The 72089-nt window shown below is 45.7% G+C and overlaps 2 protein-coding genes across 3 annotated transcripts; one reads left to right on the top strand and one right to left on the bottom strand.

The window, feature by feature from the left end:
- Nucleotides 1-34122: 34122 nt before the first annotated feature.
- Nucleotides 34123-43801, bottom strand: LOC307027525 (uncharacterized protein). 2 transcript variants are annotated; one of them, XM_079695795.1, is made up of 8 exons: nucleotides 43529-43801; nucleotides 43037-43097; nucleotides 41414-41480; nucleotides 41099-41172; nucleotides 36728-37757; nucleotides 35720-35872; nucleotides 35435-35524; nucleotides 34123-34769 (listed from the first exon to the last, which is right to left on the bottom strand). In XM_079695795.1, exons 5-8 carry the CDS (start codon nucleotides 37739-37741, stop codon nucleotides 34461-34463), a joined length of 1566 nt encoding a protein of 521 aa, XP_079551921.1. In that variant the 5' UTR covers nucleotides 37742-37757; nucleotides 41099-41172; nucleotides 41414-41480; nucleotides 43037-43097; nucleotides 43529-43801; the 3' UTR covers nucleotides 34123-34460. The 2 variants fall into 2 exon arrangements, with proteins under 2 accessions (XP_079551921.1, XP_079551920.1); XM_079695794.1 differs by lacking the exons at nucleotides 41099-41172; nucleotides 41414-41480; nucleotides 43037-43097; nucleotides 43529-43801 and adding an exon at nucleotides 38453-40925.
- A 2532-nt stretch (nucleotides 43802-46333) lies between these two features.
- Nucleotides 46334-68819, top strand: LOC307027526 (uncharacterized protein; the record flags this gene model as incomplete). The annotated part of the gene is made up of 8 exons (XM_079695796.1): nucleotides 46334-46594; nucleotides 46802-46896; nucleotides 49853-49893; nucleotides 62646-62699; nucleotides 62907-63001; nucleotides 63425-63536; nucleotides 66294-66334; nucleotides 68714-68819. Exons 1-8 carry the CDS (start codon nucleotides 46422-46424, stop codon nucleotides 68817-68819), a joined length of 717 nt encoding a protein of 238 aa, XP_079551922.1. The 5' UTR covers nucleotides 46334-46421.
- Between the last annotated feature and the right edge of the window lie 3270 nt (nucleotides 68820-72089).

Raw genomic sequence — 72089 nt, 5'->3', positions numbered from 1 at the left:
ATATAATTTAACATGGAACCTCTCCCAGGGGCAAATACAGTGCCAGGTGTCAGACTATTTAAACAATGTTTACCCAGGATTCCGACACCTTCCCTGGCTTGTAAAATGCGGTGATGCGCCCTGGAGGTAGTATTTTAAACAACTTTTCCCCGCCTTTCAAACACTTTTCCCCGCCTTTCAAACACTTTTTCCTGGCTTATAGCCTGTCATTTTGCAGGATATAATTTAACATGGAACCTCTCCCAGGGGCAAATACAGTGCCAGGTGTCAGACTATTTAAACAATGTTTACCCAGGATTCCGACACCTTCCCTGGCTTGTAAAATGCGGTGATGCGCCCTGGAGGTAGTATTTTAAACAACTTTTCCCCGCCTTTCAAACACTTTTCCCCGCCTTTCAAACACTTTTTCCTGGCTTATAGCCTGTCATTTTGCAGGATATAATTTAACATGGAACCTCTCCCAGGGGCAAATACAGTGCCAGGTGTCAGACTATTTAAACAATGTTTACCCAGGATTCCGACACCTTCCCTGGCTTGTAAAATGCGGTGATGCGCCCTGGAGGTAGTATTTTAAACAACTTTTCCCCGCCTTTCAAACACTTTTCCCCGCCTTTCAAACACTTTTTCCTGGCTTATAGCCTGTCATTTTGCAGGATATAATTTAACATGGAACCTCTCCCAGGGGCAAATACAGTGCCAGGTGTCAGACTATTTAAACAATGTTTACCCAGGATTCCGACACCTTCCCTGGCTTGTAAAATGCGGTGATGCGCCCTGGAGGTAGTATTTTAAACAACTTTTCCCCGCCTTTCAAACACTTTTCCCCGCCTTTCAAACACTTTTTCCTGGCTTATAGCCTGTCATTTTGCAGGATATAATTTAACATGGAACCTCTCCCAGGGGCAAATACAGTGCCAGGTGTCAGACTATTTAAACAATGTTTACCCAGGATTCCGACACCTTCCCTGGCTTGTAAAATGCGGTGATGCGCCCTGGAGGTAGTATTTTAAACAACTTTTCCCCGCCTTTCAAACACTTTTCCCCGCCTTTCAAACACTTTTTCCTGGCTTATAGCCTGTCATTTTGCAGGATATAATTTAACATGGAACCTCTCCCAGGGGCAAATACAGTGCCAGGTGTCAGACTATTTAAACAATGTTTACCCAGGATTCCGACACCTTCCCTGGCTTGTAAAATGCGGTGATGCGCCCTGGAGGTAGTATTTTAAACAACTTTTCCCCGCCTTTCAAACACTTTTCCCCGCCTTTCAAACACTTTTTCCTGGCTTATAGCCTGTCATTTTGCAGGATATAATTTAACATGGAACCTCTCCCAGGGGCAAATACAGTGCCAGGTGTCAGACTATTTAAACAATGTTTACCCAGGATTCCGACACCTTCCCTGGCTTGTAAAATGCGGTGATGCGCCCTGGAGGTAGTATTTTAAACAACTTTTCCCCGCCTTTCAAACACTTTTCCCCGCCTTTCAAACACTTTTTCCTGGCTTATAGCCTGTCATTTTGCAGGATATAATTTAACATGGAACCTCTCCCAGGGGCAAATACAGTGCCAGGTGTCAGACTATTTAAACAATGTTTACCCAGGATTCCGACACCTTCCCTGGCTTGTAAAATGCGGTGATGCGCCCTGGAGGTAGTATTTTAAACAACTTTTCCCCGCCTTTCAAACACTTTTCCCCGCCTTTCAAACACTTTTTCCTGGCTTATAGCCTGTCATTTTGCAGGATATAATTTAACATGGAACCTCTCCCAGGGGCAAATACAGTGCCAGGTGTCAGACTATTTAAACAATGTTTACCCAGGATTCCGACACCTTCCCTGGCTTGTAAAATGCGGTGATGCGCCCTGGAGGTAGTATTTTAAACAACTTTTCCCCGCCTTTCAAACACTTTTCCCCGCCTTTCAAACACTTTTTCCTGGCTTATAGCCTGTCATTTTGCAGGATATAATTTAACATGGAACCTCTCCTGGAAATGGACATACTCTGCGCATTTCCAGGAGAGGTTCCATGTTAAATTATATCCTGCAAAATGACAGGCAACAACTCTCTTCCAGACGTTTAAAAACACTTTTCCGACTATTTTAAACAACTTTTCCCCGCCTTTCAAACACTTTTTCCTGGCTTATAGCCTGTCATTTTGCAGGATATAACCTCTCCTGGAAATGGACATATTCTGTGCATTTCCAGGAGAGGTTACATGTTAAATGATATCCTGCAAAATGACAGGCTACAACTCTCTTCCAGACGTTTAAAAACACTTTCCCCGACCATTTAAACATTATTTATGGCTTGTAAAGTGCGGTGATGAGCCCTGACAGTATCAGACTATTTAAAGGGTTACCAGGAGCATGAGAATATCCTCCACAGAAGGGGTGGTGGTGCCGTGAATAAGGCCGAATATGGATACCGATGTGCCGACGGTAAAGCACCGCAAAATCCACCCCCTTTAGGTTAACCAGGGGCATGGAGTTCTGTAGGGTGTGAACATCTGGGTTTAGTCCGTGGGGGAGTGCTTAAGTCCGGGAGTCCGGGGACTCACGGTGTGCAAGGTTATGGAGGTGCCCATGTCAGGGACACATGCTGGAGGTCTGTGGTCCGTCCTTTGGGGGTCTTGGAGGGGCCACAGAGAGGAGATTTCCCCGGTCTCTGTCCTGGATGAGTGAAATAAACAGAGTCTCCATGTCAGGGACACATGCTGGAGGTCTCTCTCCCGAGAGTGGACGTCCATTGCCTGTAAATTGGTCTAACATTAGGTCTGTCACTTTGGCTAACCGCACCACTGTCTGTCGTCTCCCGCAAGTGGACATCCATTGTCACTTTGGCTAACCGCACCACTGTCTGTCGTCTCCCGCAAGTGGACATCCATTGCCCCTAAATAGGGTTCTCCAAAAAGTTGACTTAGACTTTTTCTGAGTCTGGAGGAATGCAAGGGGAGTTGGCAGGGGACTCTACCCGCATTATGAGGCACTATTTTGGGATACTTTTCTTCATTTTCACCCATTTCTATGGTTCTCCAAAAAGTTGACTTAGACTTTTTCTGAGTCTGGAGGAATGCAAGGGGAGTTTGATGGGACTCTACCTGCCTTATGAGGCACTATTTTGGGATACATTTGAACACTTTTAGCCCTTTTTTATGGTTCCCCAAAAAGTTGACTTAGATTTTTTCTGAGTCTGGAGGAATGCAAGGGGAGTTGGCAGGGGACTCTACCCGCATTATGAGGCACTATTTTGGGATACATTTTTTAAATTTTCACCCATTTTCTATGGTTCTCCAAAAAGTTGACTTAGACTTTTTCTGTGTCTGGAGGAATGCAAGGGGAGTTGGCAGGGGACTCTACCCGCATTATGAGGCACTATTTTGGGATACATTTTAACACTTTTAGCCCTTTCTTATGGTTCTCCAAAAAGTTGACTTAGACTTTTTCTGAGTCTGGAGGAATGCAAGGGGAGTTGGCAAGGGACTCTACCCGCATTATGAGGCACTATTTTGAGATACATTTTTTCATTTTCACCCATTTTCTATGGTTCTCCAAAAAGTTGACTTAGACTTTTTCTGAGTCTGGAGGAATGCAAGGGGAGTTGGCAGGGGACTCTACCCGCATTATGAGGCACTATTTTGTGATACATTTTTTCATTTTCACCCATTTCTATGTTTCTCCAAAAAGTTGACTTAGACTTTTTCTGAGTCTGGAGGAATGCAAGGGGAGTTGGCAGGGGACTCTAACCGCATTATGAGGCACTATTTTGGGATACATTTCCTAATTTTCACCCATTTTCTATGGTTCTCCAAAAAGTTGACTTAGACTTTTTCTGAGTCTGGAGGAATGCAAGGGGAGTTTGATGGGACTCTACCTGCCTTATGAGGCACTATTTTGGGATACATTTGAACACTTTTAGCCATTTTCTATGGTTCTCCAAAAAGTTGACTTAGACTTTTTCTGAGTCTGGAGGAATGCAATGGGAGTTTGATGGGACTCTACCCGCATTATGAGGCACTATTTTGTGATACATTTTTTCATTTTCACCCATTTTCTATGGTTCTCCAAAAAGTTGACTTAGACTTTTTCTGAGTCTGGAGGAAAGCAAGGGGAGTTGGCAGGGGACTCTACCCGCATTATGAGGCACTATTTTGGGATACATTTTTTAATTTTCACCCATTTCTATGGTTCTCCAAAAAGTTGACTTAAACTTATTCTGAGTCGGGAGGAATGCAAGGGGAGTTGGCAGGGGACTCTACCTGCATTATAAGGCACTATTTTCAGATACATGTTTTCATTTTCACCCATTTTCTATGGTTCTCCAAAAAGTTGAATTAGACTTTTTCTGAATCTCGAGGAATGCAAGGGGAGTTGGCAGGGGACTCTACGCGCATGATGAGGTACTATTTTGGGATACATTTCTTCATTTTCACCCATTTTCTATGGTTCTCCAAAAAGTTGACGTAGACTTTTTCTGAGTCTGGAGGAATGCAATGGGAGTTTGATGGGACTCTACCTGCATTATGAGGCACTATTTTGGGATACATTTTTTCATTTTCACCCATTTCTATGGTTCTCCAAAAACTTGACTTAGACTTTTTCTGAGTCTGGAGGAATGCAAGGGGAGTTGGAAGGGGACTCTACCCGCATTATGAGGCACTATTTTGGGATACATTTTTCATTTTCACCCATTTTCTATGGTTCTCCAAAAAGTTGACTTAGACTTTTTCTGAGTCTGGCGGAATGCAAGGGGAGTTGGCAGGGGACTCTACCCGCATTATGAGGCACTATTTTGGGATACATTTTTCATTTTCACCCGTTTTCTATGGTTCTCCAAAAAGTTGACTTAGACTTTTTCTGAGTCTGGAGGAATGCAAGGGGAGTTGGCAGGGGACTCTACGCGCATGATGAGGTACTATTTTGGGATACATTTCTTCATTTTCACCCATTTTCTATGGTTCTCCAAAAAGTTGACGTAGACTTTTTCTGAGTCTGGAGGAATGCAATGGGAGTTTGATGGGACTCTACCTGCCTTATGAGGCACTATTTTGGGATACATTTTTTCATTTTCACCCATTTCTATGGTTCTCCAAAAACTTGACTTAGACTTTTTCTGAGTCTGGAGGAATGCAAGGGGAGTTGGAAGGGGACTCTACCCGCATTATGAGGCACTATTTTGGGATACATTTTTCATTTTCACCCATTTTCTATAGTTCTCCAAAAAGTTGACTTAGACTTTTTCTGAGTCTGGAGGAATGCAAGGGGAGTTGGCAGGGGACTCTACCCGCATTATGAGGCACTATTTTGGGATACATTTTTCATTTTCACCCGTTTTCTATGGTTCTCCAAAAAGTTGACTTAGACTTTTTCTGAGTCTGGAGGAATGCAAGGGGAGTTGGCAGGGGACTCTACCCGCATTATGAGGCACTATTTTGGGATACATTTTTCATTTTCACCCATTTTCTATGGTTCTCCAAAAAGTTGACTTAGACTTTTTCTGAGTCTGGAGGAATGCAAGGGGAGTTGGCAGGGGACTTTACCCGCATTATGAGCCACTATTTTGGGATACTTTTCTTCATTTTCACCCATTTCTATGGTTCTCCAAAAAGTTGACTTAGACTTTTTCTGAGTCTGGAGGAATGCAAGGGGAGTTTGATGGGACTCTACCTGCCTTATGAGGCACTATTTTGGGATACATTTGAACACTTTTAGCCCTTTTTTATGGTTCCCAAAAAGTTGACTTAGACTTTTTCTGAGTCTGGAGGAATGCAAGGGGAGTTGGCAGGGGACTCTACCCGCATTATGAGGCACTATTTTGGGATACATTTTTCATTTTCACCCATTTTCTATAGTTCTCCAAAAAGTTGACTTAGACTTTTTCTGAGTCTGGAGGAATGCAAGGGGAGTTGGCAGGGGACTCTACCCGCATTATGAGGCACTATTTTGGGATACATTTTTCATTTTCACCCGTTTTCTATGGTTCTCCAAAAAGTTGACTTAGACTTTTTCTGAGTCTGGAGGAATGCAAGGGGAGTTGGCAGGGGACTCTACCCGCATTATGAGGCACTATTTTGGGATACATTTTTCATTTTCACCCATTTTCTATGGTTCTCCAAAAAGTTGACTTAGACTTTTTCTGAGTCTGGAGGAATGCAAGGGGAGTTGGCAGGGGACTCTACCCGCATTATGAGCCACTATTTTGGGATACATTTTAACACTTTTAGCCCTTTCTTATGGTTCTCCAAAAAGTTGACTTAGACTTTTTCTGAGTCTGGAGGAATGCAAGGGGAGTTGGCAAGGGACTCTACCCGCATTATGAGGCACTATTTTGAGATACATTTTTTCATTTTCACCCATTTTCTATGGTTCTCCAAAAAGTTGACTTAGACTTTTTCTGAGTCTGGAGGAATGCAAGGGGAGTTGGCAGGGGACTCTACCCGCATTATGAGGCACTATTTTGTGATACATTTTTTCATTTTCACCCATTTCTATGTTTCTCCAAAAAGTTGACTTAGACTTTTTCTGAGTCTGGAGGAATGCAAGGGGAGTTGGCAGGGGACTCTAACCGCATTATGAGGCACTATTTTGGGATACATTTCCTAATTTTCACCCATTTTCTATGGTTCTCCAAAAAGTTGACTTAGACTTTTTCTGAGTCTGGAGGAATGCAAGGGGAGTTTGATGGGACTCTACCTGCCTTATGAGGCACTATTTTGGGATACATTTGAACACTTTTAGCCATTTTCTATGGTTCTCCAAAAAGTTGACTTAGACTTTTTCTGAGTCTGGAGGAATGCAATGGGAGTTTGATGGGACTCTACCCGCATTATGAGGCACTATTTTGTGATACATTTTTTCATTTTCACCCATTTTCTATGGTTCTCCAAAAAGTTGACTTAGACTTTTTCTGAGTCTGGAGGAAAGCAAGGGGAGTTGGCAGGGGACTCTACCCGCATTATGAGGCACTATTTTGGGATACATTTTTTAATTTTCACCCATTTCTATGGTTCTCCAAAAAGTTGACTTAAACTTATTCTGAGTCGGGAGGAATGCAAGGGGAGTTGGCAGGGGACTCTACCTGCATTATAAGGCACTATTTTCAGATACATGTTTTCATTTTCACCCATTTTCTATGGTTCTCCAAAAAGTTGAATTAGACTTTTTCTGAATCTCGAGGAATGCAAGGGGAGTTGGCAGGGGACTCTACGCGCATGATGAGGTACTATTTTGGGATACATTTCTTCATTTTCACCCATTTTCTATGGTTCTCCAAAAAGTTGACGTAGACTTTTTCTGAGTCTGGAGGAATGCAATGGGAGTTTGATGGGACTCTACCTGCATTATGAGGCACTATTTTGGGATACATTTTTTCATTTTCACCCATTTCTATGGTTCTCCAAAAACTTGACTTAGACTTTTTCTGAGTCTGGAGGAATGCAAGGGGAGTTGGAAGGGGACTCTACCCGCATTATGAGGCACTATTTTGGGATACATTTTTCATTTTCACCCATTTTCTATGGTTCTCCAAAAAGTTGACTTAGACTTTTTCTGAGTCTGGCGGAATGCAAGGGGAGTTGGCAGGGGACTCTACCCGCATTATGAGGCACTATTTTGGGATACATTTTTCATTTTCACCCGTTTTCTATGGTTCTCCAAAAAGTTGACTTAGACTTTTTCTGAGTCTGGAGGAATGCAAGGGGAGTTGGCAGGGGACTCTACGCGCATGATGAGGTACTATTTTGGGATACATTTCTTCATTTTCACCCATTTTCTATGGTTCTCCAAAAAGTTGACGTAGACTTTTTCTGAGTCTGGAGGAATGCAATGGGAGTTTGATGGGACTCTACCTGCCTTATGAGGCACTATTTTGGGATACATTTTTTCATTTTCACCCATTTCTATGGTTCTCCAAAAACTTGACTTAGACTTTTTCTGAGTCTGGAGGAATGCAAGGGGAGTTGGAAGGGGACTCTACCCGCATTATGAGGCACTATTTTGGGATACATTTTTCATTTTCACCCATTTTCTATAGTTCTCCAAAAAGTTGACTTAGACTTTTTCTGAGTCTGGAGGAATGCAAGGGGAGTTGGCAGGGGACTCTACCCGCATTATGAGGCACTATTTTGGGATACATTTTTCATTTTCACCCGTTTTCTATGGTTCTCCAAAAAGTTGACTTAGACTTTTTCTGAGTCTGGAGGAATGCAAGGGGAGTTGGCAGGGGACTCTACCCGCATTATGAGGCACTATTTTGGGATACATTTTTCATTTTCACCCATTTTCTATGGTTCTCCAAAAAGTTGACTTAGACTTTTTCTGAGTCTGGAGGAATGCAAGGGGAGTTGGCAGGGGACTTTACCCGCATTATGAGCCACTATTTTGGGATACTTTTCTTCATTTTCACCCATTTCTATGGTTCTCCAAAAAGTTGACTTAGACTTTTTCTGAGTCTGGAGGAATGCAAGGGGAGTTTGATGGGACTCTACCTGCCTTATGAGGCACTATTTTGGGATACATTTGAACACTTTTAGCCCTTTTTTATGGTTCCCAAAAAGTTGACTTAGACTTTTTCTGAGTCTGGAGGAATGCAAGGGGAGTTGGCAGGGGACTCTACCCGCATTATGAGGCACTATTTTGGGATACATTTTTCATTTTCACCCATTTTCTATAGTTCTCCAAAAAGTTGACTTAGACTTTTTCTGAGTCTGGAGGAATGCAAGGGGAGTTGGCAGGGGACTCTACCCGCATTATGAGGCACTATTTTGGGATACATTTTTCATTTTCACCCGTTTTCTATGGTTCTCCAAAAAGTTGACTTAGACTTTTTCTGAGTCTGGAGGAATGCAAGGGGAGTTGGCAGGGGACTCTACCCGCATTATGAGGCACTATTTTGGGATACATTTTTCATTTTCACCCATTTTCTATGGTTCTCCAAAAAGTTGACTTAGACTTTTTCTGAGTCTGGAGGAATGCAAGGGGAGTTGGCAGGGGACTCTACCCGCATTATGAGCCACTATTTTGGGATACTTTTCTTCATTTTCACCCATTTCTATGGTTCTCCAAAAAGTTGACTTAGACTTTTTCTGAGTCTGGAGGAATGCAAGGGGAGTTTGATGGGACTCTACCTGCCTTATGAGGCACTATTTTGGGATACATTTGAACACTTTTAGCCCTTTTTTATGGTTCCCAAAAAGTTGACTTAGACTTTTTCTGAGTCTGGAGGAATGCAAGGGGAGTTGGCAGGGGACTCTACCCGCATTATGAGGCACTATTTTGGGATACATTTTTTAAATTTTCACCCATTTTCTATGGTTCTCCAAAAAGTTGACTTAGACTTTTTCTGTGTCTGGAGGAATGCAACGGGAGTTGGCAGGGGACTCTACCCGCATTATGAGGCACTATTTTGGGATACATTTTAACACTTTTATTCCTTTCTTATGGTTCTCCAAAAAGTTGACTTAGACTTTTTCTGAGTCTGGAGGAATGCAAGGGGAGTTGGCAGGGGACTCTACCCGCATTATGAGGCACTATTTTCGGATACATTTTTTTAATTTTCACCCATTTTCTATGGTTATCCAAAAAGTTGACTTAGACTTTTTCTGAGTCTGGAGGAATGCAAGGGGAGTTGGCAGGGGACTCTACCCGCATTATGAGGCACTATTTTGGGATACATTTTTCATTTTCACCCGTTTTCTATGGTTCTCCAAAAAGTTGACTTCGACTTTTTCTTAATCTGGAGGAATGCAAGGGGAGTTGGCAGGGGACTCTACCCGCATTATGAGGCACTATTTTGGGATACATTTTTCATTTTCACCCATTTTCTATGGTTCTCCAAAAAGTTGACTTAGACTTTTTCTGAGTCTGGAGGAATGCAATGGGAGTTTGATCGGACTCTACCCGCATTATGAGGCACTATTTTGTGATACATTTTTTCATTTTCACCCATTTTCTATGGTTCTCCAAAAAGTTGACTTAGACTTTTTCTGAGTCTGGAGGAAAGCAAGGGGAGTTGGCAGGGGACTCTACCCGCATTATGAGGCACTATTTTGGGATACATTTGAACACTTTTAGCCCTTTTTTATGGTTCTCCAAAAAGTTGACTTAGACTTTTTCTGAGTCTGGAGGAATGCAAGGGGAGTTGGCAGGGGACTCTACCCGCATTATGAGGCATTATTTTCGGATAAATTTTTTTCATTTTCACCCATTTTCTATGGTTATCCAAAAAGTTGACTTAGACTTTTTCTGAGTCTGGAGGAATGCAAGGGGAGTTGGCAGGGGACTCTACCCGCATTATGAGGCAATATTTTGGGATACATTTTTTAAAATTTCACCCATTTTCTATGGTTCTCCAAAAAGTTGACTTAGACTTTTTCTGTGTCTGGAGGAATGCAAGGGGAGTTTGATGGGACTATACCTGCCTTATGAGGCACTATTTTGGGATACATTTGAACACTTTTAGCCATTTTCTATGGTTCTCCAAAAAGTTGACTTAGACTTTTTCTGAGTCTGGAGGAATGCAATGGGAGTTTGATGGGACTCTACCCGCATTATGAGGCACTATTTTGTGATACATTTTTTCATTTTCACCCATTTTCTATGGTTCTCCAAAAAGTTGACTTAGACTTTTTCTGAGTCTGGAGGAAAGCAAGGGGAGTTGGCAGGGGACTCTACCCGCATTATGAGGCACTATTTTGGGATACATTTTTTAATTTTCACCCATTTCTATGGTTCTCCAAAAAGTTGACTTAGACTTATTCTGAGTCGGGAGGAATGCAAGGGGAGTTGGCAGGGGACTCTACCCGCATTATAAGGCACTATTTTTGGATAAATGTTTTCATTTTCACCCATTTTCTATGGTTCTCCAAAAAGTTGAATTAGACTTTTTCTGAATCTCGAGGAATGCAAGGGGAGTTGGCAGGGGACTCTACCCGCATTATGAGGCACTATTTTGGGATACATTTGAACACTTTTAGCCCTTTTTTATGGTTCTCCAAAAAGTTGACTTAGACTTTTTCTGAGTCTGGAGGAATGCAAGGGGAGTTGGCAGGGGACTCTACCCGCATTATGAGGCACTATTTTGGGATACAATTGAACACTTTTAGCCCTTTTTTATGGTTCTCCAAAAAGTTGACTTAGACTTTTTCTGAGTCTGGAGGAATGCAAGGGGAGTTGGCAGGGGACTCTACCCGCATTATGAGGCACTATTTTGGGATACATTTTAACACTTTTAGCCCTTTCTTATGGTTCTCCAAAAAGTTGACTTAGACTTTTTCTGAGTCTGGAGGAATGCAATGGGAGTTTGATGGGACTCTACCCGCATTATGAGGCATTATTTTGTGATACATTTTTTCATTTTCACCCATTTCTATGGTTCTCCAAAAAGTTGACTTAGACTTTTTCTTAATCTGGAGGAATGCAAGTGGAGTTGGCAGGGGACTCTACCCGCATTATGAGGGACTATTTTGGGATACATTTTTTCATTTTCACCCATTTCTATGGTTCTCCGAAAACTTGACTTAGACTTTTTCTGAGTCTGGAGGAATGCAAGGGGAATTGGCAGGGGACTCTATCTGCATTATGAGGCACTATTTTGGGATACATTTCCTAATTTTCACCCATTTTCTATGGTTCTCCAAAAAGTTGACTTAGACTTATTCTGAGTCTGGAGGAATGCAAGGGGAGTTTGATGGGACTCTACCTGCCTTATGAGGCACTATTTTGGGATACATTTGAACACTTTTAGCCCTTTTTTATGGTTATCCAAAAAGTTGACTTAGACTTTTTCTGAGTCTGGAGGAATGCAAGGGGAGTTGGCAGGGGACTCTACCCGCAATATGAGGCACTATTTTGGGATACATTTTTCATTTTCACCCGTTTTCTATGGTTCTCCAAAAAGTTGACTTAGACTTTTTCTGAGTCTGGAGGAATGCAAGGGGAGTTGGCAGGGGACTCTACCCGCATTATGAGGCACTATTTTGAGATAAATTTTTTCATTTTCACCCATTTTCTATGGTTCTCCTAAAAGTTGACTTAGACTTTTTCTGAGTCTGGAGGAATGCAAGGGGAGTTGGCAGGGGACTCTACCCGCATTATGAGGCAATATTTTGGGATACATTTTTTAAAATTTCACCCATTTTCTATGGTTCTCCAAAAAGTTGACTTAGACTTTTTCTGTGTCTGGAGGAATGCAAGGGGAGTTTGATGGGACTATACCTGCCTTATGAGGCACTATTTTGGGATACATTTGAACACTTTTAGCCATTTTCTATGGTTCTCCAAAAAGTTGACTTAGACTTTTTCTGAGTCTGGAGGAATGCAATGGGAGTTTGATGGGACTCTACCCGCATTATGAGGCACTATTTTGTGATACATTTTTTCATTTTCACCCATTTTCTATGGTTCTCCAAAAAGTTGACTTAGACTTTTTCTGAGTCTGGAGGAAAGCAAGGGGAGTTGGCAGGGGACTCTACCCGCATTATGAGGCACTATTTTGGGATACATTTTTTAATTTTCACCCATTTTCTATGGTTCTCCAAAAAGTTGAATTAGACTTTTTCTGAATCTCGAGGAATGCAAGGGGAGTTGGCAGGGGACTCTACCCGCATTATGAGGCACTATTTTGGGATACATTTGAACACTTTTAGCCCTTTTTTATGGTTCTCCAAAAAGTTGACTTAGACTTTTTCTGAGTCTGGAGGAATGCAAGGGGAGTTGGCAGGGGACTCTACCCGCATTATGAGGCACTATTTTGGGATACATTTGAACACTTTTAGCCCTTTTTTATGGTTCTCCAAAAAGTTGACTTAGACTTTTTCTGAGTCTGGAGGAATGCAAGGGGAGTTGGCAGGGGACTCTACCCGCATTATGAGGCACTATTTTGGGATACATTTTAACACTTTTAGCCCTTTCTTATGGTTCTCCAAAAAGTTGACTTAGACTTTTTCTGAGTCTGGAGGAATGCAATGGGAGTTTGATGGGACTCTACCCGCATTATGAGGCATTATTTTGTGATACATTTTTTCATTTTCACCCATTTCTATGGTTCTCCAAAAAGTTGACTTAGACTTTTTCTTAATCTGGAGGAATGCAAGTGGAGTTGGCAGGGGACTCTACCCGCATTATGAGGGACTATTTTGGGATACATTTTTTCATTTTCACCCATTTCTATGGTTCTCCGAAAACTTGACTTAGACTTTTTCTGAGTCTGGAGGAATGCAAGGGGAGTTGGCAGGGGACTCTATCTGCATTATGAGGCACTATTTTGGGATACATTTCCTAATTTTCACCCATTTTCTATGGTTCTCCAAAAAGTTGACTTAGACTTATTCTGAGTCTGGAGGAATGCAAGGGGAGTTTGATGGGACTCTACCTGCCTTATGAGGCACTATTTTGGGATACATTTGAACACTTTTAGCCCTTTTTTATGGTTATCCAAAAAGTTGACTTAGACTTTTTCTGAGTCTGGAGGAATGCAAGGGGAGTTGGCAGGGGACTCTACCCGCAATATGAGGCACTATTTTGGGATACATTTTTCATTTTCACCCGTTTTCTATGGTTCTCCAAAAAGTTGACTTAGACTTTTTCTGAGTCTGGAGGAATGCAAGGGGAGTTGGCAGGGGACTCTACCCGCATTATGAGGCACTATTTTGAGATAAATTTTTTCATTTTCACCCATTTTCTATGGTTCTCCTAAAAGTTGACTTAGACTTTTTCTGAGTCTGGAGGAATGCAAGGGGAGTTTGATGGGACTCTACCTGCCTTATGAGGCACTATTTTGGGATACATTTGAACACTTTTAGCCCTTTTTTATGGTTATCCAAAAAGTTGACTTAGACTTTTTCTGAGTCTGGAGGAATGCAAGGGGAGTTGGCAGGGGACTCTACCCGCAATATGAGGCACTATTTTGGGATACATTTTTCATTTTCACCCATTTTCTATGGTTCTCCAAAAAGTTGACTTAGACTTTTTCTGAGTCTGGAGGAATGCAATGGGAGTTTGATGGGACTCTACCCGCATTATGAGGCACTATTTTGGGATACATTTTTCATTTTCACCCATTTTCTATGGTTCTCCAAAAAGTTGACTTAGACTTTTTCTGAGTCTGGAGGAATGCAAGGGGAGTTGGCAGGGGACTCTACCCGCAATATGAGGGACTATTTTGGGATACATTTTTCATTTTCACCCGTTTTCTATGGTTCTCCAAAAAGTTGACTTAGACTTTTTCTGAGTCTGGAGGAATGCAAGGGGAGTTGGCAGGGGACTCTACCCGCAATATGAGGGACTATTTTGGGATACATTTTTCATTTTCAACCGTTTTCTATGGTTCTCCAAAAAGTTGACTTAGACTTTTTCTGAGTCTGGAGGAATGCAAGGGGAGTTTGATGGGACTCTACCTGCCTTATGAGGCACTATTTTGGGATACATTTTTTAATTTTCACCCATTTCGATGGTTCTCCGAAGACTTGACTTAGACTTTTTCTGAGTCTGGAGGAATGCAAGGGGAGTTGGCAGGGGACTCTACCCGCATTATGAGGCACTATTTTGGGATACATTTTTTAATTTTCACCCATTTCTATGGTTCTCCAAAAAGTTGACTTAGACTTATTCTGAGTCGGGAGGAATGCAAGGGGAGTTGGCAGGGGACTCTACCCGCATTATAAGGCACTATTTTCGGATACATGTTTTCATTTTCACCCATTTTCTATGGTTCTCCAAAAAGTTGAATTAGACTTTTTCTGAATCTCGAGGAATGCAAGGGGAGTTGGCAGGGGACTCTACCCGCATTATGAGGCACTATTTTGGTATACATTTGAACACTTTTAGCCCTTTTTTATGGTTCTCCAAAAAGTTGACTTAGACTTTTTCTGAGTCTGGAGGAATGCAAGAGGAGTTGGCAGGGGACTCTACCCGCATTATGAGGCATTATTTTGGGATACATTTGAACACTTTTAGCCCTTTTTTATGTTTCTCCAAAAAGTTGACTTAGACTTTTCCTGAGTCTGGAGGAATGCAAGGGGAGTTTGATGGGACTCTACCTGCCTTATGAGGCACTATTTCGGGATACATTTGAACACTTTTAGCCATTTTCTATGGTTCTCCAAAAAGTTGACTTAGACTTTTTCTGAGTCTGGAGGAATGCAATGGGAGTTTGATGGGACTCTACCCGCATTATGAGGCACTATTTTGTGATACATTTTTTCATTTTCACCCATTTTCTATGGTTCTCCAAAAAGTTGACTTAGACTTTTTCTGAGTCTGGAGGAAAGCAAGGGGAGTTGGCAGGGGACTCTACCCGCATTATGAGGCACTATTTTGGGATACATTTTTTAATTTTCACCCATTTCTATGGTTCTCCAAAAAGTTGACTTAGACTTATTCTGAGTCGGGAGGAATGCAAGGGGAGTTGGCAGGGGACTCTACCCGCATTATAAGGCACTATTTTCGGATACATGTTTTCATTTTCACCCATTTTCTATGGTTCTCCAAAAAGTTGAATTAGACTTTTTCTGAATCTCGAGGAATGCAAGGGGAGTTGGCAGGGGACTCTACCCGCATTATGAGGCACTATTTTGGGATACATTTGAACACTTTTAGCCCTTTTTTATGGTTCTCCAAAAAGTTGACTTAGACTTTTTCTGAGTCTGGAGGAATGCAAGGGGAGTTGGCAGGGGACTCTACCCGCATTATGAGCCACTATTTTGGGATACTTTTCTTCATTTTCACCCATTTCTATGGTTCTCCAAAAAGTTGACTTAGACTTTTTCTGAGTCTGGAGGAATGCAAGGGGAGTTTGATGGGACTCTACCTGCCTTATGAGGCACTATTTTGGGATACATTTGAACACTTTTAGCCCTTTTTTATGGTTCCCAAAAAGTTGACTTAGACTTTTTCTGAGTCTGGAGGAATGCAAGGGGAGTTGGCAGGGGACTCTACCCGCATTATGAGGCACTATTTTGGGATACATTTTTTAAAATTTCACCCATTTTCTATGGTTCTCCAAAAAGTTGACTTAGACTTTTTCTGTGTCTGGAGGAATGCAAGGGGAGTTGGCAGGGGACTCTACCCGCATTATGAGGCACTATTTTGGGATACATTTTAACACTTTTAGCCCTTTCTTATGGTTCTCCAAAAAGTTGACTTAGACTTTTTCTGAGTCTGGAGGAATGCAAGGGGAGTTGGCAAGGGACTCTACCCGCATTATGAGGCACTATTTTGAGATACATTTTTTACTTTTCACCCATTTTCTATGGTTCTCCAAAAAGTTGACTTAGACTTTTTCTGAGTCTGGAGGAATGCAAGGGGAGTTGGCAGGGGACTCTACCCGCATTATGAGGCACTATTTTGGGATACATTTTTTCATTTTCACCCATTTCTATGTTTCTCCAAAAAGTTGACTTAGACTTTTTCTTAATCTGGAGGAATGCAAGGGGAGTTGGCAGGGGACTCTACCCGCATTATGAGGCACTATTTTGGGATACATTTTTCATTTTCACCCATTTTCTATGGTTCTCCAAAAAGTTGACATAGACTTTTTCTGAGTCTGGAGGAATGCAATGGGAGTTTGATGGGACTCTACCCGCATTATGAGGCATTATTTTGTGATACATTTTTTCATTTTCACCCATTTCTATGGTTCTCCAAAAAGTTGACTTAGACTTTTTCTTAATCTGGAGGAATGCAAGGGGAGTTGGCAGGGGACTCTACCCGCATTATGAGGGACTATTTTGGGATACATTTTTTCATTTTCACCCATTTCTATGGTTCTCCGAAAACTTGACTTAGACTTTTTCTGAGTCTGGAGGAATGCAAGGGGAGTTGGCAGGGGACTCTAACTGCATTATGAGGCACTATTTTGGGATACATTTCCTAATTTTCACCCATTTTCTATGGTTCTCCAAAAAGTTGACTTAGACTTATTCTGAGTCTGGAGGAATGCAAGGGGAGTTTGATGGGACTCTATCTGCCTTATGAGGCACTATTTTGGGATACATTTGAACACTTTTAGCCCTTTTTTATGGTTATCCAAAAAGTTGACTTAGACTTTTTCTGAGTCTGGAGGAATGCAAGGGGAGTTGGCAGGGGACTCTACCCGCATTATGAGGCACTATTTTGAGATACATTTTTTCATTTTCACCCATTTTCTATGGTTCTCCAAAAAGTTGACTTAGACTTTTTCTGAGTCTGGAGGAATGCAAGGGGAGTTGGCAGGGGACTCTACCCGCATTATGAGGCACTATTTTGGGATACATTTTTCATTTTCACCCATTTTCTATGGTTCTCCAAAAAGTTGACTTAGACTTTTTCTGAGTCTGGAGGAATGCAATGGGAGTTTGATGGGACTCTACCCGCATTATGAGGCACTATTTTGGGATACATTTTTCATTTTCACCCATTTTCTATGGTTCTCCAAAAAGTTGACTTCGACTTTTTCTGAGTCTGGAGGAATGCAAGGGGAGTTGGCAGGGGACTCTACCCGCAATATGAGGCACTATTTTGTGATACATTTTTTCATTTTCACCCATTTTCTATGGTTCTCCAAAAAGTTGACTTAGACTTTTTCTGAGTCTGGAGGAAAGCAAGGGGAGTTGGCAGGGGACTCTACCCGCATTATGAGGCACTATTTTGGGATACATTTTTTAATTTTCACCCATTTCTATGGTTCTCCAAAAAGTTGACTTAGACTTATTCTGAGTCGGGAGGAATGCAAGGGGAGTTGGCAGGGGACTCTACCCGCATTATAAGGCACTATTTTCGGATACATGTTTTCATTTTCACCCATTTTCTATGGTTCTCCAAAAAGTTGAATTAGACTTTTTCTGAATCTCGAGGAATGCAAGGGGAGTTGGCAGGGGACTCTACCCGCATTATGAGGCACTATTTTGGGATACATTTGAACACTTTTAGCCCTTTTTTATGGTTCTCCAAAAAGTTGACTTAGACTTTTTCTGAGTCTGGAGGAATGCAAGGGGAGTTGGCAGGGGACTCTACCCGCATTATGAGGCACTATTTTGGGATACATTTGAACACTTTTAGCCCTTTTTTATGGTTCTCCAAAAAGTTGACTTAGACTTTTTCTGAGTCTGGAGGAATGCAAGGGGAGTTGGCAGGGGACTCTACCCGCATTATGAGGCACTATTTTGGGATACATTTTAACACTTTTAGCCCTTTCTTATGGTTCTCCAAAAAGTTGACTTAGACTTTTTCTGAGTCTGGAGGAATGCAATGGGAGTTTGATGGGACTCTACCCGCATTATGAGGCATTATTTTGTGATACATTTTTTCATTTTCACCCATTTCTATGGTTCTCCAAAAAGTTGACTTAGACTTTTTCTTAATCTGGAGGAATGCAAGGGGAGTTGGCAGGGGACTCTACCCGCATTATGAGGGACTATTTTGGGATACATTTTTTCATTTTCACCCATTTCTATGGTTCTCCGAAAACTTGACTTAGACTTTTTCTGAGTCTGGAGGAATGCAAGGGGAGTTGGCAGGGGACTCTAACTGCATTATGAGGCACTATTTTGGGATACATTTCCTAATTTTCACCCATTTTCTATGGTTCTCCAAAAAGTTGACTTAGACTTATTCTGAGTCTGGAGGAATGCAAGGGGAGTTTGATGGGACTCTACCTGCCTTATGAGGCACTATTTTGGGATACATTTGAACACTTTTAGCCCTTTTTTATGGTTATCCAAAAAGTTGACTTAGACTTTTTCTGAGTCTGGAGGAATGCAAGGGGAGTTGGCAGGGGACTGTACCCGCAATATGAGGCACTATTTTGGGATACATTTTTCATTTTCACCCGTTTTCTATGGTTCTCCAAAAAGTTGACTTAGACTTTTTCTGAGTCTGGAGGAATGCAAGGGGAGTTGGCAGGGGACTCTACCCGCATTATGAGGCACTATTTTGAGATACATTTTTTCATTTTCACCCATTTTCTATGGTTCTCCAAAAAGTTGACTTAGACTTTTTCTGAGTCTGGAGGAATGCAAGGGGAGTTGGCAGGGGACTCTACCCGCATTATGAGGCACTATTTTGGGATACATTTTTCATTTTCACCCATTTTCTATGGTTCTCCAAAAAGTTGACTTAGACTTTTTCTGAGTCTGGAGGAATGCAATGGGAGTTTGATGGGACTCTACCCGCATTATGAGGCACTATTTTGGGATACATTTTTCATTTTCACCCATTTTCTATGGTTCTCCAAAAAGTTGACTTAGACTTTTTCTGAGTCTGGAGGAATGCAAGGGGAGTTGGCAGGGGACTCTACCCGCAATATGAGGCACTATTTTGGGATACATTTTTCATTTTCACCCGTTTTCTATGGTTCTCCAAAAAGTTGACTTAGACTTTTTCTGAGTCTGGAGGAATGCAAGGGGAGTTTGATGGGACTCTACCTGCCTTATGAGGCACTATTTTGGGATACATTTGAACACTTTTAGCCATTTTCTATGGTTCTCCAAAAAGTTGACTTAGACTTTTTCTGAGTCTGGAGGAATGCAATGGGAGTTTGATGGGACTCTACCCGCATTATGAGGCACTATTTTGTGATACATTTTTTCATTTTCACCCATTTTCTATGGTTCTCCAAAAAATTGACTTAGACTTTTTCTGAGTCTGGAGGAAAGCAAGGGGAGTTGGCAGGGGACTCTACCCGCATTATGAGGCACTATTTTGGGATACATTTTTTAATTTTCACCCATTTTCTATAGTTCTCCAAAAAGTTGACTTAGACTTTTTCTGAGTCTGGAGGAATGCAAGGGGAGTTGGCAGGGGACTCTACCCGCAATATGAGGCACTATTTTGGGATACATTTTTCATTTTCACCCGTTTTCTATGGTTCTCCAAAAAGTTGACTTAGACTTTTTCTGAGTCTGGAGGAATGCAAGGGGAGTTTGATGGGACTCTACCTGCCTTATGAGGCACTATTTTGGGATACATTTGAACACTTTTAGCCATTTTCTATGGTTCTCCAAAAAGTTGACTTAGACTTTTTCTGAGTCTGGAGGAATGCAATGGGAGTTTGATGGGACTCTACCCGCATTATGAGGCACTATTTTGTGATACATTTTTTCATTTTCACCCATTTTCTATGGTTCTCCAAAAAATTGACTTAGACTTTTTCTGAGTCTGGAGGAAAGCAAGGGGAGTTGGCAGGGGACTCTACCCGCATTATGAGGCACTATTTTGGGATACATTTTTTAATTTTCACCCATTTTCTATAGTTCTCCAAAAAGTTGACTTAGACTTTTTCTGAGTCTGGAGGAATGCAAGGGGAGTTGGCAGGGGACTCTACCCGCATTATGAGGCACTATTTTGGGATACATTTTTCATTTTCACCCGTTTTCTATGGTTCTCCAAAAAGTTGACTTAGACTTTTTCTGAGTCTGGAGGAATGCAAGGGGAGTTGGCAGGGGACTCTACCCGCAATATGAGGCACTATTTTGGGATACATTTTTCATTTTCACCCGTTTTCTATGGTTCTCCAAAAAGTTGACTTAGACTTTTTCTGAGTCTGGAGGAATGCAAGGGGAGTTGGCAGGGGACTCTACCCGCATTATGAGGCACTATTTTGGGATACTTTTCTTCATTTTCACCCTATTTAGGCGCAATGGATGTCCACTTGCGGGAGACGACAGACAGTGGTGCGGTTAGCCAAAGTGACAATGGATGTCCACTTGCGGGAGACGACAGACAGTGGTGCGGTTAGCCAAAGTGACAGACCTAATGTTAGACCAATTTACAGGCAATGGACGTCCACTCTCGGGAGAGAGACCTCCAGCATGTGTCCCTGACATGGAGACTCTGTTTATTTCACTCATCCAGGACAGAGACCGGGGAAATCTCCTCTCTGTGGCCCCTCCAAGACCCCCAAAGGACGGACCACAGACCTCCAGCATGTGTCCCTGACATGGGCACCTCCATAACCTTGCACACCGTGAGTCCCCGGACTCCCGGACTTAAGCACTCCCCCACGGACTAAACCCAGATGTTCACACCCTACAGAACTCCATGCCCCTGGTTAACCTAAAGGGGGTGGATTTTGCGGTGCTTTACCGTCGGCACATCGGTATCCATATTCGGCCTTATTCACGGCACCACCACCCCTTCTGTGGAGGATATTCTCATGCTCCTGGTAACCCTTTAAATAGTCTGATACTGTCAGGGCTCATCACCGCACTTTACAAGCCATAAATAATGTTTAAATGGTCGGGGAAAGTGTTTTTAAACGTCTGGAAGAGAGTTGTAGCCTGTCATTTTGCAGGATATCATTTAACATGTAACCTCTCCTGGAAATGCACAGAATATGTCCATTTCCAGGAGAGGTTCCATGTTAAATTATATCCTGCAAAATGACAGGCTATAAGCCAGGAAAAAGTGTTTGAAAGGCGGGGAAAAGTTGTTTAAAATAGTCGGAAAAGTGTTTTTAAACGTCTGGAAGAGAGTTGTTGCCTGTCATTTTGCAGGATATAATTTAACATGGAACCTCTCCTGGAAATGCGCAGAGTATGTCCATTTCCAGGAGAGGTTCCATGTTAAATTATATCCTGCAAAATGACAGGCTATAAGCCAGGAAAAAGTGTTTGAAAGGCGGGGAAAAGTTGTTTAAAATAGTCGGAAAAGTGTTTTTAAACGTCTGGAAGAGAGTTGTTGCCTGTCATTTTGCAGGATATCATTTAACATGGAACCTCTCCTGGAAATGCGCAGAGTATGTCCATTTCCAGGAGAGGTTCCATGTTAAATTATATCCTGCAAAATGACAGGCTATAAGCCAGGAACAAGTGTTTGAAAGGCGGGGAAAAGTTGTTTAAAATAGTCGGAAAAGTGTTTTTAAACGTCTGGAAGAGAGTTGTTGCCTGTCATTTTGCAGGATATAATTTAACATGGAACCTCTCCTGGAAATGCGCAGAGTATGTCCATTTCCAGGAGAGGTTCCATGTTAAATTATATCCTGCAAAATGACAGGCTATAAGCCAGGAAAAAGTGTTTGAAAGGCGGGGAAAAGTTGTTTAAAATACTCTGATACCTCCAGGGCGCATCACCGCATTTTACAAGCCAGGGAAGGTGTCGGAATCCTGGGTAAACATTGTTTAAATAGTCTGACACCTGGCACTGTATTTGCCCCTGGGAGAGGTTCCATGTTAAATTATATCCTGCAAAATGACAGGCTATAAGCCAGGAAAAAGTGTTTGAAAGGCGGGGAAAAGTTGTTTAAAATACTCTGATACCTCCAGGGCGCATCACCGCATTTTACAAGCCAGGGAAGGTGTCGGAATCCTGGGTAAACATTGTTTAAATAGTCTGACACCTGGCACTGTATTTGCCCCTGGGAGAGGTTCCATGTTAAATTATATCCTGCAAAATGACAGGCTATAAGCCAGGAAAAAGTGTTTGAAAGTCGGGGAAAAGTTGTTTAAAATACTCTGATACCTCCAGGGCGCATCACCGCATTTTACAAGCCAGGGAAGGTGTCGGAATCCTGGGTAAACATTGTTTAAATAGTCTGACACCTGGCACTGTATTTGCCCCTGGGAGAGGTTCCATGTTAAATTATATCCTGCAAAATGACAGGCTATAAGCCAGGAAAAAGTGTTTGAAAGGCGGGGAAAAGTTGTTTAAAATACTCTGATACCTCCAGGGCGCATCACCGCATTTTACAAGCCAGGGAAGGTGTCGGAATCCTGGATAAACATTGTTTAAATAGTCTGACACCTGGCACTGTATTTGCCCCTGGGAGAGGTTCCATGTTAAATTATATCCTGCAAAATGACAGGCTATAAGCCAGGAAAAAGTGTTTGAAAGGCGGGGAAAAGTTGTTTAAAATACTCTGATACCTCCAGGGCGCATCACCGCATTTTACAAGCCAGGGAAGGTGTCGGAATCCTGGGTAAACATTGTTTAAATAGTCTGACACCTGGCACTGTATTTGCCCCTGGGAAACTTCAAGGTTATATTCATGTTTTATTATTTATTTAATAATCACATGATTTTTACAAAAACAGTATACACAGTATACATATATACAATAATAATAATAATAATAATAATATAACAATATACATAATAAAAACATGAAAAGTGGTGAAAATGAGAAAATGTATCCGAAAATAGTGCCTCCTAATGCGGGCATGTGGACAGTAGCCACAGACTCACAGGCACACACACACATGCAGAGATCCAGGGGGCGGAGCACATGGCTTTTTTTACCCAGAAATAAGTCTATGAGAGGCGGGGAGACTCAGAGGACAGGCTGCGTCACCTCACTTTGTAACCCAGGAAAAGAGCAGGAATTCTGGCTGCGTGAGTGTTAAAAGTGCATTCATCTGTGTTAATCCGACAGCCGCAGAGGTGCTGACGCAAAGCAGGCGGAACAAATTGATTATTTGAACCAGGAATAAATGTTTGCAAGGCGGGGAAAGTGTTCCTGCAGCCCCTCCATAACGGTAATAATGATTAGAAATGATTTCCAGGGCAGAAAGCGTTTTTTAAATGTGGAAAAAAATATGTTAAACTGTTTAAAAAGCACAAAGTGATTTGAGTGCAGTTCTCATGTGTCCCCACAGGAGGGCGCGTCGTCCCAGGGAGCACAGTACATGGTGACAAGGTACGATTTATACCCTAAAATAGCATGCTAAGTGTGGGTGGATTAGTTTCAAAGCATGCACACTCTGCTCGTGTCAGACTTCCATCAAATAGACCGGGGAAAACACCTCTCATTAGCCCCTCAAAGACCACCAAAGGACGGACTAAGCAGCTCCAGCACGGCTCCCTCACATGGAGCTCAGGTTATTTCATACCTCCAGGAGAGGGACCGGGAAAACCACCTCTCTGTAGCCCCTGACAGAGCCCCAAAGGACGGACTAAGGACCTCCGGCAACAGTGGCACTTCCATAACCTCGTGCACCGTGAGACCCCGGGCCCCCGGACTTAAGCACTCCCCCACGGACTAAACCCAGATGTTCACACCCTGCAGAATCTCATGCCCCTGGTCACCTTTAAGGGGGGGTGGATTTTGCGGTGCTTTACCGTCCGAACACAAGCATCAATATTCGTCCTCCTTCACAGCAGCAGCAGCAGCAGCAGCAGCAGCAGCAGCAGCAGCAGCAGCAGCAGCAGCAGCAGCAGCACCTGCCCTGCTGCACTTCCATAACCTCGTGCACCGTGAGACCCCGGGCCCCCGGACTTAAGCACTCCCCCACGGACTAAACCCAGATGTTCACACCCTGCAGAATCTCATGCCCCTGGTCACCTTTAAGGGGGGGTGGATTTTGCGGTGCTTTACCGTCCGAACACAAGCATCAATATTCGTCCTCCTTCACAGCAGCAGCAGCAGCAGCAGCAGCAGCAGCACCTGCCCTGCTGGAGGTTCACACTTTAACTTATTTGTATTCGTTTTTTTTTGTTCCCCTCCTCTGCCTTACACATCCTCCCACGCTCGAGCACTCCTCACTCGGACTAAACCCCTCCATGCACACCGCCAGAACCAGAACCTCACGCCCCTGGTGACCTTAAAGGTGTTTGTCTTTGTTTGTTTTTGTACTCCACATAGACAGGCAGGTGTTCAGCACCACGGACAGAGCGGGCCCGCTGCTGCTGCTGCTGGAAGGTGGAACACTTTGAGTCTTTTTATTTTCTCTTTTCTCCCTGCTCCTGCACACACCTTTTGTTACCCTCCTCTGCCTTACACATCCTCCCACGCTCGAGCACTCCTCACTCGGACTAAACCCAGATGTTCACACCCTACAGAACTTCATGCCCCTGGTTACCCTAAAGGGGTGGATTTTGCGGTGCTTTACCGTCCGCACATCGGCATACATATTCGGCCTTATTCATGACACTACCACCCCTTCTTTGGAGGATATTGCAGGATATAATTTAACATGGAACCTCTCCTGGAAATGCACAGAGTATGTCCATTTCCAGGAGAGGTTACATGTTAAATTATATCCTGCAAAATGACAGGCACTGTATTTGCCCCTGGGAACCTTCAAGGTTATACTAATGTTTTTTTTTTATTTTTTATTTAATTATCACACCACTTTTACAAAAACAGTATACAAAATAAACATAATAACAACATGATTAACAGGGGCCTTGGGGCCATATTAGCCGTCTAACTTGTACAGTGCACCGGGGAAAAAAGGTTGAGTCCACGGCCCCTTTCCCCTCATCAGGAGTACCAATCGGTCCTGAAGAAGAGGTATCGCTGCTCTCCGCCCCTGAATCCTCTTCGGAGGTAGCTGACGGTGGTAGACCTCCTTCTGATGATGATGCTGCTGCAGCTGCTGCCGCCGCCCTGAACATGGAGCGGATCTTCAATGCCTCCTTTATTCCAGGCGTATTCGCGTAGAACCGGTCTGCAGTGCTTACGTCGTGGCACATAAACCTAGCCAGAATCGACCTGCTTTCTGGATCTTGGTGATGCTTGATATTGTCAGCCAGGGCAGTGCGCAAGATGGTGAAGGTGACGGCTGTTTCTAGCCCAGCATCAGCCCAAGCCCTCTTCAAGTGAGCGTTCAGGTTCTTGGAAGCCTGCTTCCCCGATGTGAAAAGGAAGAATTCATTCTGAGGACCCGACAAGCCCTCTTTTATCCCCATCCACCGCATGACCCAGCTAAACTCCTTTATTGTAAGCACCAGCTGTGCTTCACCAAAGGTCTTGGCAGTCTTGTGATCCTGCACGTGGATGATGTAGCCCTCAGCAGTGCCCCTTCTGTCCGCCTCAAAGACCTCCGTGTTGGTCATGTTTGCATACACACCCGGACGGTGGCCATACAGGAGGCTCCAATGGAGGGTTAGATAGCCATATAGCAGGTACTGGGTGATTGTGGTCGGATTGCTAGCCATCAGGTCAAGGAGATCAGGGATGCGCTTCTCAGCGGCCGCCATGGCGGCGAGAAGCTCCGCCTGGCTCGGCAGACGATCCAGCTTGTCCCTCTTCACCTTAAACTGGTGGAGAGTGACAGACTTTTTCAAATCGTTAATGTTGGCTTTCACCTCTCTGATGATGTTGGTCATATCAGACTGGGTGAGCCTGCACCCCCGGAGCTTTGATGCAGACAAGTACCTCAGGAAATGGTTCACAGTCTTCAGGAACAACAGCGATGTTGTGACTGTCCGGCCCGACTCTGAAATATACTTGCTCCAGCCACGGACCCTCTTTGTGTCTTTTAGAAACAGCCAGTCTGACAGCCGGTCAAAACCATGGGCCATGAATACTATGAAGTTCTTTATCCGGCTGACATTGGACATACAATTCTCTTTCCGTTTTACTGTCGGTGCAAGACCCTCACAATGACCTCTGTATGTCTGAATGTACGTCTCCATGCTTTTAGGCAACGTGATTTCACGCATGGTATTCCGCAGTCCCTTCCCAGTGCACCATTGATTTTGGGAAGAGGGCCAGTCCTTAGCCAGATTAGCTTTCAGCTTATTGGAGACAGACGCACAGGTCTTCTGGCATACAGGGGTCTCACTACAGGAGGCTTCTACGGACCGCATGACAGTCTGCATCGGGGTCTTGCTTCCGGAGGCTTCTGGGGACCGCATCACAGACTTGAGAGGGATCTCACTCGCAGAGGCTTCTATGGACCGCATGACAGTCTTCACTGGGGTCTCACTACCGGAGGCTTCTGGGGACCACATGACAGTCTTCACTGGGGTCTTGCTTCCGGAGGCTTCTGGGGACCGCATCACAGACTTGAGAGGGGTCTCTCTACCGGAGGCTTTGTTGGACCGCATGACAGTCTTCACCGGGGTCTTGCTTCCGGAGGCTTCTGGGGACCGCATGACAGTGTTCACCGGGGTCTCACTACCGGAGGCTTTGTCGGACCGCATGACAGTCTTCACCGGGGTCTTGCTTCCGGAGGCTTCTGGGGACCGCATCACAGACTTGAGGGGGGTCTCACTCGCAGAGGCTTCTATGGACCGCATGACAGTCTTCACCGGGGTCTTGAGAGGGGTATTGCTGCCGGAGGCTACTGAGTTCATGTCGGGGGTACTTGGGATTGCTACGCCCTTAAATCGTATACATTCTTCGTCTTCCTCAAGCAGAGCAGCAGTGGCATTCTGCTTCCTGGGTTTTAGACCCTGTTTTAGCCTGGAGCGCAGGGTCTTCACCTCATCAATGAGGGCATCCTTCTGAGCCCTCAATGCCACATTGTCCAGCCTCACCTGCATGCAGTCCTCTTCGTCACACTCGGTATGTGGGGAGAAGGGTGGAGGGTGCACCGGGTATTCCTCCTCATTGTCTATATCCAATGATGTAGCCATTCCAATGATGGGATTAGTCTCTCGGAGGTCATGGAGCAACTGCAGGGCCACACTATGCTTCAGCCTTGCCATGACCTGATGTGCCTCATCTCGGGAGAACTCAGGGTGGTCACGAGTTACATGACGGTGTAGTTTCCTCCCAGCATACGAACACCCTGTGATGGGACAGGGTTTGGTCCGAACATTTATTCTACCACTGGCCATTTTAAGAATGATGCCTCTTTCATCCAGGTTCCGCACTGCATGTTTGTGCTTAAGGTGCTTATTCAAAGCCAGATAGCGGAGGCTGCACACCGGGCATTCGGTCAACATCCTTCCAAAAACACACACAATGAATTATATTTAAATGGTTTTCTGTTTCTCCGTTTATATGCGTTAGCCAACTGCTGATTGCAACCATGGGTCCGATGCTTCAATGCAGGGAACACGGACCAAGGGGAGGACTTGGGTTACCACCTGGTTAAAATGGTCCCACCTCCGCACCAACGCGACTGGCGATGGGTCCGATACATTGATTGTTTTTTGTTTCATGGTTCTGCCACGAACTCACAAGACAGTTTTGGGTACAAAACGTGGGGGTAACAGTACCTCCGGGCGCTCCGTCCCGCTCCGGCTTTCGCCGCAGCGGGGGGAGGAGGCATTGAACCCCTCGCACCTGCCCCCGGAGGAGGCAGGGGAGTCAGGTACCCGGAGGCGCACGGTGGACGGCCAGGGCGAGACCGCCACACCGCACTGGAGTCAGAGTTCCGAGTTTTTCGAGCCAGGTCCCGGTGAAACGCAGTACGGAGCACCCGGCAGGAACCTCCAGCAGACCCCCCCGCGCGGTTCCCTCGTCCCTCGGAAGAGGCGGAGAGGTGGGTGTTTTTCATCTGCTGGCGGACTGCCGGGGAGAACGTGCTGCTCGGGAGCCAGGCTCAGAGTTAGTGGAAGTGAGAGCCCGTGCACCTGCCTTTTACAGCAGGCACGCGCTGGTATCGGGGTGGGGAGAGAAGGTAGATGCAGAGGCTGCAGAAACAGCCAGAGCCTTTCCCCTCTAACACACCCCTCATTTGGTTCATGAGCACTGGGCAGAGTCCCCTGTCAACTCTCCTTATATTCCTCCGGAGACCAGTTGGGAAATGGCAGCATCCCACTTCACCTGGTAGACCAATATCGTTAAATGAGCTCAGTAATGTACTGCACAACATCACATGGGTAAAATGAGCTATATCATGCACTGCAAAATCACATTTGGTTTATTTCCAAAAAGCCTGGAAAAAACACATATCCATCATGTCCTGTAAAATATCATTCTTTGTTTATGTCCGCTCCAGGATTACCCGTAGTTTGGATGAACCGACCGCCAAGCACCGGAAGCTGGACCCGGGGAGGAGGCCCTCCGATGGCGGGTCAAAGTTGATGATACCGCAGCTGGCTGGACACTAGCCGTAGAAGAACACCTGGGCGGGACCAGGCATGTCCCTCTTTGCAGACAAGCATATGTGCTCCCAGGAGCAGAGTCAATCACACAGTTTGGAGGAACCGACCGCCTAGCACCGGAAGCTGGACCCGGGGAGGAGGCCCTCCGATGGCGGGTCAAAGTTGATGATACCGCAGCTGGCTGGACACTAGCCGTAGAAGAACACCTGGGCGGGACCAGGCATGTCCCTCTTTGCAGACAAGCATATGTGCTCCCAGGAGCAGAGTCAATCACACAGTTTGGAGGAACCGACCGCCTAGCACCGGAAGCTGGACCCGGGGAGGAGGCCCTCCGATGGCGGGTCAAAGTTGATGATACCGCAGCTGGCTGGACACTAGCCGTAGAAGAACACCTGGGCGGGACCAGGCATGTCCCTCTTTGCAGACAAGCATATGTGCTCCCAGGAGCAGAGTCAATCACACAGTTTGGAGGAACCGACCGCCTAGCACCGGAAGCTGGACCCGGGGAGGAGGCCCTCCGATGGCGGGTCAAAGTTGATGATACCGCAGCTGGCTGGACACTAGCCGTAGAAGAACACCTGGGCGGGACCAGGCATGTCCCTCTTTGCAGACAAGCATATGTGCTCCCAGGAGCAGAGTCAAACCCGCAGTTTGGAAGAACCGACCGCCAGAGCACCGGCACGAAGCCGGGCCGGCGGAGGCCTTCCGATGGCGGGTCACGTTTGCCATTCGATCAATGTCTTTGCAGACAAGCATATATGTGGTTGTTACGCAGGATCAAATAGGTAGTTTGATGAAGTAGGGTCCTGTGCCCGGAGCAAGGCCAATTGCTGAATGCCGCAGCCGACTAAGGCCGCTATGCCACAGTGGAGGATGAGAGAAACAGGTGTTTGTTTTGCATTCCGCGGCAAAGAGGGGAGGTGGAACTTCCACCCCGCTACGGAACCTGTGGTGGGACCCCTGAGTCAGACGGTTCGTCTTGGAAACGCTTCATATCGGTCGGCCTGGGAGGTAAGAGACACGCAGGGTAACGGACACGCAGGGTTACCCCCACGCAGCCCACGCAACACGGAGGAGGCAGGGGAGTCTGGTACCCGGAGGCGCATGGCCGCAACACCGCACTGGAGTCAGGGTTTCGAGTTTTTCGAGCCAGGTCCCAGTGAACGCAAGACTCCAGCAGGAGCCTCCAGCAGACCCCCCCGACGTTTCCCCCGTCCCTCCCGGCCATCAGAGTCGAACCCGCAGTTCGGAGGAACCGACCGCCAGAGCACCGGCACGAGGCCGGGCCGGCGGAGGCCCTCCGATGGCGGGTCGCGTTTGCCATTCGATCAGTGAGAAATCAGAAGAGGAAGGGGGAAGAAAAAAGACTAACTTGTCTTTTTGGAGAACCATCAAAAAGGGCTAAAAGTGTTGAAATGTATCCGGGAATAGTGCCCCATAAGGCGGGTAAAGTCCCCTGTCAACTCCCCTCACCTTCCTCCACACTCTGAAAAAGTCAGAGTTATTTTTTGGAGAACCATCAAAAAGGGCTAAAAGTGTTGAAATGTATCCGGGAATAGTGCCCCATAAGGCGGGTAAAGTCCCCTGTCAACTCCCCTCACCTTCCTCCACACTCTGAAAAAGTCAGAGTTATTTTTTGGAGAACCATCAAAAAGGGCTAAAAGTGTTGAAATGTATCCGGGAATAGTGCCCCATAAGGCGGGTAAAGTCCCCTGTCAACTCCCCTCACCTTCCTCCACACTCTGAAAAAGTCAGAGTTATTTTTTGGAGAACCATCAAAAAGGGCTAAAAGTGTTGAAATGTATCCGGGAATAGTGCCCCATAAGGCGGGTAAAGTCCCCTGTCAACTCCCCTCACCTTCCTCCACACTCTGAAAAAGTCAGAGTTATTTTTTGGAGAACCATCAAAAAGGGCTAAAAGTGTTGAAATGTATCCGGGAATAGTGCCCCATAAGGCGGGTAAAGTCCCCTGTCAACTCCCCTCACCTTCCTCCACACTCTGAAAAAGTCAGAGTTATTTTTTGGAGAACCATCAAAAAGGGCTAAAAGTGTTGAAATGTATCCGGGAATAGTGCCCCATAAGGCGGGTAAAGTCCCCTGTCAACTCCCCTCACCTTCCTCCAAACTCTGAAAAAGTCAGAGTTATTTTTTGGAGAACCATCAAAAAGGGCTAAAAGTGTTGAAATGTATCCGGGAATAGTGCCCCATAAGGCGGGTAAAGTCCCCTGTCAACTCCCCTCACCTTCCTCCACACTCTGAAAAAGTCAGAGTTATTTTTTGGAGAACCATCAAAAAGGGCTAAAAGTGTTGAAATGTATCCGGGAATAGTGCCCCATAAGGCGGGTAAAGTCCCCTGTCAACTCCCCTCACCTTCCTCCACACTCTGAAAAAGTCAGAGTTATTTTTTGGAGAACCATCAAAAAGGGCTAAAAGTGTTGAAATGTATCCGGGAATAGTGCCCCATAAGGCGGGTAAAGTCCCCTGTCAACTCCCCTCACCTTCCTCCACACTCTGAAAAAGTCAGAGTTATTTTTTGGAGAACCATCAAAAAGGGCTAAAAGTGTTGAAATGTATCCGGGAATAGTGCCCCATAAGGCGGGTAAAGTCCCCTGTCAACTCCCCTCACCTTCCTCCACACTCTGAAAAAGTCAGAGTTATTTTTTGGAGAACCATCAAAAAGGGCTAAAAGTGTTGAAATGTATCCGGGAATAGTGCCCCATAAGGCGGGTAAAGTCCCCTGTCAACTCCCCTCACCTTCCTCCACACTCTGAAAAAGTCAGAGTTATTTTTTGGAGAACCATCAAAAAGGGCTAAAAGTGTTGAAATGTATCCGGGAATAGTGCCCCATAAGGCGGATAAAGTCCCCTGTCAACTCCCCTCACCTTCCTCCACACTCTGAAAAAGTCAGAGTTATTTTTTGGAGAACCATCAAAAAGGGCTAAAAGTGTTGAAATGTATCCGAGAATAGTGCCCCATAAGGCGGATAAAGTCCCCTGTCAACTCCCCTCACCTTCCTCCACACTCTGAAAAAGTCAGAGTTATTTTTTGGAGAACCATCAAAAAGGGCTAAAAGTGTTGAAATGTATCCGAGAATAGTGCCCCATAAGGCGGATAAAGTCCCCTGTCAACTCCCCTCACCTTCCTCCACACTCTGAAAAAGTCAGAGTTATTTTTTGGAGAACCATCAAAAAGGGCAAAAAGTGTTGAAATGTATCCGAAAATAGTGCCTCATGAGGCGGATTGAGTCCCCTGTCAACTCCCCTTACCTTCCTCCAGAGCCCAGTTCAAAAACTTTAAGTTTGGTAAGAACCATGCTGGGGGGTCTCCAGGCAACAAAATGTATCCGAGCCAAAGTGCACATACAGCGGATGAATTCCTCCATGAAGTTACACAGCCGTTTTTTTTCTGAGTCCTCTCAAAAACCGGGTTTCCGATTTCGTGCAGAAGGTAGCTTGTAAAACATGAACGGTTTTTTACAACGGAGGAGGGGAAGTCTGGATTCCCCTCTCCGTTGTACCTTGCAACGGGGTAGGGGAAAAGTGTTCGGCGCTTCGTCCCGAAGCGCCGAACACTTTTCCCCTTCTCCAATTTTTCAGATCCCCTCTCCCATGTAATTTTAAAAGTTCATTTTTTGATTATTTTAACATATAATTGACCGTTTTCTTTCATTTTTTTTTCATTCCACGGGTGGGGGCCTATGGCAGGCTGCCTATGAGCTCCCAAATTTGGCCCGGATCATCCGGGATTTGTGGGATAAGCTCCATAAACTGACAAAGTCATCCAAATATGTCGCTTCTATCGCCCAAAGATATATCATGCAAATACATTAAAATAGTAAAAGGTACAATTGTGCTCGGCATTAACCGGAATTTGATTTATATAGCCCCCAAAAAATAATTAAAAATCATTTTCGTGGGGAAAAGTGTTAAAACGCCTGATTAAAGCATTTGCGGGACCCCAGCGAGCTCCAGACTATGTGCATTGCGTCGGGGACCCTGGAGAAAGATAAAACACATCATTTAAATACAAAAAACACCATTAAAAGTCACTTTTAGGGGCAAAAAACAGCCTCTGTCCACTTCGTTAACAAAGTGATGGGGAAAAGGACAAAATCGTGATTAAAGCATTTTGCGGGACCCCAGCGAGCTCCAGACTAGTTTCATTGTGTCGGGGACCCTGGAGAAATATAAAACCCATCATTTAAATGCCAAAAACACCATTAAAAGTCACTTTTAGGGGCAAAAAACAGCCTCTGTCCACTTCGTTAACAAAGTGATGGGGAAAAGGACAAAATCGTGATTAAAGCATTTCCGGGACCCCAGCGAGCTCCAGACTATGTGCATTGTGTCGGGGACCCTGGAGAATGATAAAACACATCATTTAAATGCCAAAAACACCATTAAAAGTCACTTTTAGGGGCAAAAAACAGCCTCTGTCCACTTCGTTAACAAAGTGATGGGGAAAAGGACAAAATCGTGATTAAAGCATTTTGCGGGACCCCAGCGAGCTCCAGACTATGTGCATTGCGTCGGGGACCCTGGAGAAAGATAAAACACATCATTTAAATACAAAAAACACCATTAAAAGTCACTTTTAGGGGCAAAAAACAGCCTCTGTCCACTTCGTTAACAAAGTGATGGGGAAAAGGACAAAATCGTGATTAAAGCATTTTGCGGGACCCCAGCGAGCTCCAGACTATGTACATTGCGTCGGGGACCCTGGAGAAAGATAAAACACATCATTTAAATACAAAAAACACCATTAAAAGTCACTTTTAGGGGCAAAAAACAGCCTCTGTCCACTTCGTTAACAAACTGATGGGGAAATGGACCAAATCGTGATTAAAGCATTTTGCGGGACCCCAGCGAGCTCCAGACTAGTTTCATTGTGTCGGGGACCCTGGATAATGATAAGACCCATCATTTAAATGCCAAAAACACCATTAAAAGTCACTTTTAGGGGCAAAAAACAGCCTCTGTCCACTTCGTTACACTGAAAAAAAGAACACATTGGATTTACTCAATTCAATTGTGGACATTTGTTGCACACAAATAATTTGCTTTGGCAGCAACCTATAGAATTGTTTTAAATCAACACAAACGATTTATGTCCAATCAACGCAATTACTTTGTGTTGATTCAAAGTTATTGAAATGTGTTTCAATAAAGTAAATTAAACACTTTCATCATTTTACTCCAACCCATTTTGATCACTTTATTCAAACACAATTCAATCCCTTTTATTCCAACACTATTTGATCACATAACTCTAGCAATATTTGTTATTTTAATATTCCCATGTCTATTACATGTTTTCAGAATTGTAATCTTTTTTGTTATACATTATATTTATAAATATAATTTAATGTAAATATGAAACAGATTTTAAAAGTAAACATAACCCACTTTTTTTGCATTGAAAACGATTAGAAAGTTTTGTTTCAAGACCTTTATTCAAGAACCTGGAGATTAAATAATCACTCAAGTCTTTCCAAAACTAATCTCCAATTTGAGAAGTACAAATATTAAAAAGGACCTTACATATCGTTAAGCAATTTCATTACAACAACAACAACGTAAACAAAAAAACAATATATATTTATATATAAATAAAGCATCCCCTGCTTTTTATAAGGCATCAATAACTGCGATGTTTGGAGAACCAGCCACACCACTCAGTCCAGGAATGTATACTCTGCATCTCAACTACAAGAACAGTGTAGGAACAGCAAGCCGTGAACATGGACAGTGAACATGGACAGTGAGCTCTCTTCACTCGTGCATTTTCCTCTTCAAGTTTTGGGCCTTTCTTGAAAGGTCAGATGCATCCACCTCCATTATAAGCTTCTGAATAACTTCTAAGGTGTTGCGGAGCTTCAACGGGTAATTCATGTTTAGGGCATACATGAGTCCAAACAACATTACAGCTGCAAGAGCCACATTCTCCAGATCCTGAAGCACCACCACACCCTCGAGGATAACTCCGACATCAGAGTAGTCACTGCTGGGAGTCTCTCTGGCAACATAGATCCCCACTGTTGTTTTTTCTACCTCACGTAGTGTGTTGGCCTCAGTCATGTCCTGGTGGAAGACAAATGATTTCTTTAAGGATAAGATTTTTTTTACTCGGACCTCATTAAGACACAATTTGCTTATTTGACTCTACTGTGGCACTACACTAATTAGCACAATGCTTGCGAAGAAGAATACCTGGTTTGTTTTCACCTGTGGGTTTCACCAGCCTGGCTAACAGATTGTAGGTTGTACATTAAATTGAGTGAATGGTAATTATTATTGGTAATATATATATCAGCGACTTTAAAAAGAGGAGAAGGTTGGAGAGAATAAACAGGTGAAATGAAATGACACCAAATTGCTGGAGACTAATGAGCAAAGCATTAGGTACTACTCCTGATTCATAATTCACCCTATGTAATGTAATATAAGCCCCACAGGTGGAAGATACTGCAGCCTGAGGAGGATAGAGCTGTCCTTAAGACTATTGCATTAGTATTTGAATGTGTCTCTGGAATCAGAAGAACACAAATCATGATAGAGCATGTTAATTCTAACAAAACCTATTATAATATCAATTTCAGGAAGACAGCTAAGTAACATGTCTGGTAATATGGTCTGGTATATCTGGTCAAATGAGGTTCTTTTAACTGAGGCTATTTTTCTTCTTAAAAACATGTTCAAACTAACTTCTTTTTTGTATGTGGATTACTACTTTAGCACACACTCACCATGTACTCCTTCACCAGATCCTCAGGATCCTCATTGAGGTAGATGCAGAGTCCTTTAATGAGGCACTCCCTGTCAACATCGATGTCTTCCTTAAGGATTAAAACAAAGAATATAGGGACATTTTAATCAAATTGAACCTATGGAGTGGTCACATTTTGGGATAATTTACCATTGTAATTGATTTTAGACTGACCTAATGCCAAAAAGGAAATATTATATATATACACACACACACACACACACACACATATCTACACATATACACACAGTTAAAAAGTTCTTACCGTCATCATGGCAGCCATGTCTTTTAACTTCTTGCCCTGCTGCCCCGATTTTTTCGAGAACACCCTCAGCAGACTTGCGGATTGTAGGTCAAGCTGTGACAGGAACCTTGACTGTAGAGCCATAGTTGTAATCCGCTTGAACTCTGCGTTAACCTGAAAAAAAAATGAAACCATTTTTTAACAACACGGCCCACTCACATACACACATTTGTTTCATTAAACTTACAGCTGCCAATCACATAACTGTATGCACTATGCATGTTTGCTCAGCATTTGATTTCGGCTATGGAATATTGGGTGTGAATGCTGAAAGCATTTTGCTCTACCGAGATGTAATCCAGCTCGACGCGATCTGATATATTTTAGACAAACTTATTTTTTTAGGCGGCTTTGATGTAGTGCTAACTTATACAATCATATTCGCCACAGTAGATACGAGATTTGGACCTGAAAATCGCCAATAATATGTTTGTGAATGTGTGACGAATCTGATGACAGAGGCAGACCACAACTGTTGTGTTCGGTAAACACAACATGTGGAAACCAGTTAGTCTGAAAACCAGTAGGGACATGACACCAGCAGTATGTGCTGTGTGTTTCTGTTCTCAAGGAGGTTTAATAAGAACTTGTGCTAAACAAAACTTGCAGTCATTTTAATTTATGACGTTATCACGGTATTTTTCCTTTTAACTCTAGGCCCAAATTCCTCGCTAAATAAATGTTCCTCCTCCTCAATCCTATTTTTTTCGGCCCCAGGGATGACGGACATCCTTAAACTCAAGCCCTACTCATCTGCTTCAATCATGTTCCCACTTTTTCAAATATTCCTACTACTTCACCTTCTTCTTACACATTTAAGCCAGCAATGCAGTGAAGCATCAGCTTTTCAACATCCAGCATTCATTTGCACCTACTTCTGAACAACATCGTAATGGGGCCAAGCTTTACTCTAACAGTTGCATATACCATCTACAGCACAAAAAGTTACACCATTATCTGTGTACTCACCTCCATTACACCAAAGAGAGCTGGCCATCTCTCTTGTACATCACTGGTCATGGGAACATCACTAATGACTTCTTGTCTTCTCAATGCAAATGTTTTCTCCATTTTAGCCTTAACTGTCTCTCTGTTATTACGCTTCTTGTAATCTGAAAGGAGTTCAACCCTCATCTTCTCTAAGGACTGGGCGCATTCTCCAAGTGGAAAGTCAGGGCAGTAGGCCACTTCACCCCTCTTTGGTTTCTTAACTTTAAAAGCAGGAGAACGTTTCCCTTCTGGTTTATGTTTCAAAGTATTTACACATACTTCAGGACATCCCACTTTCCGGAGATGTGTGCGGTAGTTGGACAACTTGTATTTGAGACTAGTCTTCCATCCCCCATAGCCAGAGGCTGAGCCTTTTTCTTGTAAACATGGATGCTTCATGACGAGCGCCTCTGCAACTTGGTCAAACTCCCTGTCCGTGGCGTAGACTTTGTGCTTAACTACCTCCTGAATCAACCCCTCTAGTATATCAGACTTGAGCTTTGAATCAGGGATCAACAGTGTCCCTTCTTCTCTGAGAACTCTGTGGGCCTTTTCAAGCTTAATCTCTGCATCATACGAAAAACGGGGAACATGGAACACACCTGGCCATGAAGACCGTGAAGAAGTGGACTCTGGAGATGTGAGAATCCCGGTGCTGTCGCCTAGAGAAGATGTGGTGTCATCAGGATGACTGGTTGGTGGAAAGGAGCAACTGTCCACACATTGATCTGCATCAGCATTGAGAGGTCTGCATGATGTGTATATGACCTTGACTGTAGCTTTGTCTTGTATTTCTCCCATGGAAGTTAAGTTCATAAATTCATCGCCAAAAAGCGTGTCCATGAACTGCAGCCGAAAGGGTTCCTTTACATTACACTGAGTCTTTATCTCATTCTCCAGTTCATTCACAGTTGAAGGCAGGCCAGCAGAAATCACCACCCTCTGACAGCTGTCAGCCCCTAGGATTACTCTGAGAACAGCTGATGTCATCATGGTCTTTCTTCACCGTCTGTTAGGAAAGAGAGTATATAAACAATAAAAGGTTTAGAATTAGTTTTATTTCAAGTACATGGGCCTTGGTAGAAGAGTGAATGCTTGTCATTTTTTAAAAGGGTTCATTGTGAAGAACAATAACAATGTTATTGGACCAATGTATAGGGTTGGGTACTGTTCACATTTGAACCCATACATATAAACAATAGATGGCTCACCCATGCTGCTGGCCAATGGAGACCGACGTTGCAACATGGCCGCCATCTTGCTGCAGTCAGCTCGCTCATTCATAACATTATGGTTTACTATTTAAATAACCATAGTTTGCTCAATTTTCAAACGGGTTGGTTTGTTATAAACATCAAAGATGTAGTTATGATACTGCATACTTATAATTATGCATTTTTTTTCAACATGTCTTGTTGTCTCCTGTATCATAGCCATGCTAATAACGTTTATAATAAACCAAACCGTTTGTAAATCAGTCAATATTTCAGCGAGTTAAGAGTATTTTTGTGCAGATCACTCACCTTACAACAGTAGCTGGTGACTGCAGCAAGATGGCGGCCGGTGAGCTACGCTGGAAAATCTCCCATGAGCCATCTAATGTTTATATATATATGTGTTTGAACCGATACCAGTACCCAACGGTACCTATTCTCGGTACTTTAGTCTGTACCTGCCCAAGCAGTGTTTAATTTGTTGCTTTACCTCAGACACAGATTGATCTCTTCAAGGTCACCATCCGCACACATCCAACCAGATAGGCGGCCAAGGGATACTCATCGACCAGTTCACAGACTTCCACAAGAGCAAGTTCTCGTGACGGAGATGGAGTCACCTCAAAGACTCTGTAGTGCTCACTATACCATCCACACAGCAGTTTCAAGACAAAAAACACTCTCTGATGCAAAATGCATATTTGATGGATTTCCCCAAATTCGGGCAAGCCAACTCCAGACCCATGGACAACTACCATACCTGTCCTGTAGTTTATTCCCTTGCTCCAAGCATTTTTTGCAAGGTGTATTTCAGATATGTCAGGATCTTTCTGTTTAAAAGCTTGAACTAGCTCCTCCTTCAAAACATCTAAGGGGACAGAAGATACATCTGAGACATCCAGCATTTGTTTATCAATACTTGGAGACGACAAGTGGTAGCCAATCATAAACTGATGTTTCACAGCCAGAGATAGGGGCACGTTTTTAAAGCAACTGGTGTGTTTGATTATGTTTTTAAAGAAACTGTGCTTTGCCTCAAACCTCATAGTCCAAAGTCCCACAAGAGGCCCAAAAAACCTTATTAGTTGTGGGTAATGTTCTATGTAGTGGTGTTTGGGACGCAGTCTATTGTTAGGAAAAACCTCTTGATACCTTTGTCTATGGTCTGAAATTTTGCTCTCAAGGTATGCAATAGACTCGTCGTTGTGAACTGGGGCAACCACAAGCTCAACAATCTGTTTTAGGTCCAACAAGACCTGCCATGCTGGATCATGCTCAGGAATCTTAGGCCCAATTATAAATGGGAGCAATCTTAACAAGCACCAGTTTTCATGGGCATTACCACCTATGGTTTTCCTGTGTGAGAGATTTTGTGGCAAAATATGAGGCTTATTTGTTTTGTCTGTCCACTTGTATGGGAAATGTAGAATGGAATTGTTAATATCTTCCAAGGTTATGTACTTCTTTGAGATTAGAAATGTTAGACAATGTGCTATTTCAACAGGCACAATGCCTTCAAAGAGATCGTGGGCAATGTCAGGAGGATAGCCACTGATGACATTAAAATGAGAAAGCGCTTTAGTCAAAGGACAAGCTCTTTTAACTCCAAAACAGCTGCTGCCACTATCTAGGGCTGTTCTGACATGAGTGTCATGTATTTCTTTTGTTCTGAGGCTGAAAGTTCCTGCTCTAACCTCATTTGATGCAATGTCTGAAGCTGTTGCAGTACAAAAACGACAAAAATAGGTGCCTGAAAAATTCTCAACAAAACCCGCTAATCCATGAGCTCCTAAATTGTCTGCAGCAATAGTTTGAACTGTACCTTTGAGCGATGTTCCCAGTTGTGGGACAAAAATTCCATCAACTTCCAAAGACCTGAGATCACGTAGAAGTGGCTCTAAAACCTTGTCATAGCCATAGGTCTTAACATTGTCTGTTTTGCACAAAATAGCTAAGTAAATGGAGGACAAAGAGGAATGAGACCCTGGGGGTAGGTTACTCAGCACCCAGTACACAGCACAAAGTTTGTGGGTTTTACGGGAGGTGCCAAGAGGGTTACAGACCTCGAAGTCATCAACATACAAACCAATAGATACCCTTAACTCTTGACCTGACAATAAACTGTTTTGCTTACAATGCAGACCATCCCTGAAACACTTGTACACAATTTATTTTGCTGTCTCTGTTTCCCTTTGCGTTTCGTGACTACAAACTAACTTGTCCACAATATCTTTCCTATTCAACAGCACCTGTAGAGATTCAAGAATGGGGACATACTGGAAGGTTTTCTTCTCTTTAGCATCCAAGATACATTCAACTGGTTCAACAATATTAAAGTTTGCCTTGTAATACTGCTTACGTTGATATGTAGAACTCAAAGGACCACCCTTCTCTATGGCTTTATTTATAGGATTCCCAGTGCACAGAGAAGTGGTTATTTCCTCTATGATAGCTCTGTCAACCTGGAGTTTGTGCTTCTGAAAAATATCAACTAGAACGCCATCAGTGTGGGAACTCGAGAGAGAGCTAGTTAAGTTGTGAAGCTCTAGCAAAAAATCATTGATTGCTGTGCTTGGTACATGCGTTAAATGTTCCAACTTTAACAAAGCTGCTGCAAAAGTTTGTTCAATTACATTTGGAAGGTCATTCGGGGCATAAACACTGCAATCTGGTTGTGCATCAGAGTATGCCTCACCTATTTCATCATCTGAAGTATTTTGCGCAGATTCCAGAGAAACAAAGGTGGTTGATGTCACAATTTCTGGTTTAAAATCTGTAATTGAATAATAAGTATGTTTTCTGCTCCAGTGGGATTTAAATGTTCCGTAGATATTTGTTTGAAAGTTGCAATCTAAAAACATGCAAGTTACAACCTCATTTGTGTTAAGGTGTGCATTAATGTGAGCCCAGTAATACCTTTCCGAGACAAGATCCTTACAAGGACATAACTGGCACCTAAATATACAGCTCTTGGATTGATGACTGTTTTTAGTCACATGAAATCTATTCAAATGAATTAAAAAAGCATTCCACGTTTTAAAAGTGCAGGGGCAGCTTACATATACACAAGGAAAACGATTATTATTCCCATAATATCTATGTTTCACTCGATAATGTTTTAATATTTGGGACCTACTTGGTAAAACTGAGGGGCAGGCCTTACAACGCCACATTCACAGCAACATTCTGGCAAACTTGCAGCACCATTCACTGCAAAAGACAAATGGAAACAAAGAAGGATTAATGTCTAATGAGAAAATTCTGACAAAAATGTAAGACAAGCTTTCAAAATGAAATAACAAACATCAATCAATAATAAAATGGGGAAGGTCTAAGTAACAGTAGTGACACAACTGTTTATAAAAAGCATTTCAAAAAGTGTGACACATCACACAATGGCCAATCACACCGAGTGGGACAGGGTTAAACCAAAATACAATTGTATTCTCACCACATCAATTTGAGCCCACAGTAAAAGCGCCGACTCCAGACACGCACAGAGTTCGCGTTTCAATCTGCTGCAACAAAGAGCAACACAAAAAACACTTATACAATGCAAAACAGTATTTCTATAGACAAAAATTGTAAATACTCTACACATACGGGAAGTAGGGGTTCTGGAGGTGCTGCAGCACCCCCTGTTGGTGAATGGTGTACATTTTTTGCTGGTTACTATTATGTTCATGTTACTGTTGAAATCTCTCCCCACTTTTGGCCTCACCCCCTAAGTAAAATGACTTCCCGCGGCTATGACTCTACAGGTCAACAGATTATGTTATTTTGAGGGATGATGCCAATCTTTTTTAAAGCAGATCAACAAATAGCCAATATACATGTCTGCATCTGAAAATGTAAATGACACCATTGCTCCCTTCAATGTACATGTATATATACGGCTGGGTACCTACCGAAATAATCTGGTAGCAAGTAGTATCGACTTCTCAAGTCAAAGGATACCTATCCTTATCATAATAATCATCTACATGGGGCACTGGGAAAGTCAGATGATGTCAGTCTGCATAATAATTAACCATGTGCTGCATAATAATTAGCCATGTGCTTCTGGTAACTAGAGCATATAGCCTGTCTGTATCCCCTAGAATGACGCACAAACATATATGCCCTAAAGCTGATGCACCGGACTGCTAACCATGCTAAGCCGTTAGCCCCTAAGTAGCCGTTAGCCCCGTTAGTACCTGTTAACTGTGTTCGTTATTCTCCCGACCAGGAGAGAAGCTTTAAAATAGGAGACTAAATGGAGTCTCTGTGAAAGTTCAATTGGGTACTTTAATTTAAAAAGGCGCGGGTTGGTCACAAGCATGATATTGTTCAGTCAGACAAACAGCTGTGATCTGGCTCTCCTCGATAGGGAAGAGAAGAGAATGGATCTCTCCTCCGGTGCTGTTTATATATCCTCTGCTGGCTCCTCCCCGCCAGCCGGCTCAACTCGTCTCCAATGTCCGTTATTGCATTTAAACAGAGGATAGGTTCTTTTCACATTCAATATATGCTTAACACGCCGTTTCTCCTCATATTCTCTTTCATCACTTTTCATTTAACACATTCTAAACGCTGTAATCAATACTCTAAACAATACTTCTCGGCTCGTTTGGTTTCCGGTCATTCCGGATGTTGTCACATGCTACTCTCGTCTGTAAACAATAATGTATTCAAATAAACTGTACCTTCATTTAATATTCAGCATGGTAGTATCTCGACATCTATAGTTGTAGTGTTAAATCAGTAGGCTTCGGTTTTCACCACTCCATATCATTTCGCTACTAAATTCACCTCTTTAGGAAATCGTATATTAGCCACATGCTAAATGCTAACCGGAGATGAAGGATTTTCAGAATAAAAGCTTAACTGCTTGTGCACAAGAATTTCTGTTTTTTCAGTATAAAAGAGCATTAAAACTGACGGCATGTTTAAACTACATTTCCCCATTAAAACATTGATTTTAATTTCTAACATACCCCAATCAGGTTTTAAGGGTAGCCTACTGGTATCATAATTCTGATAAACGATACCCACACTTCTAATCCTGTTATTTACAGATAAAATACATACTCACCACAGAACTTGAGCCACAGCAGAGGCACTACGGTCGTCTGACGGCAATCTACAGCAGCAATCTGCAGCAGCAACAACAGCATTGACATTAAAAAAGTATTGCCGTTTTTCCCTTGCTAAAATTTAGCATAACTTTGGAGCGTGGCTTGGTTAAAAAGTGAGCGCCCCAGCCTCTTAATTAAAAGACAGTAATGTAAACTCGTACTGCTCGTTGACCAAAGCTTTCGTTTGAAAGCTAACGTTAATCCTAATGCGACGTTAGCTAACAATGGCTAAATTAACAGATAGCATTAAGTAACTACGAACCAACACCTTGCGGCGGGCCCCACCCGCCATTTTCACAGAGGAAACGTAGCACATGGTAATTCAACAGCACGAGAGCAAATAACTTCATGACAGTTCATTAACTTATGTTGGTGACTTTCAATGCATTATATTACATATAGTTACGCATTAACTAATATTCCAATGTATTCCAACCATCCATACTTACCGATCCAAGCTGGGTAATGGCGGGACAGAGCTGCCTTCCTTGCTGCTGTCTTCTTCCACAAAGAAATGCATTGCGCGATTTCGCGGGGTATATTGCGGTGGAATTGATACATTTATTTGATTGACTCATTTTATCCCAACATGACCTAAACAAGTTCATGTACTCTCTCCACATAAAATGTAGATTCTACTCAATACTATTACATTTTGCTTCGGAACATGAGGCAATTGTATAACATTCACACAATAGGCTTGGATAAATCCAACAGATGGCCAGTCCCCCTTTTTTCAGTGTAACAAAGTGATGGGGAAAAGGACAAAATCGTGATTAAAGCATTTTGCGGGACCCCAGCGAGCTCCAGACTAGTTTCATTGTGTCGGGGACCCTGGATAATGATAAGACCCATCATTTAAATGCCAAAAACACCATTAAAAGTCACTTTTAGGGGCAAAAAACAGCCTCTGTCCACTTCGTTAACAAAGTGATGGGGAAAAGGACAAAATCGTGATTAAAGCATTTTGCGGGACCCCAGCGAGCTCCAGACTAGTTTCATTGTGTCGGGGACCCTGGATAATTATAAGACCCATCATTTAAATGCCAAAAACACCATTAAAAGTCACTTTTAGGGGCAAAAAACAGCCTCTGTCCACTTCGTTAACAAAGTGATGGGGAAAAGGACAAAATCGTGATTAAAGCATTTTGCGGGACCCCAGCGATCTCCAGACTAGTTTCATTGTGTCGGGGACCCTGGATAATGATAAGACCCATCATTTAAATGCCAAAAACACCATTAAAAGTCACTTTTAGGGCAAAAAACAGCCTCTGTCCACTTCGTTAACAAAGTGATGGGGAAAAGGACAAAATCGTGATTAAAGCATTTTGCGGGACCCCAGCGAGCTCCAGACTAGTTTCATTGTGTCGGGGACCCTGGATAATGATAAGACCCATCATTTAAATGCCAAAAACACCATTAAAAGTCACTTTTAGGGGCAAAAAACAGCCTCTGTCCACTTCGTTAACAAAGTGATGGGGAAAAGGACCAAATCGTGATTAAAGCATTTCGCGGGACCCCAGCGAGCTCCAGACTAGTTTCATTGTGTCGGGGACCCTGGATAATGATAAGACCCATCATTTAAATGCCAAAAACACCATTAAAAGTCACTTTTAGGGGCAAAAAACAGCCTCTGTCCACTTCGTTAACAAAGTGATGGGGAAAAGGACAAAATCGTGATTAAAGCATTTTGCGGGACCCCAGCGAGCTCCAGACTAGTTTCATTGTGTCGGGGACCCTGGATAATGATAAGACCCATCATTTAAATGCCAAAAACACCATTAAAAGTCACTTTTAGGGGCAAAAAACAGCCTCTGTCCACTTCGTTAACAAAGTGATGGGGAAAAGGACAAAATCGTGATTAAAGCATTTTGCGGGACCCCAGCGAGCTCCAGACTAGTTTCATTGTGTCGGGGACCCTGGATAATGATAAGACCCATCATTTAAATGCCAAAAACACCATTAAAAGTCACTTTTAGGGGCAAAAAACAGCCTCTGTCCACTTCGTTAACAAAGTGATGGGGAAAAGGACAAAATCGTGATTAAAGCATTTTGCGGGACCCCAGCGAGCTCCAGACTATGTGCATTGCGTCGGGGACCCTGGATAATGATAAAACACATCATTTAAATACAAAAAACACCATTAAAAGTCACTTTTAGGGGCAAAAAACAGCCTCTGTCCACTTCGTTAACAAAGTGATGGGGAAAAGGACAAAATCGTGATTAAAGCATTTTGCGGGACCCCAGCGAGCTCCAGACTATGTGCATTGCGTCGGGGACCCTGGATAATGATAAAACACATCATTTAAATACAAAAAACACCATTAAAAGTCACTTTTAGGGGCAAAAAACAGCCTCTGTCCACTTCGTTAACAAAGTGATGGGGAAAAGGACAAAATCGTGATTAAAGCATTTTGCGGGACCCCAGCGAGCTCCAGACTAGTTTCATTGTGTCGGGGACCCTGGATAATGATAAAACACATCATTTAAATGCCAAAAACACCATTAAAAGTCACTTTTAGGGGCAAAAAACAGCCTCTGTCCACTTCGTTAACAAAGTGATGGGGAAAAGGACAAAATCGTGATTAAAGCATTTTGCGGGACCCCAGCGAGCTCCAGACTATGTGCATTGCGTCGGGGACCCTGGAGAAAGATAAAACACATCATTTAAATACAAAAAACACCATTAAAAGTCACTTTTAGGGGCAAAAAACAGCCTCTGTCCACTTCGTTAACAAACTGATGGGGAAATGGACCAAATCGTGATTAAAGCATTTTGCGGGACCCCAGCGAGCTCCAGACTAGTTTCATTGTGTCGGGGACCCTGGATAATGATAAAACACATCATTTAAATGCCAAAAACACCATTAAAAGTCACTTTTAGGGCAAAAAACAGCCTCTGTCCACTTCGTTAACAAAGTGATGGGGAAAAGGACAAAATCGTGATTAAAGCATTTTGCGGGACCCCAGCGAGCTCCAGACTAGTTTCATTGTGTCGGGGACCCTGGATAATGATAAGACCCATCATTTAAATGCCAAAAACACCATTAAAAGTCACTTTTAGGGGCAAAAAACAGCCTCTGTCCACTTCGTTAACAAAGTGATGGGGAAAAGGACAAAATCGTGATTAAAGCATTTTGCGGGACCCCAGCGAGCTCCAGACTAGTTTCATTGTGTCGGGGACCCTGGAGAAATATAAAACCCATCATTTAAATACAAAAAACACCATTAAAAGTCACTTTTAGGGGCAAAAAACAGCCTCTGTCCACTTCGTTAACAAACTGATAGGCAAATGGACAGAAGGGGGAACACGGCCCAGCCGCTGCTCCGCTGCTCCAGACTATGTGCATTGTGTCGGGGAGCCAGGTCAAACCCCTCCATGCACACCGCCAGAACCAGAACCTCACGACCCTGGTGACCTTAAAGGTGTTTGTCTTTGTTTGTTTTTGTACTCCACATAGACAGGCAGGTGTTCAGCACCGCGGGCCCGCTGCTGCTGCTGCTGCTGCTGGAAGGTGGAACACTTTGAGTCTTTTTATTTTCTCTTTTCTCCCTGCTCCTGCACACACCTTTTGTTCCCCTCCTCTGCCTTACACATCCTCCCACGCTCGAGCACTCCTCACTCGGACTAAACCCCTCCATGCACACCGCCAGAACCAGAACCTCACGACCCTGGTGACCTTAAAGGTGTTTGTCTTTGTTTGTTTTTGTATTCCACAAAGACAGGCTGGGGTTCAGCACCACGCACAGAGCCTACCCGCTACCTCCAGGGCGCATCACCACATTTTACAAGCCAGGAAAGGTGCATGGATCCTGGGTAAACATTGATTAAGTGTTTTTAAATGTGTGGAACAGTGTTTTGTCACTTTCAAAACTCTCCTGTCATTGACCGGAGAATTTGGGTCGATTTTATATTCAATCTGGCCATTAATATTCCAGTGAGACGAAGTACGTACATTGACCGGAGTGATCCCATGTTAATGTTGTCCAAATACCGGAACATTCCCTAACCCTATTTAGGTGCAATGGATGTCCACTTGCGGGAGACGACAGACAGTGGTGCGGTTAGCCAAAGTGACAATGGATGTCCACTTGCGGGAGACGACAGACAGTGGTGCGGTTAGCCAAAGTGACAGACCTAATGTTAGACCAATTTACAGGCAATGGACGTCCACTCTCGGGAGAGAGACCTCCAGCATGTGTCCCTGACATGGAGACTCTGTTTATTTCACTCATCCAGGACAGAGACCGGGGAAATCTCCTCTCTGTGGCCCCTCCAAGACCCCCAAAGGACGGACCACAGACCTCCAGCATGTGTCCCTGACATGGGCACCTCCATAACCTTGCACACCGTGAGTCCCCGGACTCCCGGACTTAAGCACTCCCCCACGGACTAAACCCAGATGTTCACACCCTACAGAACTCCATGCCCCTGGTTAACCTAAAGGGGGTGGATTTTGCGGTGCTTTACCGTCGGCACATCGGTATCCATATTCGGCCTTATTCACGGCACCACCACCCCTTCTGTGGAGGATATTCTCATGCTCCTGGTAACCCTTTAAATAGTCTGATACTGTCAGGGCTCATCACCGCACTTTACAAGCCATAAATAATGTTTAAATGGTCGGGGAAAGTGTTTTTAAACGTCTGGAAGAGAGTTGTAGCCTGTCATTTTGCAGGATATCATTTAACATGTAACCTCTCCTGGAAATGCACAGAATATGTCCATTTCCAGGAGAGGTTCCATGTTAAATTATATCCTGCAAAATGACAGGCTATAAGCCAGGAAAAAGTGTTTGAAAGGCGGGGAAAAGTTGTTTAAAATAGTCGGAAAAGTGTTTTTAAACGTCTGGAAGAGAGTTGTTGCCTGTCATTTTGCAGGATATAATTTAACATGGAACCTCTCCTGGAAATGCGCAGAGTATGTCCATTTCCAGGAGAGGTTCCATGTTAAATTATATCCTGCAAAATGACAGGCTATAAGCCAGGAAAAAGTGTTTGAAAGGCGGGGAAAAGTTGTTTAAAATAGTCGGAAAAGTGTTTTTAAACGTCTGGAAGAGAGTTGTAGCCTGTCATTTTGCAGGATATCATTTAACATGTAACCTCTCCTGGAAATGCACAGAATATGTCCATTTCCAGGAGAGGTTCCATGTTAAATTATATCCTGCAAAATGACAGGCTATAAGCCAGGAAAAAGTGTTTGAAAGGCGGGGAAAAGTTGTTTAAAATAGTCGGAAAAGTGTTTTTAAACGTCTGGAAGAGAGTTGTTGCCTGTCATTTTGCAGGATATAATTTAACATGGAACCTCTCCTGGAAATGCGCAGAGTATGTCCATTTCCAGGAGAGGTTCCATGTTAAATTATATCCTGCAAAATGACAGGCTATAAGCCAGGAAAAAGTGTTTGAAAGGCGGGGAAAAGTTGTTTAAAATAGTCGGAAAAGTGTTTTTAAACGTCTGGAAGAGAGTTGTTGCCTGTCATTTTGCAGGATATAATTTAACATGGAACCTCTCCTGGAAATGCGCAGAGTATGTCCATTTCCAGGAGAGGTTCCATGTTAAATTATATCCTGCAAAATGACAGGCTATAAGCCAGGAAAAAGTGTTTGAAAGGCGGGGAAAAGTTGTTTAAAATAGTCGGAAAAGTGTTTTTAAACGTCTGGAAGAGAGTTGTTGCCTGTCATTTTGCAGGATATAATTTAACATGGAACCTCTCCTGGAAATGCGCAGAGTATGTCCATTTCCAGGAGAGGTTCCATGTTAAATTATATCCTGCAAAATGACAGGCTATAAGCCAGGAAAAAGTGTTTGAAAGGCGGGGAAAAGTTGTTTAAAATACTCTGATACCTCCAGGGCGCATCACCGCATTTTACAAGCCAGGGAAGGTGTCGGAATCCTGGGTAAACATTGTTTAAATAGTCTGACACCTGGCACTGTATTTGCCCCTGGGAGAGGTTCCATGTTAAATTATATCCTGCAAAATGACAGGCTATAAGCCAGGAAAAAGTGTTTGAAAGGCGGGGAAAAGTTGTTTAAAATACTCTGATACCTCCAGGGCGCATCACCGCATTTTACAAGCCAGGGAAGGTGTCGGAATCCTGGGTAAACATTGTTTAAATAGTCTGACACCTGGCACTGTATTTGCCCCTGGGAAACTTCAAGGTTATATTCTTTTTTTATTATTTATTTAATAATCACATGATTTTTACAAAAACAGTATACACAGTATACATATATACAATAATAATAATAATAATAATATAACAATATACATAATAAAAACATGAAAAGTGGTGAAAATGAGAAAATGTATCCGAAAATAGTGCCTCCTAATGCGGGCATGTGGACAGTAGCCACAGACTCACAGGCACACACACACATGCAGAGATCCAGGGGGCGGAGCACATGGCTTTTTTTACCCAGAAATAAGTCTATGAGAGGCGGGGAGACTCAGAGGACAGGCTGCGTCACCTCACTTTGTAACCCAGGAAAAGAGCAGGAATTCTGGCTGCGTGAGTGTTAAAAGTGCATTCATCTGTGTTAATCCGACAGCCGCAGAGGTGCTGACGCAAAGCAGGCGGAACAAATTGATTATTTGAACCAGGAATAAATGTTTGCAAGGCGGGGAAAGTGTTCCTGCAGCCCCTCCATAACGGTAATAATGATTAGAAATGATTTCCAGGGCAGAAAGCGTTTTTTAAATGTGGAAAAAAATATGTTAAACTGTTTAAAAAGCACAAAGTGATTTGAGTGCAGTTCTCATGTGTCCCCACAGGAGGGCGCGTCGTCCCAGGGAGCACAGTACATGGTGACAAGGTACGATTTATACCCTAAAATAGCATGCTAAGTGTGGGTGGATTAGTTTCAAAGCATGCACACTCTGCTCGTGTCAGACTTCCATCAAATAGACCGGGGAAAACACCTCTCATTAGCCCCTCAAAGACCACCAAAGGACGGACTAAGCAGCTCCAGCACGGCTCCCTCACATGGAGCTCAGGTTATTTCATACCTCCAGGAGAGGGACCGGGAAAACCACCTCTCTGTAGCCCCTGACAGAGCCCCAAAGGACGGACTAAGGACCTCCGGCAACAGTGGCACTTCCATAACCTTGTGCACCGTGAGACCCCGGGCCCCCGGACTTAAGCACTCCCCCACGGACTAAACCCAGATGTTCACACCCTGCAGAATCTCATGCCCCTGGTCACCTTTAAGGGGGGGTGGATTTTGCGGTGCTTTACCGTCCGAACACAAGCATCAATATTCGTCCTCCTTCACAGCAGCAGCAGCAGCAGCAGCAGCAGCAGCAGCAGCAGCAGCACCTGCCCTGCTGCACTTCCATAACCTCGTGCACCGTGAGACCCCGGGCCCCCGGACTTAAGCACTCCCCCACGGACTAAACCCAGATGTTCACACCCTGCAGAATCTCATGCCCCTGGTCACCTTTAAGGGGGGGTGGATTTTGCGGTGCTTTACCGTCCGAACACAAGCATCAATATTCGTCCTCCTTCACAGCAGCAGCAGCAGCAGCAGCAGCAGCAGCACCTGCCCTGCTGGAGGTTCACACTTTAACTTATTTGTATTCGTTTTTTTTTGTTCCCCTCCTCTGCCTTACACATCCTCCCACGCTCGAGCACTCCTCACTCGGACTAAACCCCTCCATGCACACCGCCAGAACCAGAACCTCACGCCCCTGGTGACCTTAAAGGTGTTTGTCTTTGTTTGTTTTTGTACTCCACATAGACAGGCAGGTGTTCAGCACCACGGACAGAGCGGGCCCGCTGCTGCTGCTGCTGGAAGGTGGAACACTTTGTGTCTTTTTATTTTCTCTTTTCTCCCTGCTCCTGCACACACCTTTTGTTACCCTCCTCTGCCTTACACATCCTCCCACGCTCGAGCACTCCTCACTCGGACTAAACCCAGATGTTCACACCCTACAGAACTTCATGCCCCTGGTTACCCTAAAGGGGTGGATTTTGCGGTGCTTTACCGTCCGCACATCGGCATACATATTCGGCCTTATTCATGACACTACCACCCCTTCTTTGGAGGATATTGCAGGATATAATTTAACATGGAACCTCTCCTGGAAATGCACAGAGTATGTCCATTTCCAGGAGAGGTTACATGTTAAATTATATCCTGCAAAATGACAGGCACTGTATTTGCCCCTGGGAACCTTCAAGGTTATACTAATGTTTTTTTTTTATTTTTTATTTAATTATCACACCACTTTTACAAAAACAGTATACAAAATAAACATAATAACAACATGATTAACAGGGGCCTTGGGGCCATATTAGCCGTCTAACTTGTACAGTGCACCGGGGAAAAAAGGTTGAGTCCACGGCCCCTTTCCCCTCATCAGGAGTACCAATCGGTCCTGAAGAAGAGGTATCGCTGCTCTCCGCCCCTGAATCCTCTTCGGAGGTAGCTGACGGTGGTAGACCTCCTTCTGATGATGATGCTGCTGCAGCTGCTGCCGCCGCCCTGAACATGGAGCGGATCTTCAATGCCTCCTTTATTCCAGGCGTATTCGCGTAGAACCGGTCTGCAGTGCTTACGTCGTGGCACATAAACCTAGCCAGAATCGACCTGCTTTCTGGATCTTGGTGATGCTTGATATTGTCAGCCAGGGCAGTGCGCAAGATGGTGAAGGTGACGGCTGTTTCTAGCCCAGCATCAGCCCAAGCCCTCTTCAAGTGAGCGTTCAGGTTCTTGGAAGCCTGCTTCCCCGATGTGAAAAGGAAGAATTCATTCTGAGGACCCGACAAGCCCTCTTTTATCCCCATCCACCGCATGACCCAGCTAAACTCCTTTATTGTAAGCACCAGCTGTGCTTCACCAAATGTCTTGGCAGTCTTGTGATCCTGCACGTGGATGATGTAGCCCTCAGCAGTGCCCCTTCTGTCCGCCTCAAAGACCTCCGTGTTGGTCATGTTTGCATACACACCCGGACGGTGGCCATACAGGAGGCTCCAATGGAGGGTTAGATAGCCATATAGCAGGTACTGGGTGATTGTGGTCGGATTGCTAGCCATCAGGTCAAGGAGATCAGGGATGCGCTTCTCAGCGGCCGCCATGGCGGCGAGAAGCTCCGCCTGGCTCGGCAGACGATCCAGCTTGTCCCTCTTCACCTTAAACTGGTGGAGAGTGACAGACTTTTTCAAATCGTTAATGTTGGCTTTCACCTCTCTGATGATGTTGGTCATATCAGACTGGGTGAGCCTGCACCCCCGGAGCTTTGATGCAGACAAGTACCTCAGGAAATGGTTCACAGTCTTCAGGAACAACAGCGATGTTGTGACTGTCCGGCCCGACTCTGAAATATACTTGCTCCAGCCACGGACCCTCTTTGTGTCTTTTAGAAACAGCCAGTCTGACAGCCGGTCAAAACCATGGGCCATGAATACTATGAAGTTCTTTATCCGGCTGACATTGGACATACAATTCTCTTTCCGTTTTACTGTCGGTGCAAGACCCTCACAATGACCTCTGTATGTCTGAATGTACGTCTCCATGCTTTTAGGCAACGTGATTTCACGCATGGTATTCCGCAGTCCCTTCCCAGTGCACCATTGATTTTGGGAAGAGGGCCAGTCCTTAGCCAGATTAGCTTTCAGCTTATTGGAGACAGACGCACGGGTCTTCTGGCATACAGGGGTCTCACTACAGGAGGCTTCTACGGACCGCATGACAGTCTGCATCGGGGTCTTGCTTCCGGAGGCTTCTGGGGACCGCATCACAGACTTGAGAGGGATCTCACTCGCAGAGGCTTCTATGGACCGCATGACAGTCTTCACTGGGGTCTCACTACCGGAGGCTTCTGGGGACCACATGACAGTCTTCACTGGGGTCTTGCTTCCGGAGGCTTCTGGGGACCGCATCACAGACTTGAGAGGGGTCTCTCTACCGGAGGCTTTGTTGGACCGCATGACAGTCTTCACCGGGGTCTTGCTTCCGGAGGCTTCTGGGGACCGCATGACAGTGTTCACCGGGGTCTCACTACCGGAGGCTTTGTCGGACCGCATGACAGTCTTCACCGGGGTCTTGCTTCCGGAGGCTTCTGGGGACCGCATCACAGACTTGAGGGGGGTCTCACTCGCAGAGGCTTCTATGGACCGCATGACAGTCTTCACCGGGGTCTTGAGAGGGGTATTGCTGCCGGAGGCTACTGAGTTCATGTCGGGGGTACTTGGGATTGCTACGCCCTTAAATCGTATACATTCTTCGTCTTCCTCAAGCAGAGCAGCAGTGGCATTCTGCTTCCTGGGTTTTAGACCCTGTTTTAGCCTGGAGCGCAGGGTCTTCACCTCATCAATGAGGGCATCCTTCTGAGCCCTCAATGCCACATTGTCCAGCCTCACCTGCATGCAGTCCTCTTCGTCACACTCGGTATGTGGGGAGAAGGGTGGAGGGTGCACCGGGTATTCCTCCTCATTGTCTATATCCAATGATGTAGCCATTCCAATGATGGGATTAGTCTCTCGGAGGTCATGGAGCAACTGCAGGGCCACACTATGCTTCAGCCTTGCCATGACCTGATGTGCCTCATCTCGGGAGAACTCAGGGTGGTCACGAGTTACATGACGGTGTAGTTTCCTCCCAGCATACGAACACCCTGTGATGGGACAGGGTTTGGTCCGAACATTTATTCTACCACTGGCCATTTTAAGAATGATGCCTCTTTCATCCAGGTTCCGCACTGCATGTTTGTGCTTAAGGTGCTTATTCAAAGCCAGATAGCGGAGGCTGCACACCGGGCATTCGGTCAACATCCTTCCAAAAACACACACAATGAATTATATTTAAATGGTTTTCTGTTTCTCCGTTTATATGCGTTAGCCAACTGCTGATTGCAACCATGGGTCCGATGCTTCAATGCAGGGAACACGGACCAAGGGGAGGACTTGGGTTACCACCTGGTTAAAATGGTCCCACCTCCGCACCAACGCGACTGGCGATGGGTCCGATACATTGATTGTTTTTTGTTTCATGGTTCTGCCACGAACTCACAAGACAGTTTTGGGTACAAAACGTGGGGGTAACAGTACCTCCGGGCGCTCCGTCCCGCTCCGGCTTTCGCCGCAGCGGGGGGAGGAGGCATTGAACCCCTCGCACCTGCCCCCGGAGGAGGCAGGGGAGTCAGGTACCCGGAGGCGCACGGTGGACGGCCAGGGCGAGACCGCCACACCGCACTGGAGTCAGAGTTCCGAGTTTTTCGAGCCAGGTCCCGGTGAAACGCAGTACGGAGCACCCGGCAGGAACCTCCAGCAGACCCCCCCGCGCGGTTCCCTCGTCCCTCGGAAGAGGCGGAGAGGTGGGTGTTTTTCATCTGCTGGCGGACTGCCGGGGAGAACGTGCTGCTCGGGAGCCAGGCTCAGAGTTAGTGGAAGTGAGAGCCCGTGCACCTGCCTTTTACAGCAGGCACGCGCTGGTATCGGGGTGGGGAGAGAAGGTAGATGCAGAGGCTGCAGAAACAGCCAGAGCCTTTCCCCTCTAACACACCCCTCATTTGGTTCATGAGCACTGGGCAGAGTCCCCTGTCAACTCTCCTTATATTCCTCCGGAGACCAGTTGGGAAATGGCAGCATCCCACTTCACCTGGTAGACCAATATCGTTAAATGAGCTCAGTAATGTACTGCACAACATCACATGGGTAAAATGAGCTATATCATGCACTGCAAAATCACATTTGGTTTATTTCCAAAAAGCCTGGAAAAAACACATATCCATCATGTCCTGTAAAATATCATTCTTTGTTTATGTCCGCTCCAGGATTACCCGTAGTTTGGATGAACCGACCGCCAAGCACCGGAAGCTGGACCCGGGGAGGAGGCCCTCCGATGGCGGGTCAAAGTTGATGATACCGCAGCTGGCTGGACACTAGCCGTAGAAGAACACCTGGGCGGGACCAGGCATGTCCCTCTTTGCAGACAAGCATATGTGCTCCCAGGAGCAGAGTCAATCACACAGTTTGGAGGAACCGACCGCCTAGCACCGGAAGCTGGACCCGGGGAGGAGGCCCTCCGATGGCGGGTCAAAGTTGATGATACCGCAGCTGGCTGGACACTAGCCGTAGAAGAACACCTGGGCGGGACCAGGCATGTCCCTCTTTGCAGACAAGCATATGTGCTCCCAGGAGCAGAGTCAATCACACAGTTTGGAGGAACCGACCGCCTAGCACCGGAAGCTGGACCCGGGGAGGAGGCCCTCCGATGGCGGGTCAAAGTTGATGATACCGCAGCTGGCTGGACACTAGCCGTAGAAGAACACCTGGGCGGGACCAGGCATGTCCCTCTTTGCAGACAAGCATATGTGCTCCCAGGAGCAGAGTCAATCACACAGTTTGGAGGAACCGACCGCCTAGCACCGGAAGCTGGACCCGGGGAGGAGGCCCTCCGATGGCGGGTCAAAGTTGATGATACCGCAGCTGGCTGGACACTAGCCGTAGAAGAACACCTGGGCGGGACCAGGCATGTCCCTCTTTGCAGACAAGCATATGTGCTCCCAGGAGCAGAGTCAATCACACAGTTTGGAGGAACCGACCGCCTAGCACCGGAAGCTGGACCCGGGGAGGAGGCCCTCCGATGGCGGGTCAAAGTTGATGATACCGCAGCTGGCTGGACACTAGCCGTAGAAGAACACCTGGGCGGGACCAGGCATGTCCCTCTTTGCAGACAAGCATATGTGCTCCCAGGAGCAGAGTCAATCACACAGTTTGGAGGAACCGACCGCCTAGCACCGGAAGCTGGACCCGGGGAGGAGGCCCTCCGATGGCGGGTCAAAGTTGATGATACCGCAGCTGGCTGGACACTAGCCGTAGAAGAACACCTGGGCGGGACCAGGCATGTCCCTCTTTGCAGACAAGTATATGTGCTCCCAGGAGCAGAGTCAAACCCGCAGTTTGGAAGAACCGACCGCCAGAGCACCGGCACGAAGCCGGGCCGGCGGAGGCCTTCCGATGGCGGGTCACGTTTGCCATTCGATCAATGTCTTTGCAGACAAGCATATATGTGGTTGTTACGCAGGATCAAATAGGTAGTTTGATGAAGTAGGGTCCTGTGCCCGGAGCAAGGCCAATTGCTGAATGCCGCAGCCGACTAAGGCCGCTATGCCACAGTGGAGGATGAGAGAAACAGGTGTTTGTTTTGCATTCCGCGGCAAAGAGGGGAGGTGGAACTTCCACCCCGCTACGGAACCTGTGGTGGGACCCCTGAGTCAGACGGTTCGTCTTGGAAACGCTTCATATCGGTCGGCCTGGGAGGTAAGAGACACGCAGGGTAACGGACACGCAGGGTTACCCCCACGCAGCCCACGCAACACGGAGGAGGCAGGGGAGTCTGGTACCCGGAGGCGCATGGCCGCAACACCGCACTGGAGTCAGGGTTTCGAGTTTTTCGAGCCAGGTCCCAGTGAACGCAAGACTCCAGCAGGAGCCTCCAGCAGACCCCCCCGACGTTTCCCCCGTCCCTCCCGGCCATCAGAGTCGAACCCGCAGTTCGGAGGAACCGACCGCCAGAGCACCGGCACGAGGCCGGGCCGGCGGAGGCCCTCCGATGGCGGGTCACGTTTGCCATTCGATCAATGTCTTTGCAGACAAGCATATATGTGGTTGTTACGCAGGATCAAATAGGTAGTTTGATGAAGTAGGGTCCTGTGCCCGGAGCCTCCAGCAGACCCCCCCGACGTTTCCCTCGTCCCTCCCGGCCATCAGAGTCGAACCCGCAGTTCGGAGGAACCGACCGCCAGAGCACCGGCACGAGGCCGGGCCGGCGGAGGCCCTCCGATGGCGGGTCACGTTTGCCATTCGATCAATGTCTTTGCAGACAAGCATATATGTGGTTGTTACGCAGGATCAAATAGGTAGTTTGATGAAGTAGGGTCCTGTGCCCGGAGCAAGGCCAATTGCTGAATGCCGCAGCCGACTAAGGCCGCTATGCCACAGTGGAGGATGAGAGAAACAGGTGTTTGTTTTGCATTCCGCGGCAAAGAGGGGAGGTGGAACTTCCACCCCGCTACGGAACCTGTGGTGGGACCCCTGAGTCAGACGGTTCGTCTTGGAAACGCTTCATATCGGTCGGCCTGGGAGGTAAGAGACACGCAGGGTAACGGACACGCAGGGTTACCCCCACGCAGCCCACGCAACACGGAGGAGGCAGGGGAGTCTGGTACCCGGAGGCGCATGGCCGCAACACCGCACTGGAGTCAGGGTTTCGAGTTTTTCGAGCCAGATCCCAGTGAACGCAAGACTCCAGCAGGAGCCTCCAGCAGACCCCCCCGACGTTTCCCCCGTCCCTCCCGGCCATCAGAGTCGAACCCGCAGTTCGGAGGAACCGACCGCCAGAGCACCGGCACGAGGCCGGGCCGGCGGAGGCCCTCCGATGGCGGGTCACGTTTGCCATTCGATCAATGTCTTTGCAGACAAGCATATATGTGGTTGTTACGCAGGATCAAATAGGTAGTTTGATGAAGTAGGGTCCTGTGCCCGGAGCCTCCAGCAGACCCCCCCGACGTTTCCCTCGTCCCTCCCGGCCATCAGAGTCGAACCCGCAGTTCGGAGGAACCGACCGCCAGAGCACCGGCACGAGGCCGGGCCGGCGGAGGCCCTCCGATGGCGGGTCACGTTTGCCATTCGATCAATGTCTTTGCAGACAAGCATATATGTGGTTGTTACGCAGGATCAAATAGGTAGTTTGATGAAGTAGGGTCCTGTGCCCGGAGCAAGGCCAATTGCTGAATGCCACAGCCGACTAAGGCCGCTATGCCACAGTGGAGGATGAGAGAAACAGGTGTTTGTTTTGCATTCCGCGGCAAAGAGGGGAGGTGGAACTTCCACCCCGCTACGGAACCTGTGGTGGGACCCCTGAGTCAGACGGTTCGTCTTGGAAACGCTTCATATCGGTCGGCCTGGGAGGTAAGAGACACGCAGGGTAACGGACACGCAGGGTTACCCCCACGCAGCCCACGCAACACGGAGGAGGCAGGGGAGTCTGGTACCCGGAGGCGCATGGCCGCAACACCGCACTGGAGTCAGGGTTTCGAGTTTTTCGAGCCAGGTCCCAGTGAACGCAAGACTCCAGCAGGAGCCTCCAGCAGACCCCCCCGACGTTTCCCTCGTCCCTCCCGGCCATCAGAGTCGAACCCGCAGTTCGGAGGAACCGACCGCCAGAGCACCGGCACGAGGCCGGGCCGGCGGAGGCCCTCCGATGGCGGGTCGCGTTTGCCATTCGATCAGTGAGAAATCAGAAGAGGAAGGGGGAAGAAAAAAGACTAACTTGTCTTTTTGGAGAACCATCAAAAATGGGTGAAAATGAAAAAATGTATCCGAGAATAGTGCCCCATAAGGCGGGTAAAGTCCCCTGTCAACTCCCCTCACCTTCCTCCACACTCTGAAAAAGTCAGAGTTATTTTTTGGAGAACCATCAAAAAGGGCTAAAAGTGTTGAAATGTATCCGGGAATAGTGCCCCATAAGGCGGGTAAAGTCCCCTGTCAACTCCCCTCACCTTCCTCCACACTCTGAAAAAGTCAGAGTTATTTTTTGGAGAACCATCAAAAAGGGCTAAAAGTGTTGAAATGTATCCGGGAATAGTGCCCCATAAGGCGGGTAAAGTCCCCTGTCAACTCCCCTCACCTTCCTCCACACTCTGAAAAAGTCAGAGTTATTTTTTGGAGAACCATCAAAAAGGGCTAAAAGTGTTGAAATGTATCCGGGAATAGTGCCCCATAAGGCGGGTAAAGTCCCCTGTCAACTCCCCTCACCTTCCTCCACACTCTGAAAAAGTCAGAGTTATTTTTTGGAGAACCATCAAAAAGGGCTAAAAGTGTTGAAATGTATCCGGGAATAGTGCCCCATAAGGCGGGTAAAGTCCCCTGTCAACTCCCCTCACCTTCCTCCACACTCTGAAAAAGTCAGAGTTATTTTTTGGAGAACCATCAAAAAGGGCTAAAAGTGTTGAAATGTATCCGGGAATAGTGCCCCATAAGGCGGGTAAAGTCCCCTGTCAACTCCCCTCACCTTCCTCCACACTCTGAAAAAGTCAGAGTTATTTTTTGGAGAACCATCAAAAAGGGCTAAAAGTGTTGAAATGTATCCGGGAATAGTGCCCCATAAGGCGTATAAAGTCCCCTGTCAACTCCCCTCACCTTCCTCCACACTCTGAAAAAGTCAGAGTTATTTTTTGGAGAACCATCAAAAAGGGCTAAAAGTGTTGAAATGTATCCGGGAATAGTGCCCCATAAGGCGGGTAAAGTCCCCTGTCAACTCCCCTCACCTTCCTCCACACTCTGAAAAAGTCAGAGTTATTTTTTGGAGAACCATCAAAAAGGGCTAAAAGTGTTGAAATGTATCCGGGAATAGTGCCCCATAAGGCGGGTAAAGTCCCCTGTCAACTCCCCTCACCTTCCTCCACACTCTGAAAAAGTCAGAGTTATTTTTTGGAGAACCATCAAAAAGGGCTAAAAGTGTTGAAATGTATCCGGGAATAGTGCCCCATAAGGCGGGTAAAGTCCCCTGTCAACTCCCCTCACCTTCCTCCACACTCTGAAAAAGTCAGAGTTATTTTTTGGAGAACCATCAAAAAGGGCTAAAAGTGTTGAAATGTATCCGGGAATAGTGCCCCATAAGGCGGGTAAAGTCCCCTGTCAACTCCCCTCACCTTCCTCCACACTCTGAAAAAGTCAGAGTTATTTTTTGGAGAACCATCAAAAAGGGCTAAAAGTGTTGAAATGTATCCGGGAATAGTGCCCCATAAGGCGGGTAAAGTCCCCTGTCAACTCCCCTCACCTTCCTCCACACTCTGAAAAAGTCAGAGTTATTTTTTGGAGAACCATCAAAAAGGGCTAAAAGTGTTGAAATGTATCCGGGAATAGTGCCCCATAAGGCGGGTAAAGTCCCCTGTCAACTCCCCTCACCTTCCTCCACACTCTGAAAAAGTCAGAGTTATTTTTTGGAGAACCATCAAAAAGGGCTAAAAGTGTTGAAATGTATCCGGGAATAGTGCCCCATAAGGCGGATAAAGTCCCCTGTCAACTCCCCTCACCTTCCTCCACACTCTGAAAAAGTCAGAGTTATTTTTTGGAGAACCATCAAAAAGGGCTAAAAGTGTTGAAATGTATCCGAGAATAGTGCCCCATAAGGCGGATAAAGTCCCCTGTCAACTCCCCTCACCTTCCTCCACACTCTGAAAAAGTCAGAGTTATTTTTTGGAGAACCATCAAAAAGGGCTAAAAGTGTTGAAATGTATCCGAAAATAGTGCCTCATGAGGCGGATTGAGTCCCCTGTCAACTCCCCTTACCTTCCTCCAGAGCCCAGTTCAAAAACTTTAAGTTTGGTAAGAACCATGCTGGGGGGTCTCCAGGCAACAAAATGTATCCGAGCCAAAGTGCACATACAGCGGATGAATTCCTCCATGAAGTTACACAGCCGTTTTTTTTCTGAGTCCTCTCAAAAACCGGGTTTCCGATTTCGTGCAGAAGGTAGCTTGTAAAACATGAACGGTTTTTTACAACGGAGGAGGGGAAGTCTGGATTCCCCTCTCCGTTGTACCTTGCAACGGGGTAGGGGAAAAGTGTTCAGCGCTTCGTCCCGAAGCGCCGAACACTTTTCCCCTTCTCCAATTTTTCAGATCCCCTCTCCCATGTAATTTTAAAAGTTCATTTTTTGATTATTTTAACATATAATTGACCGTTTTCTTTCATTTTTTTTTCATTCCACGGGTGGGGGCCTATGGCAGGCTGCCTATGAGCTCCCAAATTTGGCCCGGATCATCCGGGATTTGTGGGATAAGCTCCATAAACTGACAAAGTCATCCAAATATGTCGCTTTTATCGCCCAAAGATATATCATGCAAATACATTAAAATAGTAAAAGGTACAATTGTGCTCGGCATTAACCGGAATTTGATTTATATAGCCCCCAAAAAATAATTAAAAATCATTTTCGTGGGGAAAAGTGTTAAAACGCCTGATTAAAGCATTTGCGGGACCCCAGCGAGCTCCAGACTAGTTTCATTGTGTCGGGGACCCTGGATAATGATAAAACACATCATTTAAATGCCAAAAACACCATTAAAAGTCACTTTTAGGGGCAAAAAACAGCCTCTGTCCACTTCGTTAACAAAGTGATGGGGAAAAGGACAAAATCGTGATTAAAGCATTTTGCGGGACCCCAGCGAGCTCCAGACTATGTGCATTGCGTCGGGGACCCTGGAGAAAGATAAAACACATCATTTAAATACAAAAAACACCATTAAAAGTCACTTTTAGGGGCAAAAAACAGCCTCTGTCCACTTCGTTAACAAACTGATGGGGAAAAGTACAAAATCGTGATTAAAGCATTTTGCGGGACCCCAGCGAGCTCCAGACTAGTTTCATTGTGTCGGGGACCCTGGAGAATGATAAAACCCATCATTTAAATGCCAAAAACACCATTAAAAGTCACTTTTAGGGGCAAAAAACAGCCTCTGTCCACTTCGTTAACAAACTGATGGGGAAAAGGACAAAATCGTGATTAAAGCATTTGCGGGACCCCAGCGAGCTACAGACTAGTTGCACTGTCTTGGGGACCCTCCACAATGATAAGACCCATCATTTAAATACAAAAAACACCATTAAAAGTCACTTTTAGGGGCAAAAAACAGCCTCTGTCCACTTCGTTAACAAAGTGATGGGGAAAAGGACAAAATCGTGATTAAAGCATTTTGCGGGACCCCAGCGAGCTCCAGACTAGTTTCATTGTGTCGGGGACCCTGGAGAATGATAAAACACATCATTTAAATACAAAAAACACCATTAAAAGTCACTTTTAGGGGCAAAAAACAGCCTCTGTCCACTTCGTTAACAAAGTGATGGGGAAAAGGACAAAATCGTGATTAAAGCATTTTGCGGGACCCCAGCGAGCTCCAGACTAGTTTCATTGTGTCGGGGACCCTGGAGAAAGATAAAACCCATCATTTAAATGCCAAAAACACCATTAAAAGTCACTTTTAGGGGCAAAAAACAGCCTCTGTCCACTTCGTTAACAAAGTGATGGGGAAAAGGACAAAATCGTGATTAAAGGATTTTGCGGGACCCCAGCGAGCTCCAGACTAGTTTCATTGTGTCGGGGACCCTGGATAATGATAAGACCCATCATTTAAATGCCAAAAACACCATTAAAAGTCACTTTTAGGGGCAAAAAACAGCCTCTGTCCACTTCGTTAACAAAGTGATGGGGAAAAGGACAAAATCGTGATTAAAGCATTTTGCGGGACCCCAGCGAGCTCCAGACTAGTTTCATTGTGTCGGGGACCCTGGAGAATGATAAAACACATCATTTAAATACAAAAAACACCATTAAAAGTCACTTTTAGGGGCAAAAAACAGCCTCTGTCCACTTCGTTAACAAACTGATAGGCAAATGGACAGAAGGGGGAACACGGCCCAGCCGCTGCTCCGCTGCTCCAGACTATGTGCATTGTGTCGGGGAGCCAGGTCAAACCCCTCCATGCACACCGCCAGAACCAGAACCTCACGACCCTGGTGACCTTAAAGGTGTTTGTCTTTGTTTGTTTTTGTACTCCACATAGACAGGCAGGTGTTCAGCACCGCGGGCCCGCTGCTGCTGCTGCTGCTGCTGGAAGGTGGAACACTTTGAGTCTTTTTATTTTCTCTTTTCTCCCTGCTCCTGCACACACCTTTTGTTCCCCTCCTCTGCCTTACACATCCTCCCACGCTCGAGCACTCCTCACTCGGACTAAACCCCTCCATGCACACCGCCAGAACCAGAACCTCACGACCCTGGTGACCTTAAAGGTGTTTGTCTGTGTTTGTTTTTGTATTCCACATAGACAGGCTGGGGTTCAGCACCACGCACAGAGCCTACCCGCTACCTCCAGGGCGCATCACCACATTTTACAAGCCAGGAAAGGTGCATGGATCCTGGGTAAACATTGATTAAGTGTTTTTAAATGTGTGGAACAGTGTTTTGTCACTTTCAAAACTCTCCTGTCATTGACCGGATAATTTGGGTCGATTTTGTATTCAATCTGGCCATTAATATTCCAGTGAGACGAAGTACGTACATTGACCGGAGTGATCCCATGTTAATGTTGTCCAAATACCGGAACATTCCCTGACCCTATTTAGGGGCAATGGATGTCCACTTGCGGGAGACGACAGACAGTGGTGCGGTTAGCCAAAGTGACAATGGATGTCCACTTGCGGGAGACGACAGACAGTGGTGCGGTTAGCCAAAGTGACAGACCTAATGTTAGACCAATTTACAGGCAATGGACGTCCACTCTCGGGAGAGAGACCTCCAGCATGTGTCCCTGACATGGAGACTCTGTTTATTTCACTCATCCAGGACAGAGACCGGGGAAATCTCCTCTCTGTGGCCCCTCCAAGACCCCCAAAGGACGGACCACAGACCTCCAGCATGTGTCCCTGACATGGGCACCTCCATAACCTTGCACACCGTGAGTCCCCGGACTCCCGGACTTAAGCACTCCCCCACGGACTAAACCCAGATGTTCACACCCTACAGAACTCCATGCCCCTGGTTAACCTAAAGGGGGTGGATTTTGCGGTGCTTTACCGTCGGCACATCGGTATCCATATTCGGCCTTATTCACGGCACCACCACCCCTTCTGTGGAGGATATTCTCATGCTCCTGGTAACCCTTTAAATAGTCTGATACTGTCAGGGCTCATCACCGCACTTTACAAGCCATAAATAATGTTTAAATGGTCGGGGAAAGTGTTTTTAAACGTCTGGAAGAGAGTTGTAGCCTGTCATTTTGCAGGATATCATTTAACATGTAACCTCTCCTGGAAATGCACAGAATATGTCCATTTCCAGGAGAGGTTATATCCTGCAAAATGACAGGCTATAAGCCAGGAAAAAGTGTTTGAAAGGCGGGGAAAAGTTGTTTAAAATAGTCGGAAAAGTGTTTTTAAACGTCTGGAAGAGAGTTGTTGCCTGTCATTTTGCAGGATATAATTTAACATGGAACCTCTCCTGGAAATGCGCAGAGTATGTCCATTTCCAGGAGAGGTTCCATGTTAAATTATATCCTGCAAAATGACAGGCTATAAGCCAGGAAAAAGTGTTTGAAAGGCGGGGAAAAGTGTTTGAAAGGCGGGGAAAAGTTGTTTAAAATACTACCTCCAGGGCGCATCACCGCATTTTACAAGCCAGGGAAGGTGTCGGAATCCTGGGTAAACATTGTTTAAATAGTCTGACACCTGGCACTGTATTTGCCCCTGGGAGAGGTTCCATGTTAAATTATATCCTGCAAAATGACAGGCTATAAGCCAGGAAAAAGTGTTTGAAAGGCGGGGAAAAGTGTTTGAAAGGCGGGGAAAAGTTGTTTAAAATACTACCTCCAGGGCGCATCACCGCATTTTACAAGCCAGGGAAGGTGTCGGAATCCTGGGTAAACATTGTTTAAATAGTCTGACACCTGGCACTGTATTTGCCCCTGGGAGAGGTTCCATGTTAAATTATATCCTGCAAAATGACAGGCTATAAGCCAGGAAAAAGTGTTTGAAAGGCGGGGAAAAGTGTTTGAAAGGCGGGGAAAAGTTGTTTAAAATACTACCTCCAGGGCGCATCACCGCATTTTACAAGCCAGGGAAGGTGTCGGAATCCTGGGTAAACATTGTTTAAATAGTCTGACACCTGGCACTGTATTTGCCCCTGGGAGAGGTTCCATGTTAAATTATATCCTGCAAAATGACAGGCTATAAGCCAGGAAAAAGTGTTTGAAAGGCGGGGAAAAGTGTTTGAAAGGCGGGGAAAAGTTGTTTAAAATACTACCTCCAGGGCGCATCACCGCATTTTACAAGCCAGGGAAGGTGTCGGAATCCTGGGTAAACATTGTTTAAATAGTCTGACACCTGGCACTGTATTTGCCCCTGGGAGAGGTTCCATGTTAAATTATATCCTGCAAAATGACAGGCTATAAGCCAGGAAAAAGTGTTTGAAAGGCGGGGAAAAGTGTTTGAAAGGCGGGGAAAAGTTGTTTAAAATACTACCTCCAGGGCGCATCACCGCATTTTACAAGCCAGGGAAGGTGTCGGAATCCTGGGTAAACATTGTTTAAATAGTCTGACACCTGGCACTGTATTTGCCCCTGGGAGAGGTTCCATGTTAAATTATATCCTGCAAAATGACAGGCTATAAGCCAGGAAAAAGTGTTTGAAAGGCGGGGAAAAGTGTTTGAAAGGCGGGGAAAAGTTGTTTAAAATACTACCTCCAGGGCGCATCACCGCATTTTACAAGCCAGGGAAGGTGTCGGAATCCTGGGTAAACATTGTTTAAATAGTCTGACACCTGGCACTGTATTTGCCCCTGGGAGAGGTTCCATGTTAAATTATATCCTGCAAAATGACAGGCTATAAGCCAGGAAAAAGTGTTTGAAAGGCGGGGAAAAGTGTTTGAAAGGCGGGGAAAAGTTGTTTAAAATACTACCTCCAGGGCGCATCACCGCATTTTACAAGCCAGGGAAGGTGTCGGAATCCTGGGTAAACATTGTTTAAATAGTCTGACACCTGGCACTGTATTTGCCCCTGGGAGAGGTTCCATGTTAAATTATATCCTGCAAAATGACAGGCTATAAGCCAGGAAAAAGTGTTTGAAAGGCGGGGAAAAGTGTTTGAAAGGCGGGGAAAAGTTGTTTAAAATACTACCTCCAGGGCGCATCACCGCATTTTACAAGCCAGGGAAGGTGTCGGAATCCTGGGTAAACATTGTTTAAATAGTCTGACACCTGGCACTGTATTTGCCCCTGGGAGAGGTTCCATGTTAAATTATATCCTGCAAAATGACAGGCTATAAGCCAGGAAAAAGTGTTTGAAAGGCGGGGAAAAGTGTTTGAAAGGCGGGGAAAAGTTGTTTAAAATACTACCTCCAGGGCGCATCACCGCATTTTACAAGCCAGGGAAGGTGTCGGAATCCTGGGTAAACATTGTTTAAATAGTCTGACACCTGGCACTGTATTTGCCCCTGGGAGAGGTTCCATGTTAAATTATATCCTGCAAAATGACAGGCTATAAGCCAGGAAAAAGTGTTTGAAAGGCGGGGAAAGTGTTCCTGCAGCCCCTCCATAACGGTAATAATGATTAGAAATGATTTCCAGGGCAGAAAGCGTTTTTTAAATGTGGAAAAAAATATGTTAAACTGTTTAAAAAGCACAAAGTGATTTGAGTGCAGTTCTCATGTGTCCCCACAGGACGGCGCGTCGTCCCAGGGAGCACAGTGCATGGTGACAAGGTACGATTTATACCCTAAAATAGCATGCTAAGTGTGGGTGGATTAGTTTCAAAGCATGCACACTCTGCTCGTGTCAGACTTCCATCAAATAGACCGGGGAAAACACCTCTCATTAGCCCCTCAAAGACCACCAAAGGACGGACTAAGCAGCTCCAGCACGGCTCCCTCACATGGAGCTCAGGTTATTTCATACCTCCAGGAGAGGGACCGGGAAAACCACCTCTCTGTAGCCCCTGACAGAGCCCCAAAGGACGGACTAAGGACCTCCGGCAACAGTGGCACTTCCATAACCTCGTGCACCGTGAGACCCCGGGCCCCCGGACTTAAGCACTCCCCCACGGACTAAACCCAGTTGTTCACACCCTGCAGAATCTCATGCCCCTGGTCACCTTTAAGGGGGGGTGGATTTTGCGGTGCTTTACCGTCCGAACACAAGCATCAATATTCGTCCTCCTCCTTCACAGCAGCAGCAGCAGCAGCAGCAGCAGCAGCAGCAGCAGCAGCAGCACCTGCCCTGCTGCACTTCCATAACCTCGTGCACCGTGAGACCCCGGGCCCCCGGACTTAAGCACTCCCCCACGGACTAAACCCAGTTGTTCACACCCTGCAGAATCTCATGCCCCTGGTCACCTTTAAGGGGGGGTGGATTTTGCGGTGCTTTACCGTCCGAACACAAGCATCAATATTCGTCCTCCTCCTTCACAGCAGCAGCAGCAGCAGCAGCAGCAGCAGCAGCAGCAGCAGCAGCAGCAGCAGCACCTGCCCTGCTGCACTTCCATAACCTCGTGCACCGTGAGACCCCGGGCCCCCGGACTTAAGCACTCCCCCACGGACTAAACCCAGTTGTTCACACCCTGCAGAATCTCATGCCCCTGGTCACCTTTAAGGGGGGGTGGATTTTGCGGTGCTTTACCGTCCGAACACAAGCATCAATATTCGTCCTCCTCCTTCACAGCAGCAGCAGCAGCAGCAGCAGCAGCAGCAGCACCTGCCCTGCTGCACTTCCATAACCTCGTGCACCGTGAGACCCAGGGCCCCCGGACTTAAGCACTCCCCCACGGACTAAACCCAGTTGTTCACACCCTGCAGAATCTCATGCCCCTGGTCACCTTTAAGGGGGGGTGGATTTTGCGGTGCTTTACCGTCCGAACACAAGCATCAATATTCGTCCTCCTCCTTCACAGCAGCAGCAGCAGCAGCAGCAGCAGCAGCAGCAGCAGCAGCAGCAGCAGCACCTGCCCTGCTGCACTTCCATAACCTCGTGCACCGTGAGACCCCGGGCCCCCGGACTTAAGCACTCCCCCACGGACTAAACCCAGTTGTTCACACCCTGCAGAATCTCATGCCCCTGGTCACCTTTAAGGGGGGGTGGATTTTGCGGTGCTTTACCGTCCGAACACAAGCATCAATATTCGTCCTCCTCCTTCACAGCAGCAGCAGCAGCAGCAGCAGCAGCAGCAGCACCTGCCCTGCTGCACTTCCATAACCTCGTGCACCGTGAGACCCCGGGCCCCCGGACTTAAGCACTCCCCCACGGACTAAACCCAGTTGTTCACACCCTGCAGAATCTCATGCCCCTGGTCACCTTTAAGGGGGGGTGGATTTTGCGGTGCTTTACCGTCCGAACACAAGCATCAATATTCGTCCTCCTCCTTCACAGCAGCAGCAGCAGCAGCAGCAGCAGCAGCAGCAGCAGCAGCAGCAGCAGCAGCAGCACCTGCCCTGCTGCACTTCCATAACCTCGTGCACCGTGAGACCCCGGGCCCCCGGACTTAAGCACTCCCCCACGGACTAAACCCAGTTGTTCACACCCTGCAGAATCTCATGCCCCTGGTCACCTTTAAGGGGGGGTGGATTTTGCGGTGCTTTACCGTCCGAACACAAGCATCAATATTCGTCCTCCTCCTTCACAGCAGCAGCAGCAGCAGCAGCAGCAGCAGCAGCACCTGCCCTGCTGCACTTCCATAACCTCGTGCACCGTGAGACCCCGGGCCCCCGGACTTAAGCACTCCCCCACGGACTAAACCCAGTTGTTCACACCCTGCAGAATCTCATGCCCCTGGTCACCTTTAAGGGGGGGTGGATTTTGCGGTGCTTTACCGTCCGAACACAAGCATCAATATTTGTCCTCCTTCACAGCAGCAGCAGCAGCAGCAGCAGCAGCAGCAGCAGCAGCAGCACCTGCCCTGCTGGAGGTTCACACTTTAACTTATTTGTATTCGTTTTTTTTTGTTCCCCTCCTCTGCCTTACACATCCTCCCACGCTCGAGCACTCCTCACTCGGACTAAACCCCTCCATGCACACCGCCAGAACCAGAACCTCACGACCCTGGTGACCTTAAAGGTGTTTGTCTTTGTTTGTTTTTGTATTCCACATAGACAGGCTGGGGTTCAGCACCACGCACAGAGCCTACCCGCTACCTCCAGGGCGCATCACCACATTTTACAAGCCAGGAAAGGTGCATGGATCCTGGGTAAACATTGATTAAGTGTTTTTAAATGTGTGGAACAGTGTTTTGTCACTTTCAAAACTCTCCTGTCATTGACCGGAGAATTTGGGTCGATGTTGTATTCAATCTGGCCATTAATATTCCAGTGAGACGAAGTACGTACATTGACCGGAGTGATCCCATGTTAATGTTGTCCAAATACCGGAACATTCCCTAACCCTATTTAGGGGCAATGGATGTCCACTTGCGGGAGACGACAGACAGTGGTGCGGTTAGCCAAAGTGACAATGGATGTCCACTTGCGGGAGACGACAGACAGTGGTGCGGTTAGCCAAAGTGACAGACCTAATGTTAGACCAATTTACAGGCAATGGACGTCCACTCTCGGGAGAGAGACCTCCAGCATGTGTCCCTGACATGGAGACTCTGTTTATTTCACTCATCCAGGACAGAGACCGGGGATATCTCCTCTCTGTGGCCCCTCCAAGACCCCCAAAGGACGGACCACAGACCTCCAGCATGTGTCCCTGACATGGGCACCTCCATAACCTTGCACACCGTGAGTCCCCGGACTCCCGGACTTAAGCACTCCCCCACGGACTAAACCCAGATGTTCACACCCTACAGAACTCCATGCCCCTGGTTAACCTAAAGGGGGTGGATTTTGCGGTGCTTTACCGTCGGCACATCGGTATCCATATTCGGCCTTATTCACGGCACCACCACCCCTTCTGTGGAGGATATTCTCATGCTCCTGGTAACCCTTTAAATAGTCTGATACTGTCAGGGCTCATCACCGCACTTTACAAGCCATAAATAATGTTTAAATGGTCGGGGAAAGTGTTTTTAAACGTCTGGAAGAGAGTTGTAGCCTGTCATTTTGCAGGATATCATTTAACATGTAACCTCTCCTGGAAATGCACAGAATATGTCCATTTCCAGGAGAGGTTATATCCTGCAAAATGACAGGCTATAAGCCAGGAAAAAGTGTTTGAAAGGCGGGGAAAAGTTGTTTAAAATAGTCGGAAAAGTGTTTTTAAACGTCTGGAAGAGAGTTGTTGCCTGTCATTTTGCAGGATATAATTTAACATGGAACCTCTCCTGGAAATGCGCAGAGTATGTCCATTTCCAGGAGAGGTTCCATGTTAAATTATATCCTGCAAAATGACAGGCTATAAGCCAGGAAAAAGTGTTTGAAAGGCGGGGAAAAGTGTTTGAAAGGCGGGGAAAAGTTGTTTAAAATACTACCTCCAGGGCGCATCACCGCATTTTACAAGCCAGGGAAGGTGTCGGAATCCTGGGTAAACATTGTTTAAATAGTCTGACACCTGGCACTGTATTTGCCCCTGGGAGAGGTTCCATGTTAAATTATATCCTGCAAAATGACAGGCTATAAGCCAGGAAAAAGTGTTTGAAAGGCGGGGAAAAGTGTTTGAAAGGCGGGGAAAAGTTGTTTAAAATACTACCTCCAGGGCGCATCACCGCATTTTACAAGCCAGGGAAGGTGTCGGAATCCTGGGTAAACATTGTTTAAATAGTCTGACACCTGGCACTGTATTTGCCCCTGGGAGAGGTTCCATGTTAAATTATATCCTGCAAAATGACAGGCTATAAGCCAGGAAAAAGTGTTTGAAAGGCGGGGAAAAGTGTTTGAAAGGCGGGGAAAAGTTGTTTAAAATACTACCTCCAGGGCGCATCACCGCATTTTACAAGCCAGGGAAGGTGTCGGAATCCTGGGTAAACATTGTTTAAATAGTCTGACACCTGGCACTGTATTTGCCCCTGGGAGAGGTTCCATGTTAAATTATATCCTGCAAAATGACAGGCTATAAGCCAGGAAAAAGTGTTTGAAAGGCGGGGAAAAGTGTTTGAAAGGCGGGGAAAAGTTGTTTAAAATACTACCTCCAGGGCGCATCACCGCATTTTACAAGCCAGGGAAGGTGTCGGAATCCTGGGTAAACATTGTTTAAATAGTCTGACACCTGGCACTGTATTTGCCCCTGGGAGAGGTTCCATGTTAAATTATATCCTGCAAAATGACAGGCTATAAGCCAGGAAAAAGTGTTTGAAAGGCGGGGAAAAGTGTTTGAAAGGCGGGGAAAAGTTGTTTAAAATACTACCTCCAGGGCGCATCACCGCATTTTACAAGCCAGGGAAGGTGTCGGAATCCTGGGTAAACATTGTTTAAATAGTCTGACACCTGGCACTGTATTTGCCCCTGGGAGAGGTTCCATGTTAAATTATATCCTGCAAAATGACAGGCTATAAGCCAGGAAAAAGTGTTTGAAAGGCGGGGAAAAGTGTTTGAAAGGCGGGGAAAAGTTGTTTAAAATACTACCTCCAGGGCGCATCACCGCATTTTACAAGCCAGGGAAGGTGTCGGAATCCTGGGTAAACATTGTTTAAATAGTCTGACACCTGGCACTGTATTTGCCCCTGGGAGAGGTTCCATGTTAAATTATATCCTGCAAAATGACAGGCTATAAGCCAGGAAAAAGTGTTTGAAAGGCGGGGAAAGTGTTCCTGCAGCCCCTCCATAACGGTAATAATGATTAGAAATGATTTCCAGGGCAGAAAGCGTTTTTTAAATGTGGAAAAAAATATGTTAAACTGTTTAAAAAGCACAAAGTGATTTGAGTGCAGTTCTCATGTGTCCCCACAGGACGGCGCGTCGTCCCAGGGAGCACAGTGCATGGTGACAAGGTACGATTTATACCCTAAAATAGCATGCTAAGTGTGGGTGGATTAGTTTCAAAGCATGCACACTCTGCTCGTGTCAGACTTCCATCAAATAGACCGGGGAAAACACCTCTCATTAGCCCCTCAAAGACCACCAAAGGACGGACTAAGCAGCTCCAGCACGGCTCCCTCACATGGAGCTCAGGTTATTTCATACCTCCAGGAGAGGGACCGGGAAAACCACCTCTCTGTAGCCCCTGACAGAGCCCCAAAGGACGGACTAAGGACCTCCGGCAACAGTGGCACTTCCATAACCTCGTGCACCGTGAGACCCCGGGCCCCCGGACTTAAGCACTCCCCCACGGACTAAACCCAGTTGTTCACACCCTGCAGAATCTCATGCCCCTGGTCACCTTTAAGGGGGGGTGGATTTTGCGGTGCTTTACCGTCCGAACACAAGCATCAATATTCGTCCTCCTCCTTCACAGCAGCAGCAGCAGCAGCAGCAGCAGCAGCAGCAGCACCTGCCCTGCTGCACTTCCATAACCTCGTGCACCGTGAGACCCCGGGCCCCCGGACTTAAGCACTCCCCCACGGACTAAACCCAGTTGTTCACACCCTGCAGA

The sequence above is a fragment of the Notothenia rossii genome (genome assembly GCF_949606895.1).
Source record: "Notothenia rossii genome assembly, contig: scaffold_92, whole genome shotgun sequence".
In the NCBI taxonomy this organism is placed as follows: Eukaryota; Metazoa; Chordata; class Actinopteri; order Perciformes; family Nototheniidae; genus Notothenia; species Notothenia rossii.
Note: the sequence above shows the minus strand (reverse complement) of the source record. Positions and strands in the feature narration are given on the sequence as shown.

What these genes read in the sequence shown, in the direction of transcription:
- LOC307027525 (XM_079695795.1), bottom strand. Translation starts at nt 37,741, where the DNA reads ATGATGACATCAGCTGTTCTCAGAGTAATCCTAGGGGCTGACAGCTGT. An exon ending in CTCTCTTTGGTGTAATGGAG is followed by an intron (nt 35,873 to 36,727) that starts GTGAGTACACAG and finishes TTTTTTTTTCAG; the next exon opens with GTTAACGCAGAGTTCAAGCG. An exon ending in ACATGGCTGCCATGATGACG is followed by an intron (nt 35,525 to 35,719) that starts GTAAGAACTTTT and finishes TTAATCCTTAAG; the next exon opens with GAAGACATCGATGTTGACAG.